Consider the following 56148-nt stretch of genomic DNA (forward strand, 5'->3'; position numbering starts at 1 on the left):
CGCCCCTGAGCCTGACAAACTCTAACGAAACCCAAGGAAAGGATTGACAACCCGTTCACTTGCAAGTCGTTGAATGTTTCCATGCTCCTTGTTCTTTGTAAACTTGTATCAATTTATATTTCATCTAATAAAGTCCGTTCTATTCGATAGATTTTTATGCAGCACTTTGGTAAAGGATCCGAAGTGGATTGATGCTGGTGTTTTCATTAAAACGTAGTTTAATTCAAAATCTTTACAAGGAAACTTTGTTGAACACTTAGACAAATTATTATCTCGGTAGAGTTTTAATTTGGTTAAGGAAGCAATCTAAACCAGTTAGGAGGATTGTTGCGTTCAAAGCCTAAAAATTAGAGGTTCCGTCATTTATTTCATCGTTATAATTTATACAAAGTTTAAAGTTGTTTTCTTTGCTTAATGCAAACAAATACATTTGTTTACTTTTTTAAAAAGTACTAAGCGTTCCTGTCTTGCAAATTCACTCCTAATCAGAAGTATTTTCTAACATATTCATACTCTAATCTAATTCTCATTCTAACAATTTCAAAACCAAATCCGATTTAACGATTTTCCTTACTATAAATCTTATAAGTAAGTTTAACCGGTTCAAAATAAGTTTTTGTTAAAAAACGTTCCCTGTGGGATCGATATCTTTTATTACTACAAGCGTATACTGTGCACTTGCGGAAATCGCTCAACAAGTTTTTGGCGCCATTGCCGGGGAACGCCAAAATTTTTGACAAAAATTTAGATTTTTCGTATTTTATTTCGAATCTAGGTTTATTCATACTTATTCAAACTTTTATATTTTATTTATTTTTAGTTACTAACATATTTATTTTTCAAATTCTGTTTTGTAGGTAGTTTTTGTTCATGCGAAATTTCAGGTTCATGCGCAGTTCTCGAAGTTCAGGCACATCACCAGATCCTATTGACCCAGAAATTGAAAGGACTCTTAAAAAGAATAAGAGAGACAACAAAAACAAAAACAAGACCCCAATAAAAACCAGAGTTACCGAGCCAGAAATTATGGCTACACTCATGGATTACGCCAGGCCAGGAGTGGACGGTGTAACAAATAGTATAGTTAAACCCCAAATTAATGCACACCATTTTGAAATTAAGCCAGCATTGCTTAATATGTTGCAAAATAACGTAACATTTTACGGGTTACCTAACGAAAATCCTAATACCCATTTGACAAATTTCTTAGAAATTTGTGACACTTTTAAAATTACTGATGTAACTACAGAAGCAATCAAACTTCGCCTTTTTCCTTTTACTTTGAAGGATCGAGCCAAAGAGTGGTTAACTTCTATGCCAGCCGCATCATTTGAGACTTGGGAGCAATTAGCCCAAGCATTTTTATCAAAAAAATTTCCTTTAGCAAAAACCGCAAGAGTCATTAAAGAGTTAACATCTTTTTCTCAAAATGATAATGAAACTCTTTATGAGGCTTGGGAACGTTTTAAAGAACTTCAACGTTTATGCCCACACCACCAATTGCCCGCTGAACTTTTAATGCAAACGTTTTATAATAGACTAAATCCTACAACTAGAGGTTCATTGGACGCTATGTCTGGAGGGTTATTCATGAAGAAAACATCTACCCAAGCAAGAGAACTTTTGGAGGAAATGGCAATCAACAGCAGTATGTGACCCGCGGAACGTGGACACGTACCAATAGCGAAACCATCATCCTCAACTACGTCATCAGTTAAAGGTATAGTGAATCTTGATCCAATTGCGATGTTGCAAGCCCAATTTTCTGCCTTATCGCACAAAATTGATAGGTTTATGGCACCGTGTGATCTTAATGGTAAGCCAATCCAAACGGATGTGGATTACGAAGGTATGAGCGAAATTGAACAGGTAAATTTTGTCCAAGGGCAAAATCAAAACAATAACCCTTATTCCAATACATATAATCCTGGATGGAGAAATCATCCTAACTTTAACTGGAAAGATAATAATAATAATGCTAATGCTAATCAAAATCGTACCACCAATTATCAAAATCAATCGAGAGATACGATTAGCACTTTATCTTCTAAAATCGATAAATTTATTGATATTATGAGCGGAAAAATAAGTAATCACGACGATGGTTTTAAACGGATCGAGAATAAATTCGATCAGCTTATTAAAAACCAATCATCTAGCATCCATAATTTGGAGGTTCAAATTGGACAACTCGCTAAATCAATTACATCCCGCAAAGAGGGAAGTCTTCCAAGCCATACGGAAGAAAATCCGAAAGAGCATGTTAAGGCTATCACTCTTCGTTCAGGGAAAAATTACTTAGGTCCGGAAATGCCCGGAAATTCGACTTTACCTAGAACTGATTTACCAAAGTCCAAAGAAGATACATTAAATCAAAAAGATGCACCAATTGACTCTAATACAAAAACTTTTGTACCCAAACCACCTTTTCCACACAAAGTCCGCAATAAGGACTATGACAAACAACTTTTAACATTTTTAGACAAACTTAAAAATTTGCATATTAATTTGACGTTTATGGATGCGATTACGCAAATTCCCAATTATGGTAAATTCCTCAAAGATTTAATTTCAAAGAAAATCAGTTGGGAAGGAATTTCATCCATTTCACTAACTGAAGATTGCAGTTCAATTGTGTCAAGTAATTTGCCCACAAAACTCAAAGATCCCGGATGTTTTACCATTCCATGTAAATTGGGAAATATTGAATTTCTCAGTTGTCTCTGTGATTTAGGAGCAAGCATTAACTTGATGCCATTATCTATTTTTAATAAGTTAGGCTTAGAAGAAGATATCAAACGTACCAATATGGTTTTGCAATTAGCGGATCAAACCACTAAAAGACCATACGGTATAATTGAGGATGTTTTAGTTAAAGTTGGCAAATTTATTTTTCCTACCGATTTCGTTATTTTAGATTTTGCTTATGACGTTATTTGTCCGCTAATCTTTGGTAGACCGTTCATGAACACGGGACGTGCTCTAGTTGATGTGTCGGAAGGGAAAGTAGTTTTACGAATAGGAGATGATAAGATTGAGTTTGATATGAACCAAGCGATGAAATATCCTATGGAAGATTTCGCTTGTATATGAAACTTGATTTGATTGAAGAATGTGTTAATGACATTGTTCAAAAAGAAGAAATAATAGAACCTATAATGAGTGAGGAACTAGAAGATAAGGACCCAGAACCTTTGATTCGAGAAGATGGACCGGTTCCGCCTTCGATTATAGTTCCATCTAAATTAGAACTTAAAGAATTACCAAGTCATTTGAGGTACGCTTTCTTAGGCGAAGGCGATTCTCTACCTATAATTATCTCTAACAAGTTAACACAGGTTCAAGAAGAGAAATTGAAAGAAGTTGTTAGAAATAGGATAGGAAGTATGGGTTGGCAAATTTCAGACTTAAAAAGTATTAATCCGAGTATTGTAATGCATAGAATTCACTTAGAAGAAGACAAGCCACCTAAAGCGGATAGGCAAAGACGCCTAAATCCGAATATGAAAGAAGTAGTAAAAAATGAGATTACTAAACTTCTGGACAATGGAATCATCTACCCTATTTCGGATAGTGAATGGGTTAGTCCAATCCATTGTGTACCTAAAAAAGGAGGCATAACAGTTGTAAGGAATGAAGAAGGCGAATTAATACCTACACGAACCACCACTGGTTGGAGAGTTTGTATAGACTATAGGAACCTTAATAAAGCAACTAGGAAAGATCATTTTCCTCTACCTTTCATTGATCAAATGATCGAAAGGATAGCTGGTCATGCTTTCTACTGTTTTCTAGATGGTTACTCCGGATTCTTTCAAATATATATTTACCCGGATGACCAAGATAAAACGACCTTCACATGTCCTTACGGAACATTTGCATATAGGAGAATGCCCTTTGGTCTATGTAACACACCTGCAACATTTCAACGTTGTATGACTGCGATTTTTAATGATTTCATTGAAGATATCATGGAAGTTTTTATGGATGATTTTTCAGTTTATGGAGATTCTTTTGATTCGTGCCTAAAAAACTTGGATAAAGTTTTTGTCTAGGTGTGAAGAAACAAATTTGGTATTAAACTGGGGAAAATGTCATTTCATGGTTGACGAAGGAATTGTTTTAAGTCACAAAATATCTGAAAAAGGATTAGAAGTGGATAGAGCAAAAACTTCAGTAATAGAAAAATTACCCCTCCAACTACTGTTAAGGGAGTAAGATCATTTTTAGGACATACCGGTTTTTACAGAAGATTTATCAAGAATTTTTCTGTAATTTCCAAACCACTTACTAATCTACTCATGAAAGATTCAACCTTTGATTTTAATAAAGATTGCGTTAAAGCTTTCGAAACATTGAAAACAGCTTTAGTCAGTGCATCTATTATTGCTAAACCCGATTGGGATTTACCCTTTGAAATTATGTGTGATGCAAGTGATTTAGCTGTCGGATGTGTTTTAGGTCAAAGGAAGGATAAGAAACTTCATGTCATTTATTATGCAAGTCACACACTGTCCGGTGCACAATTAAACTACACCACAACAGAGAAAGAAATGTTAGCTGTAGTTTTTGCATGTGATAAGTTTAGGTCATACTTGTTAGGTTCGAAAGTTGTTATTTATACTGATCATGCAGCATTAAGATATTTATTTGCTAAAAAGGATGCAAAACCACGTCTCATTAGATGGGTTTTATTGTTACAAGAATTTGATATAGAAATTAAAGACAAAAAGGGAGTAGAAAACCTTGTCGCCGATCATCTATCAAGACTTGAAGATGAAAATGGTCCTATAGGTGAAACTAATGGTACACGAGATGATTTCCCTGATGAACATCTTTATCAAATAAAAGATGTCATGTCACCATGGTATGCGGATATTGCAAATTATCTTGCAGCCAACATTGTTCCGGAAGGATTAACTTTCCAACAAAAGAAGAAATTTTTCTTTGATATTAAACAGTATTTTTGGGAAGATCCTTTTTTGTTCAAGACTTGTGGTGACGGGATAATTAGGAGATGCGTTGGTGAAAATGAATATGAATCCATAATGGCGGAATGCCATTCTAGCTCTTATGGAGGACATAATGGAGTTAGCAAGACTGTAGCTAGAATATTTGAATGTGGTTTCTTTTGACCTACGATGTTTAAAGACGTCCATTCATTTATTACTCGTTGTGATAAGTGCCAAAGAACAGGAAATCTAGGAAGGAAAGATGAGATGCCCCTCACAACCATATTAGAAGTTGAAGTCTTTGATATGTGGGGAATAGATTTTATGGGACCTTTTCCCCCTTCTTTTGGTAAAACTTACATATTAGTTGCCGTTGATTATGTTTCAAAGTGGGTTGAAGCACTTGCAACCCCGACGAACGACTCTAAAGTAGTCATTAGTTTTCTTGACGATATATTTTGTAGATTTAGTTGTCCAAGAGTCATCGTTAGTGATGGCGGTACCCATTTTGTAAACCGAAGTTTTGATATGCTTATGAAAAAATATGGAGTACGCCACCGCGTGTCAACGCCATACCATCCTCGGTCAAATGGTCAGGCGGAGATATCTAATAGAGAACTCAAATGGATTCTAGAGAAAACAGTTTCATCTTCAAGAAAAGATTGGTCTTCTAAACTCAATAATGCGTTATGGGCTTACCGTACTGCATTTAAAACACCAATAGGAATGACTCCATACCGCTTAGTGTATGGGAAGGCATGTCATCTGCCAGTCGAATTAGAACATAAAGCTTATTGGGCTATTAGGGAACTTAACTTTGATTTACGACAAGCAGGTAAGAAACGTTTGCTCGATTTAAATGAGTTAGACGAGTTACGCCATCTATCTTATGAAAATGCAAAGATTTATAAAGAAAAAAATTAAAAAATGGCACGATGCCAAAATTAAAGTCAAACACTTTAATGTAAGGGATAAAGTGCTGTTATTTAATTCACGACTTCGTTTATTTCCAGGAAAACTTAAGTCCGGATGGATAGGACCATATTTAGTCGTCAAAACATTCGATTATGGTTCTTTAGAACTGGAAGGTCCTAACGGAGTTCGTTTCAAAGTTAATGGTAATCGATGCAAAATCTATTACGAAAATATTTCACAAATAGGAATTGAGTTCGTAACAAGATTATCTGATGTATAAATCATTTAGTTTTTATTATTTAGTTTTATTTTATTACACAGTTTATTTAGGTTTATTTCTTTTTTTTTTTTTGTTCATTTTTATTTTATTTTATTTTTTTTCAAATACCATTTTTATGCTTGGATGACTTAATGTTATGATTTAAATGCATAAAATATGTTTACTTCATGGTTTTAGATTTGATTTTAGGAAATTAGACCGAAATTAAAGTTTCAGGCAATTCTCTGCCGAGAATTTGGAATTCTCAGCCGAGAATCCTCTTTTTTAGAGTTGTCCAAATAGGTTAGAGTTTTTCTGAACTTACCGAGAATAATTAATTCTCTACCGTGAATCAGAAAATAGGTTACGACGCCTGATTTCCGCAAGGAAATCAGCGTGTCGCGACCGAGAATTTGGAATTCTCGGTCGCGACACGCGTTATTCCTGCACTATCAGGCCTGATTTATCTTCAACCTGTAGACAAACCCTTTCATAAACGAAAACTTAAGTTTCTTCAATTCCGAAGGGTGTAATTTTATGCCTTTTCGCATCAAAACAACACCTCATTTCGTCCTAAAATCTTATAAATTAGTCCATAAGGATCTTGGTTCTGTTCAGATCTTTTCATCTTTGTCAGATCAAATTTCTGATTTTCTTTAAACACCATTTTCACTAAGTTACAGAAACCTTGTCTCTTTAGTTCTTTATCATGCCTACTAAACACAAAACCTCAAAGCAAAATATTGCTTCAAGCAACGAACCCCCAGACTTATCCAAACGATATGGGGCGCCTTTTCCTATCTTCAATCATGACGAAGGCAGGCGTTACTGGAGGCTCCGTTACAAATTCTTCACTGGAATGTTGTATATGGATGACTTTCTTAACGCTCAACTTGGAATTAGCGATGACATGAGCCGCTATTTGGAACGCTTAGGGTGGACAAAATTCGCCAAAATGCGATTTCCTATAATAGGCGACTGGATACTCGAATTCTTTTGTACTGTTCATTTCGTCAATAAACGACGGGTACGTCTCAGTTTTCATCGAGATGGCGAAATCTTCACTTTCGGCTATCCTAAGTTGCATGCTTGGTTTGGTTTTCCCTTGAAGGATACCATCAAACGTCATCCTGAAAAAGACATGACGTCCACGGATATTTGGAGAATGCTTACCGGTTTTTGGCGTTTCAATTCTAGACTCGCCTATAATCACTCCTTTCACTCAAACTCCATGCTGTATTTACACAACTTCTTGTGTCACAGTTTATTCGGTCGCACATTTAGTAGTGTGGTCCGTGACACAGATCTATATGTTCTTGGAGATATATTCCAGGGAAATGCAGTGGATTCTTCAAAAATTCTGATGGAGGGTCTTGTCGCCGCTTCTCGATCCAAGGATAAAAAGATTGGGTTCGGCAATATAATCTGTGGAATAATTCTCGGTACCAAGGGTACCATTGATGTTCCTTGGAGTGATGATGAATTCTTCCCGATGATAGACTATGAGTTTTTAGAGTTTGAAGGACTCGTAAAACGTGTCTTTCGTGCAGGCCCGTATTTTCTTTCTGCACCGGAACGTCAAGCTTTCATGCAGTTAAAAATTGACCATTATAGGGCCACAGAAATCCCGCTTGATAGGGATGAATATATAGAGTAGTTTAGGTTTTTCAAATTTGTTTTGTACATATTTTCCTGATTTTTGTAATTAAATTGTTTATTTTGTACATATGTGTTTTGATTAATAAATTCACTTTTTTACTTTATCTTTGTTCATTTATTTTCTAATAATTGCAAATATTGGTTAAATGACAATAATTAAATATTTAGATTAGTCTAATATGATTTCTTATTCTAACACATAATCCAATTTCACAAACTTAATTCGTTGAGTTTAATACATTAAATTTTTCTAATCCTTTCAATTGATTAAATTCATGTATTTAATATATATTCATATGAACTTAATCTGCACTTAATATGATTCTTTTAACTTGTATGTATAAATGAGCATTTAGTTTCATTAATTCTTCATATACCATTTATTTCCCTTTTAATTCAATTTATTAAGGTTAAACCTTTGGTTTTCCTTGCAATTAATGTCATTTATTTTAGTTTTTAAATACATGGACAGTTTTTATTAAGTTCAGGATACAATTCATCGACAAAATTGTACAAACCAAGTCAAAAGGCACCAAAATAGCCATTTTTGACCAATTCTCTACCGTGAATTAATAATTCTCGGTATGGACATCAAACACGGACCGAATTCAGAGCAAAATATTCTCTGAAATTCGCGTGCCGCGACCGCGGCTATGCCATTCTCGGTCGCGACACGCGATCTGCAGGCCCTTTTGATTCCGATTTTTGACCTATATTAAGCCTATTCCTATTCCTATTATACCTCTACATCTACCCATTACCCCCTATATAAACCTACCTCTTACACAAACCTCACATCATCTCTCTTTTTACCCAATCCCTTACTCCAAACTCTTCCCCATAAAACAACTTTCACTCTTCCCAATTTATTCATTACCATTTCTATACTCTTTTCAATTCAAACACCCACCATTACAACTCACAAACTCATCTTCAAGCTTTGCTCTTTCTCTCAATTCATTTTTTTTTCTTCTTCTTCTCAAACCCTAAATACCATTAACATGCCTAGAACTAAGCGTGTTGGTCACAAGCCCACTGTAACGGAAGCTAATCGCCTTCGGTTTCGATGCGGGGCCTATTTCGATATCGAAACGGAGGAGGAAGCCGCTCGTTTCAAACATTTTTCGCAAGCCGATCGCTAATTTGTGGACATGCACTTCCTAGACTTCCATTCGGTAAGAGCATTGAATTTCTCTACTAGAATTGATGCTTTTATTGAGGCTTTGGGTTAGCAAGAATTCGTTAATATGCGTTTTCCCCGTGTTAATGAATATGTGGTGGAGTTTTTGGTCACTTTGACCATGAACAAGAAGAAAACTTCAATCTCTTTTAGGAATGAGGGTACCACTTACACCATCGATTATAAAGCCATGGGAAACATGTTTGGTTTACCTACTTCTGATTTTTATGATAAGCCTAAGAATTTTGATAATGATGTTTTTTGGCAAACTCTTTCGGACCAGGAGTATTTTAATTCGAAAAACACCTCAAGCAAGTTGATTAAGGACAATTGTGTGTTCTTCTTTCATAAATTTTTGAGTTTCTCCTTGTTTGGTCGTGTTGAGAGTTCGAAGATTCAGGTTTGGGATTTGTTTGTTTTGGATAGTTTGTTTAAAGTCTTGAGGGTTGATAGCATTGGTATTCTGTTTGATAATTTGTTCCGTGCCTCGAGGGCTACTACCATTCAAATCCCTCTCTGTAATTTTATCACCGCTATTGTGTTGGGAGCACGGGGTGAATTGGCAGATTATGACATGTCCATCTACCGTGGGTATATTCCACTCTTGGACATCTCGGCTCTTGAGCGGGCTCATTTATTGCTTCCGCAAGGTCCACCCATCTTTATTTCGTATGCTTCCCGTATTGCCCATCTTCGTGGTACTATGGGTGGCGGCGCTTCAAGTTCTCAATATGTAGGTACCGACGGCGGAGGAGAGGCGGAGGGCGAGGAAGATGCACCACCGGCTCCACCACAATCCCAAGCACCTCAAGATGATGATCCGGTTGATCTTAGGCGGATTTTGGACCAAATCAATTCCAACAATTGTCAAATGAACTTAAGAATTGATGATTTGGTGGAAAATAACATGGTGATGAATGACAACCTCAACCTTTTGAGGCGTGAGCATCGGTCTACTCAGTCTCAGATGCTTTCATTTTTCCGACGCCGAAATGTGGAAACTGCACCTACACCTACGGATTCCCCGCCTCATGCATAGGTTGTTTTCTTTATTTTTATTTTCATCTTGTTACAGTTTGGTACAATATTTCTTTTTAATATGTTTGGTACAATTTTTAATTTTATGTTGCATGTTTTATTTGCTACTATTCTATCTTTCTTTCGTATGCTTTATTTCGTGCTTATTTTTCATGATATCTCGATTTTCGCACCAATGAGGACATGGTCCAAATTAAGTGTGGGAGGAGATATACATATATCATTTTAGTTTTTAGCACAAATAACAAATGCAACGAATAATTTTTATGCAAAAAATATGATTAATATGATTATTTATAAACTTGACATTTTTCATATATTTATAAATTAATCATAAGTTAATATGATTATTTGTTTAGGTTATCATTATCGTTAGACAAAAAATATTTCTATACGGGTAATATTTTTTTTCAAATTTTTCACAAATCTCCGATACGATTTTAAGTATAAAAATTGTCTCGAGTAAATGTATTAAAGTAAATAAATTCTTTTCAATCTCTATTTTATATCATGCAATTCATGATAAGATAAATCTTATTTTAAATTTTCAATTAGGTTTATAGACATTAAATTGAACTAACAATTTTAGCTCGGTTTGATCTCGTCTTACATTAACACCAATTGAAGTTTTTAAGGAAAATTTAGCCATAATACATGTTGAATTTTTAAGTCAATATAGGATGAATGTGCTATCTTTCTTTTTCCCAAGTTACAATTTTATAATTCATATTAATTAATCAATTAGTTGAATTCTTAACTTTTGGCCACGATTGCGACCAACCTTATCACAATCGAGGTATGAAAGGGAAGAAAATTAAGTACCGTTTACTTTTGGCCACGGTTGCGACCACCCTTATCACAATCGAGGTATGGAAGGAACGTTAAAAGCAAAAAAATAAAATAATAAGCGTGTTTAAGTTTAAAGTAACGATTGCGTCCACCCATGGCATGGTCGGTACCTCTTAAGCAAACACAAAGCAATAACATATGTATAAGTTACAATCAAGACCACCCTTATCTCGAGCGTAACTAAGCAAATAAATTAATCCTAAGTACTTATTTAAATATACAATATATCTCATATATTAGTTTAGGTATGGGAAATGAAATTTTGTGCTTTGAAATGCCTTGAGACGAAAGACTCAATAACATGCGTGCTTATATCGTCCCGAATACTTCAGTTTTAAAACAAAGATACAAGACGAATGATATATCATATATTATACTAAGTTAGTTTGATATTTTGCGTATAAATTTGTCATGCGAAGTTAGTCTTTTCGGCTTAACTAATTCAAAAGGAATACAAAGATATATGTTTTATTTTCATAACGAGATTAGTTAAAGAATAAATTCAGTGAAATTTTGCTCGGGACTAGCAAAAGATTAAGTGTGAAGATTTGTTAAGACCAAAATATACCTAAAATATCATCAATAATTACATCAATATTGCTATGAATTTGTGCTATTTATACCTGTTTAGAATACTTTTACTCTCGAATATGTTTCTTTCATGCAAGGTACATAAATATTTGGTAACATCCAAATAGGAGTGAAAAAGGATCAAAAACAGAAGAAAACCCCTACAAAAGGAGTCGAAGACGACGAAAATTAATAACGCCAAATCGAGGACAAGAACGAAAGCCAAAGAAGTGAAAAAATTCCGTGCCGCGACCGCGGCTTCCCCAATTCACTACAAGAAAAAGAGGATTTAATGATGGTAAATCCCATCATTAAAAGTCTAATTCCACTCATTAAAGGGTTTTAATGAGCGGAATTTTCCTCTTGAGGAAACCCTTCTTACTAAAAGTATTAATGAGCGGAATAAATCCGCTCATTATTAACTTACAATGAGTGGATAGTTACGCTTATTAAAAACCATGTATAATGATTAAAAATACACTCATTAAAAGTATTTATAATGATTATAAATACGCTTACTAAAAGTATTTATAATGATTAAAAACTCCACTCATTAGAAATATTTACAATGATTAAAAATCTCTCATTATTAATATTTATAGTGATTTATTTGGATTGAAGGGAGCTGCTCTAAATTAAATATATTCAAATCTCAAATAAATTAAAATATCTTAAACCCCACCAAATTCGGTTGAAAATGAAGCCCTATGGCTTGGGCATATATAATGTCAAAACATTTCCTAGATATACTGCAACCTGTAATTCAAATCATGTTTTTTTTATATAGATCGAAATATTATGTTCGATTAAGTATGAATATTACAATGTTCTGAACCAAAAAGTTAAGCTAATTAGATTTTGAATACACAAATAATCAATCTTAACTTTTAGCATATGCACAAGAAATTAGAAATAATATGAGGACCAAACAGAAACAGAATGGATAGTAGAACAGAAACTGATCATTTTGACAAACTAAAGTGGAAATATAATAAAATGAACTTTAGATGAGCACAACAAATTATAATACTACACAGTAGACAACGAAAAGTGCAAGGTCACCAGCAAACTTCAAACATTCACAAGGAAGTAAACTTAATTAGAGAATATTCATGAATGACATCAAACAAAATTTATTGATGTCGTAAGAATAATGTGAGGAACATATGAAAATAAAGACAAAATGGAGATGAATTAAGAACAGGAAGTATTTGAAATGCAAAATTGGACATGATTAATTACTTATTGACAATGGTCTTTTGTCTCGAGAAATATGAAATATTCTAATGTTGCAAATGGTCTTTTTCCCCAAAACAATTCATTCCCACCAAGTTTCTCACTAGGATTCAAAAACATGAAAATCATCATATGAGAAAGGTAGGGATTGCAGCAGCAAGTGAATGGGACATAATTAGTGGAATTCAGTAAAAACCATTATGGAACTTAGACTCCAGTAAAAAGGAAATTTTGTTTCGTTAAAGCCCACAGAATAAATGTTTGAGAGATTAAATAATTGAGACAGAAGACCTTAACATCTCAAATCATATAAGTACAGGCCAACTAAATAAAATATGAGCAGAATAAGTCTGAGGGAAAATCAAGAAGAGAACCTTAATTCTGAGATCATATGACTTACAGACCATATTATAGCAACTACAGCACAAAGAAGAAAGAGAACCAAGCAGACGCTAGATTCCTTGTAAATCTCCATATGCTGATAAACCTGTCAACAACAGCATTTCATTATGCTTAGAATAACATAATTAGATGTGATTTTCTTCTCCTGATTATCTATTATTCAAAATGCAAATAATCCGACAAGATTCTAGTTACTTGTCATGCTTAATTCCTACTTGTATATAGCTGATTCAAAATATATATAATTCTTAACCTATGGTTCGTTCGTCCACTGTAACATTTTTGGAAAATCTAAAGTTTGTCTTACGTTCATAATTAGTGATAGAATCATAATAGAAATACTAGAAGATAATCTTATTGCTTTTCATGACACTTCATAAGCACCCACATAACAGAGAAACAATGCAATCTATTTTAGTTGGGTGGTTTTTCATAAGCCAATCAAGTTTCAGAAATAAATTAAGGATGTATAATAATCGAATACTTATTTATCAAAGGTAAAGGCAAATATTATTTCTTACATTCGTCAGAATCAGCATTGGAGCCACATGCATCAATGTACTCGCTGCACCATTCAAGACACGACCTCCTGATCTCCAATGACGGCTCCTCATCACTCAATACACTATTCCCTTCAGTTTCAGGTATCCTGTAATCATTACAAACAGGTGGATCTCTTATGTTATATATGTAGAAGGCATATAAATACACTCCTTTTTACAATTTTAAAATAAGTTCATCTCCTTCACAGCGGACACGACACTTCAATCAAGACTCTTCAACATCTATAAATAAAGAGTTGATGAAGAGTTGAAGATACGTAGAAGAAAGAGATTAGTATAGAATTTATGCAGAAATTCCGAGTCGAGCGATTCAGAATTTAGATTTCATTTCTGTTCAAAACAATATGATGTACACACATTGTTTATTCAATAATAACAAATACAATAGCGTTTAGACATTGTTCCAATTTAGTTTACATTTTGGTAGTAGACAGACCCCGTCTCTATTACGAAGATTCAACGAGAAGATTGAGTAGAGGATCCGCCCCTGAGCCTGACAAACTCTAACGAAACCCAAGGAAAGGATTGACAACTCGTTCACTTGCAAGTCGTCAAATGTTTCCATGCTCATTGTTCTCTGTAAACTTGTATCAATTTATATTTCATCTAATAAAGTTCGTTCTATTCTATAGATTTTTATGCAGCACTTTGGTAAAGGATCCGAAGTGGATTGATGCTGGTGTTTTCATTAAAACGTAGTTTAATTCAAAATCTTTACAAGGAAACTTTGTTGAACACTTAGACAAATTATTATCTCGGTAGAGTTTTAATTTGGTTAAGGAAGCAATCTAAACCAGTTAGGAGGATTATTGCGTTCAAAGCCTAAAAATTAGAGGTTCCGTCATTTATTTCATCGTTATAATTTATACAAAGTTTAAAGTTGTTTTCTTTGCTTAATGCAAACAAATACATTTGTTGACTTTTCTAAAAAGTACTAAGAGTTCCTGTCTTGCAAATTCACTCCTAATCAGAAGTATTTTCTAACATATTCATACTCTAATCTAATTCTCATTCTAACAATTTCAAAACCAAATCCGATTTAACGATTTTCCTTACTATAAATCTTATAAGTAAGTTTAACCGGTTCAAAATAAGTTTTTGTTAAAAAACGTTCCCTATGGGATCGATATCTTTTATTACTACAAGCGTATACCGTGCACTTGCGGAAATCGCTCAACAAACTTCCGGTGTCAATCATCACTCTTTTCATCTCACATCCTTCTATCATCATGGTAATGACCAGTGCATCTGCATGAGGAGAAATCTCCGGGCCTATGTCCGCAAAAGGGCGATTAAGTGATGTCCTATCCAGGGCGGTGGTCTTTGCCTTTTTCAGCATAGGTTGATATCCTAGTCCGCCCGCTATGACATTGATGGTGCCTTTCGCTTTCTTTTTCTGATCGTCTTTTGATCTATCACCATCTCCTTTCTTGTTATCATTTTGGACGAACCTGTCTAGCTTTCCCCTTTCGATAAGCCTTTCTATCTCTCTAGCCAACTCCCAGCATGCGTCCGTGTCATGACCATTCCTCTTATGGTATTTGCAATAATTTTTGGGATTTTCCCCTGTGTTGGTGTACTCCCCCCCTTTTGGTTCGGGGTATGAAATGCTCCACATCAGCACTTCGCTTTTGGAGGCATTTAATGGTGTAAACGACGACATGTATGCTGATTTGTTCTTAGAGCCTCTACGCCTACCTCTGGATGACGAATCAGGATTCTTGTCCCTCTCTTTATCTCGTCGCCGAGATTCGCCTTTGTCCTTTTTGGGCGGAGACACTGACTCCCGGCGGATATCATCCACCTCCATGAAGTCCTTACACCGTTCTATCAACTCTGCCATATCTCTGGGCTTCTTTCTGATCAAATCTTCCTGCAAGCTTTTACATGTGGTGTTTTTTACTAGAGCTTCCACCGCCATGGAGACATCCACATCAACAATTCGTATACACAATTTGTTGAAATTGTCTACATATTCTCGAAGGGGTTCACTTGCTTTCTGTTTCAACTCAAAAAGCTTCCGTGATTTGACCACTAGAGGGATACATCCGGCGAATTTGGCGCAGAACTCTCTACTCAACTGATCCCAGCTGTCTATCGATCCGGGAGGCAAAGATTGGAACCAATCATAAGCAGGTCCCCCTAGCGTGGTGATAAACATCCGGCATAATACCGCTTCACTGGCGCGATTAAGGCTAATAAACATCCGATACTTTCTGGCATGGGCCTCGGGGTTGTCAGCGCCCATGTAAACCGGGATATTAGGTATTTTGAAATGCCTATCTATCTCCTCAGCTTCGATCCACGCCGTGAATGGCGAGTCACGATTGGCGAATGGGTTATGCCTGGCATTTTCTTCATTTATGCGGAGCACCGTAGCTCTAACTAGGCCTGCTAGATTGCCTGGATCCGCTCTGGGGCGTCTCCTATTTGGAGATCTACTCGGAGGTCTCCTACTTGGAGATCGACTCGGAGATGATGAGGAGCTAGATCCAGACGACGGATCTGATGGCGAACGCCCACCTCCACATGCTTGTCCTCCAGAAGGAGCTTGTCTATCTTCCCCTTGGTTCGGTGGTGGTTGTGGCCTATCCAGATGCGGTGTCTCTACTGGCCTCTTACTTGGTCTCCGACCTGAGGATGGGGGTGACCTACCCCGTCGGGATGACCTCTGCCTTGGAGGTGAAGGTGACTTTGATCGCCTGCTGCTTCCCTTCTTCCTCTTTTTGTGTCTTCGGCCTTCCGATCCGCCTTCTGGGAGATTCGACCGCGGGCGATTTGGGGCACCTGATCCGCCCAGATTCACCCTATGATTTACTGGTCCCCCTGGGAGAGTTTGGTCATTCCTTCGACTCCCTTCTGCTCCATCAGGAAATAGTTGCCGATGGAGTGGTGGGTTACCAGCTGCGACAGTAGTAATCACCATGGAATCCGTAGGTTGAGTTTGGAAAAATGAAGAATCATGGGCGTTCGATCCTATAGCTGCCTGTGGCCATTGAGATGATGTAGGAGTGGGTGTCGTGCGCCGAAGCTTTGGAATTATCATGAACGACCTTAGTCGATTCTCCATCTCAAGTCCAAACTCTCTTCTTATGGATCCCGCACATACTTCGATGAATGAATCTGGCGACATACTCCTTTCACCATGCGTCGTAGGAGCATTTGTATCAACGCGACCAGCGCTTGTTATAGGTTGGCTTGATGGTGTTGCCAACGGTGTTTCAATCCCTGATGAGGGATTCTGCTCTCCACTCGTCATGCCTTATTGTAAATGAAAAACCCTTTTATTTGGCTAAGGGTTCACCTTCACCGCACCAATTGATGACTTATGGAGAATTTCCGATCAGCTTCTGTCCCTGTGGGGGCATCGTTGGGTTCGACGGGGGGAAGCTCCGATGCCAAAGTCAGTATAAAGTATGGAAGGATAAACTGAATTGACAAAGTAGGGTTTCTAGGATTGTGCGAATGTGTGCCTTGATAGCTTGAGATGCAAGCTATATATAGTCGTGAAGTTGTAACTTTTAGTAACTGGAAAGTCTCCATTAATGCTTCATTAATGGCGGTTACTGGCGGTTACTGGTTTCTTTTAGGTATGTCCGTTAGCTTATTAATAGCTCATTAATGGCCTTTATTGTGGAATCGGCTTCGCTGCTCAACTGGCGAACCGAAGGGTTATGGCGGATCTCCACATAGGTTTGACTGCGGATCTCACGTGGCGGAGTCTTGGTGATCCGCCTGTCGGATCTCCTTGCTTGATACGCCATGGTATTCCGGTATCAGGTGATCAATACACGGCTGATCTAGGCGAATATCTCTTTTGATCCTTTGGATAATATCCCAATGTTATCAATATCCTTTCGCTTTTCAGGGGTACGATTGAGCAAGGCACAAAGGTGGCAAAGGTGTTACGCACTTATGAATTGGCTTTTGGTCAAGCCGTTAACTTGGAAAAATATGGTATTTCTTTCAGTTCAAATATGAAGGGAAATGAGGAGACTGCGATCCAAGCGGTGCTTGGAGTCCAGGTGATGATTGACACGAGTCGGTATTTGGGATATCTATCACCGATTGAAAGGCCCAAAAAATTGAAATTCGGGTCTCTGAATGAGAGGTCAGCTAAGAGGCTCCATGATTAGAGTTTCAAGTTCCTATCAGCTGTGGGTAAGAGGTGTTATTGAACTGTAGCTCAAGCTTTACCTACGTTCTGCATGAGTATGTCTTTGCTACCTAAATCCTTTTGTGGTGACTTGCAGAAGATGATGAATTCTTTTTGGTGGGGGTACGGAGGATAATGGAGAAAAGAATATGCATTGGAGTAGTTGGCAAAATTTATGCAAAAAGAAGGAGAAGGGTGACCTAGGTTTTCGTGATATGCACAACTTTAACCTGTCATTATTAGGCAAACAGGGATAGGAATTTTTGGAAAATCCTCACACATTAGTTACTAGATTGTTCAAGGCTAAATATTTTTCTAATAGTTCTTTCCTTTCTTCCAAATTGAGCACTAATCCCAGTTTTATTTAAATGAGTGTGTGAAGTTCCATCAGATTAATTGGTAGAGGAGTGAGATGGAGAATTGGTCGGGGTGACTCGATATAAATCTGGAAGGATCCATGGGCTAGTTGTGATTCTCAATTTTTCATTATTTCACCAAGAGCGGGTACTAATGCCAGCACCAAAGTCATTTACTTGTTTGTCTTGAGGACTAGGATCTAGGAAAGTTAATGGCGTGGTTTGCACAGGATGAAGTGGATCAAATTATGGATATGGTTGTTCCAATGACGGATTGGGAGGACTCGTTGGTTTGGCATTTCACACGAGATGACTTCTATATGGCAAAGTACGGGTATCAGGTGCACGAAATGAGGGGTTACACATGGATGAATGACGACAACTATGGAATCTATATGTTCCGCCAAAGGCAATGGTCTTTTGTGGAAAGTGGCTTCAAATTTTTTACCATTGCGAACTCGTTTGGCTTCCCAGCATATTAGAGTTCCAATTAATTATATAATGTGTGATGGAGTTGTCGAGCATGGATGACACTTATTTGCAGGATGCTAGTACGCGTCGGCTTGCTAGGGGCAGCTAATATACCGAAACTGGGAGCTAAATGGGAATGGATTGAAGATTGATTGCTTGAAGTTTTGGGGCGGCGGGAAATGAGGCAGCAAGATGTGCGACGGTCGTCATATGGGTAATTTGGCAGCAGAGGAATCAGATGGTGTAGATGGGGACGTGTCGGGGGTCCAATGGAGGCTGTTTCTGGCGCGTTCCAGTTCTTGGCAGACTGGAAGGAGTTGTGGAAGCCACAACTAGCGGGACAAAAGGCTGCTGCAAACCGAGGAACTATTAGTCGATGGATTGAATCGGTTGCGGGGTCGGTGAAATGAAACGTTGATGATGATGTATTTTTGGCAGCAAAGAAGTTCGGGGTATGAGTTGTTGTACGCGGGCAGGCAGGAGAATTTCTAGGAGGATTCAGCTCGGTGTCAAGTGGAGTCATCTTGTCAATACTAGCAGAGTCTTTAGCATTACAAGATAGCATGCATTGGATTTTCTCACTCACATATGCTAATATTAACTTTGAATGTGATGCTAAGTCGGTTATTTATGTGTTTCACTCCAAATATAGAGATTTGATGGAGTTTGGGTGTGTTATGGAGGGTATACGCACAAGATTTCAATCGTGTCCGGATTGTTCTGTGACGTTTGTTTCACGATTAGCGAATGAGGCGGTTCATGTAATGACCCGCCATTCTCATTTTAATGCTAGCTGGATTAATACTTTGGTGGTTCCTGGGTTTTTAATTTATGTTATTTTTTTTTTGGGTAGAAACATGAAAGGAAAAACAAACAAACAAAGAACAACTAACCTGGGATCAGCCTAGGAAAGCTAACCCCAATCCTATCCTCTAAAAGAAGAGAAGAGAGAAAGATAGGAGGATCAGAAAGGGTAGTAACGCCTAACATCCCCTCATGACCAGCCGCCGCCAAGCTAAGAAAGAGCAAAGCCTTTTAATAGCTTTGATAAGGTTGCGGCTATTAAGACAAACAGCATGATTATCAGAAATCATTTTGATGGCCTCCATGTTATCAGACTCCACAAATAACCTATTGCTAAGTTTGCTTAATCTATGAGTTTATTAAAAAAAAAAAAAATTTCAAAACCTGTAATAAAATTAATCTAATAATTATAGTTGATTGACTTTCAGCTTTTAATGAATTGTCTCTTAACCAAACCGAATTTAATGTATGTATCTAGGTAAATTACATCTATAACCGCTGAACTTAAAAAAACGTAATATAAAAACCTCTCAAATTTATACTTTCTAATATTATGCCACCATCTTTTACTAATGTCTCAAAATGAATATTAACAATTTCAAAATAGAAATGTTAAAAAATTAAAGTTGTTTAGAACGTCATTTATATAAACCCACATTTTTTATTTTCCAATATCATAATTTCTAAAGTTCTCTCACTCAGAAATTCACTATGGCTTAACCAAATAACATATAAATGACTTCCACAAAAATATTAAAGTGGTTTAGAATGTCACCAATTCTTGAATATTTTTTTTTATTTTAAAATTATGAACAGTTATTTTGAGACATTAATTAAAATTTAAAATTTAACGATAATAATATTAAAAAATATAAAAGGTGAAGTCACTTTTAAGTTGAATAATCATACCTTAAGAATAAGTAAATATGAGTCGGATTGAATTTATCCTAGTGTTTATGATAGTTTGTGAATGTATATTATCAACTTTGAATTTTTGAGAGATTAAAAGGGTAAATCGATTATGAATTTTATATATAAAAAAAAAAAAACTGGAAAGTAGACAAATGAGCTTGACCGGTACAACTATAATTTATAACAAAGTATTTCTGGTTCTGAGCTTTTACGTCGATAGCAATGGATATGGATTGTACCGCACAACAACTTCATTGTCCCTCACCATTACGCTACTTTACTTGTCAAACTGTTGCTTTCATAACCCTTTTCTTTCTTTTCTTTTTTTCTACATCATCTTCTTCTTCTTTGTTTTGCGTCAACGCAAACTTTCTTCCTTTTCAGTTCCATCTCAATTTAAATTCACAAACCAACCCCTCCCTACTTTTTACTTTACTCTATTATTCTAAATGGAGAGCACCCAAGAAATTGCGGTGCTCCATATGAGGAGATCACTGGAGAAGCTTGCTTCTTCTACTGAGGTACTTTTCACATAATGCTTATACAATTCCTTTTTTTAGTTCAATTTTGCTTATTTGTTGGTTGGTTGGTTTTATGTGTTTTAGAGCTATGGAGATGCAACATTGATGAGATTCTTAATTGCGAGGTCAATGGACCGGGAAAAGGCATCAAATATGTTTGTCCAGTGGCACAAGTGGAGGGCTTCTTTTGTTCCTAATGGCTCTATTCCGGAATCTGAGATTGAAGACCAATTGGAAACCAGAAAGGCATATTTGCAGAGTTCAACAGCCGGGGGATATCCATTGTTGATTCTCCAAGCTCACAAACATTTTCCGGCCAAGGATCCTCTTCAATTCAAGAGTAATTCCATTTTTCTTCTTTCTTGTTACAATTTATCCACTTCTTAATCGTGCATGCTAAACATAGTAGATCAATTTCTGGTTTAATTCGTGCAATACATCGTTTTTGCTGCACATATGGTCCATGTTGTTGAAAAAGTACTGTTTTCTTTTTGACATAAAAAAAAGTTGATTTCTGATTAGGACTGGCTGGGCTGGGAGATATGGCTTGTTTTGATCATCGAAAATGAAGGGACTCTAATTTATTCTTTTTTCTGATGTTTGTTGCTTTTCATTATTGAGTGATTATGCAGAGTCACTATCGTGATGGTCTATAAATGTTTTCTGAAAAATGTTCATCTTCTTAAATCCTTGGTTTCAAATTTCGTAAAAATGGAACCCAAAAATATATAAAAGAGGAAGCATTCAGACTAGTAACAATGAAAACCTCGTCCCAACGATTAGGAAAAAAATTAACATATAGTAATGAATTTTATAAAGTGTGGGGCTAATTAATTAAGAGTTTGCTGGGCCTAATTCTTTTGACTGATTTAATTAACTAATTAATTAATTGTTATGGTCGTTTGGGCTGATTTTTCCAATGTCATACTTTTTTTTTTGAGGAATTTCCAATGTCATACTAGTTTATCATTATTAGGCAAAAAGCATCCTGAGGCCCTGATCTTTCATTGTTTGGTGCATTAAGCCCTCGATCTTTTATTTAGACACATTGAGCCCCTGATCTTTCACCATTTGGTGCATTAAGCCCTCAATCTTTCATTTAGACACATTGAGCCCTTGATCTTTCATATATGGGTGTATTAGGTCATTCCATAAATCAATTAATATATAGGTTTATTAAGGGCATGTTTGGTGTGACAACAAATGATGTTCTAAAAATAACAAATTCTAAAATAAAAAATATATTATACAAATTGATATGTTAGGTTAAAAAAAAAGATAAAAGGATCACAGGGTTAATATTGGTAAAAGATAGAGATCTTAAAATGTGTTTTTCAAAATAAGGGGACTAAACAGTGCGTTAGATAAAAGCTATGGGACTAATAAATTATTTACCCTTGATAAAATTACCCTTCTTATTTCCACAAAATATGCTTCAATTTTAACATTATTTTTATTTTTAGAACATAATTATCGAAAAACAAGGTTTTATTGTGTTCAATAAATTTTTTATTTTTTATTTAAATTATTTTTATTAATTTGTATAATATATTTTTTATTTTAGAATTTGTTATTTTTAGAACATCATTTGTTGTCACACCAAACATGCTCTTAATAAACCTATATATTAATTGATTTATGGAAGGACCTAATACACCCATATATGAAAGATCAAGGGTTCAATGTGTCTAAATGAAAGATCGAGGGCTTAATGCACCAAATGGTGAAAGATTAGGGGCTCAATGTGTCTAAATAAAAGATCGAGGACTTAATGCACCAAACAATGAAAGATCAGGGGCCTCAGCATGCTTTTTGCCTCATTATTATCAAGAAAGAAGCACCTTTATTGTGTATCTTTCTTGAATGACAAAACTATTTAACAAATAAACTCTATGAGTCAATGCCTTTAATCAATTCTGGTTGGCAGTTGAGTTTATTTGCTCACTTTCATGGGTGGGGTCATGTGAAGACTATTTTAATTTCTAGTTGTTTGTTCAGCTTGTTTGTCCCTACAATCACCAGTCTACGTCAGTTCTTCAAGAGATTTACTGGGTTTTCTAAAATCTTATCTGATGAGTATTCAGTTTCTCCTATTCTTATATCTACAAGTTCAACATTACAACCTCATAGCCTTTACCCACATTTGATAATTCCCTTGCTAAAGATGCAGATTATCATAAATGGGAAACAATGCTTTATATGAGTTTACTTTTCCCTTTTCATATTCAAAATTATATCTTCTAGAAGTTATTAATTCATGGTTTCACTTCTTGGTGCAGAGTTTGTGGTTTATGTGTTGGACAAATCAATTGCAAGGTACCACTAATTCTTAATGTGATTGGTTATTTGGATGAATAACTAAATGATCTGGTACTCTGATTGTTTCTCTTTTTAATACTGAAACTTCTTAGCTTATGAAGAATAATCTTTCTTATTCTAACTTCAAAAATATCTTGAGAGCACTCTTAACACGGTAATTATACTTGTCACCAGTCTTGGTGTAGGTAGTGAGGTCCATCTTATCTCAGTAAGTAGATAACAGAGGGTAGTTGTGGCAAGTTGTATTGTCCTTAAAATGAAGATTGAATTAGAGTTTAGCCTGATGCAGAACAGAAAGTCTTATCTTTTGAAGTAGTTGTAGTAAAAACTTTACTAAGTTTGAGTTTTCCACAATGAGTGGTTTCTTGATTAGAAAATTGTTCTTGATATGCTAAATAGTTTCTCATAATTTAACTTCCGCAATTTCTACTTCAATTCAAATAAAGCTCATACGTTTTAGAAATTAAATTATTATTGATGCGATGAAATAGTTTCTAGTAATCTAAATACCATATGTACTTTCATTCAGTTAAAGCTCTTATGTTTTAGAAATTAATAGAAGATAGAAATTGGGAAAATGAAGGATCCATTATTTTCAGAATTTTAATATTTTAAAAATGCCAGTACATGCACAAAGACCAGCTACAAGATAAGACTAAATAAACATTGAGATTAAATGCTTATTGTCATCCTATCCTAGATAATTAAACATGCAGATATGTTTCATAACGAGACCAATGATAATTTTAACTCAAGTTCTTGGCCAGCTATATTTTTGTTCATATCTTTGCAGTTTCATAATTGCTATTCCAATTTTGGCATGCTTCTGAAACTTGATTCAGTTCGAGCTCATTTGGCACATTCATAATGCTATAGAGCAGAGAACTTTCATTTTTCTTCTTTCCATATCAGTAAAAAAGATGTTGAATTGCTAAAACAACCAAAGAATGCACACACAAACTCTGGTCGTTAGAGGACTGTAGATCCCTATTCTCCTTTTTTTAACTTAACCTATACAGCAACCTGTCGATAACTTTATATATAATCCTTTTAAGAATTTTCTTCTTATTCAAACTTCCATTGGATATGATACTATTTTGGCTCCATCAAAATCCAGTATAAATTAGCAGCAACAACTGCTCCATGTATATTAGCTAAATTTGATTTTCTTCCTATGTTCTTGCTCGTCCAACTGACTTCTCTCCTCCATTGCAACACACCTCTATTGGTCATGTATTCAATCATGGTCAGTTTCCAGGTTTCCCTAGTCATATTGCATTTTTAAGTACAACTTTACAAGTGCTCAACAGTTTCAGTCTTCAGCACTAAAATTGTATAGCATACAGTTCATATCAGAAATGGTAAATCTTCTGAATAATGTGCTTTTTACCATCCAAACCACAAAACTATCAAGGGGATATTATTTTCATCCAGGCCATTTTCCACGAACTCTGTGGCCCTTTCAAGCCTTAGTGTTTGATAAGCAGTGGTAATTGATTAAGTATTTGCCTTCACTAGTTTCCAAATTATCCTGTCCTTAGTATTATTAACAGCAGAAAATTGCTGTTTTCATTTCATCAGTAAGGTCTGCCAAACACCATTTCTTATTTCTCTAGTAGTCCCTGTCTTTTGCAGATTTTGGCACATCAGCATCTTTAGTACTGACATCAGGGTAAAACTATCATTGTTAAAAGCCTTTTCTGTGGTTCCGTTTACATGCTTTCTCTTATATATGCTTATTTGTATATACTGTTTCATCCTTGAATAAAGAAAATGATTGAAGTAGGATTTGATTGACATTTCAGTTCATTCAAAGGAAGAGAAATCGGAAACGAGAAGTTGATTGTCATACTCGATCTGCAGAAAATTTCCTATAGGAATGTAGATGCACGTGGTTTGATCACTGGATTTCAATTTTTGCAGGTAACTCCTTTCATCTTTAATATTTTGCTAGAACAAATATTCCATCTGACAATAGATAAAGTGTAGAGAAACAAGAGGTGCACAATAAAAGTGGTAGAGGAACTTTGTTTCTCTAATTAAGGGACAAAGGAGGAGGGTTGCGGTAGGTTTGTGGCGGCCAGCGTAAAACTTAGCCACATCTTATGACATGAACCATAATATAAATACCGTTGGGGCGTTCCCTACTCAGCGACGCGCTGCACTTCCTAGACCCGGGTGTAGTGATAAATGTGCAAGGGTTGCTAGGTCGTCGCCCCGAAGCGGCGCGCCACCCCAGGACCCGGGGGTGGTGTCAAATATGCAAGGGTTGCGGGTAAATAAGCTAGTCCACGGTAATGGTAGGGGTAGGGGTAAGGGTAGTAGGTTACGCTTTGGGACATGGAACATAGGTTCTTTGACAGGAAGATTAGCTGAAATTGTAGATGTTATGAAGATGAGGAGAATAAATATATTATGCCTACAAGAAACCAAGTGGGTTGGAGCCAAGGCTAGAGAGATAGCTCATTGGGGTTATAAGCTTTGGTACTCAGGAAAGGATAAGGGTAGAAATGGAGTAGGTATTCTTATTGATAGGGAGTATATTGATGAGGTAGTAGCGGTGTCTAGGAAGAGCGATAGAATTATGAGTGTTAAGCTAGTGATAGGGGATGAGGTTGTGAATGTCATTAGTGCATATGCGCCACAAATAGGATTAGATGTGTCTATAAGACAAGCTTTTTGGGATGACTTAGAGGAAGTGGTGCAACAGGTTCCTAGGGATGAAAAAATGGTACTAGGGGGTGATCTCAATGGACACGTGGGTTCTAGGCGAGATGGGTTTGAGAGTGTTCATGGAGGGTATGGTTTTGGAGATAAGAATGAAGCAGGAAATGATATTTTGGAATTCGCATCAGCCTATGACTTGAGTATCATGAACACATGGTTTATGAAGAGAACATCCCACTTAGTGACTTATCGGAGTGGCGGTAATGCGAGCCAAATTGACTTCTTCTTAGTAAGGAGTGCTTGGAGAAAGAGTTATATTGATTGTAAGGTGATCCCTGGTGAGAGTACGACAACCCAACATAGAGTAGTGGTGCTAGATTTTCGAAGTAGGAAATGTATAAGAAAACAAACACCTCAAGTAGAGACTAAGATTAAGTGGTGGAAATTGCAAGGGGAGAATCAACAAAAATTTGTGGATGAGATGACCAAAAAAGATATTTGGACTTGCAATATGGATTCAGATATAGATTCAATATGGAATAAGATGGAGCATAGTATAAGGGAAGTAGCGAAGGAAGTTCTAGGGGAATCTAAAGGTAGCATGCCACCGGGTAAGGACACATCTTGGTGGACAGAAGAAGTACGACAAGCAGTAAAGAGTAAGAGAGAATCCTATAAACTATTGGGGAAATGTAGGAGTGACGAGAACTACGAAAAATACAAAGAGGCTAAAAGGGAAGTAAAGAAGGTCATACGAGATGCTAGAGCAAAGGTGAATCGGGATCTGTATACAAGATTGGATACGAAAGAAGGGGAAAGAGACATATATAGAATTGCTCGGATGAGAGATAGGAAGACGCGAGATCTCGGAAAAGTTAAATGTGTGAAGGATGTGGACCAGAAAGTCCTAGTTGGAGATAAGGATATCAAGGAACGATGGAGGTCCTATTTTGATGACTTATTTAATGGAGATCGCCAACAAGATGTTGGAGATATAAGTATCCATCACGATATGATAAATCATGAATGCCTGCGGAGAATTCAAAAGGGTGAAGTCAAAATGGCATTAAGTAAGATGAAGTTGAAGAAAGCAGTAGGACCTGATGGCATCCCTATTGAGATTTGGAGATGTTTGGGAGAAAGAGGAATCGAATGGTTGACGACGTTCTTCAACAAAATTTGGAGAAACAATAAGATGCCATCAGAATGGAGGAAAAGTACCTTAATCCCTTTGTATAAGAACAAAGGCGATGTCCAAGATTGTGCCAACTATCGGGGAATCAAATTAATGAGTCACACTATGAAACTTTGGGAGCGAGTGATTGAACAAAGGCTAAGGAGGACGGTGAAGATCTCGGAAAACCAGTTTGGCTTTATGCCGGGAAGATCAACTATGGAAGCCATCCATCTAATGAGACAATTAATGGAGCACTATCGAAATAAGAAGAAAGACTTGCATATGGTTTTCATTGACTTGGAGAAAGCATATGATAAGGTACCAAGGGAAGTACTTTGGTGGGCCTTGATAAGGAAAGGCATTTCGCGGAAATATATTGACATCATAAAGGACATGTATGAGGGAGTATGCACGAGTGTACGTACTAGTGTTGGGAAAACTGAAGAGTTTCCTATTACGATTGGAGTGCATCAAGGTTCCGCACTAAGCCCATTTCTTTTTGCCATCGTTATGGATGAACTAACAAGTTCACTTCAAGATGGTATACCATGGTGCATGCTGTTTGCAGATGATATTGTGTTGGTTGATGAGACGAAAGAAGGAGTGGAGATGAAGTTGGAACTATGGAGGCAAACTCTAGAATCTAGAGGCTTTAAGTTGAGTCGAAGTAAGACAGAATATTTGGAGTGTAAGTTTAGCGGCCGTAGGAGTAGGGAGGCAGGGACAATCACCCTAGATGGGAGAGTTGTTCAGGCCTCGGATTGCTTCCGGTATTTAGGATCTATTATCCAAACGGATGGAGAAGTAGATGGAGATGTTGCCCATAGGATTAAAGCTGGTTGGTCGAAGTGGAAGAGTGCTACGGGTTTCCTTTGTGATCCCGGCATGCCTAATAGATTGAAGGGAAAATTCTACCGGACGGCAATTAGACCAGCATTGTTATATGGTACGGAGTGTTGGGCAGTGAAACACTGCCACATCCATAAGATGTCGGTGGCGGAGATGCGTATGTTGAGATGGATGTGTGGTCACACGAGAAAGGACCGGGTGCGTAATGAAATAATTAGGACAAAAGTAGGGGTTACATCTATTGAGAATAAAATGAGAGAAAACCGACTAAGGTGGTTTGGCCATGTGAGACGTAGAGCGCTTGATGCGCCGGTTAGGAGAACCGAAGAGTGGCAAAGGGATGTAGTGGTGAGGGGTAGGGGAAGACCTAAGCAAACTTGGAGGAGGGTGATCGAGAGTGATATGAGTTTATTGGGAATTGAGGAAAATATGGTAGTGGATAGGACGGAGTGGAGGGAGCGAATCTGTGTCGCTGACACGACTTGATTTTCACGGTTTTATATGATGGTTCATGTTAGCCGACCCCGAATCATTTCGGGACTAAGGCTTTGTTGTTGTTGTTGTTGTTGTTGTAGTAAAATAATAAATTTGAATAATACTGGGCGGTTTTCTGCAGAACTTGCTAGCCTATCCTGCAATTCTCTTGAGGAAACCTTTGCTATGCTATAATACAATCCAAGCTTGATATCTCTGTCTAACTTGCAAAAATTTCGGGATTAAATATCTGTTCACGTGTCTTCAAAGTCTATTATTTTTTGATATTCTGTTAACTGCTAGAAGATGTTGCCCTTGTATATTCGCATCTGCTGGACTTGTAGGAATTTTAAAAGCTCAACCAAGCCTTCTTGGCAAAAAGGATGGGGAAGTACCTTTTCATAATTTGAGCTCGTTCATTTGTTCTTTTCTTCTTGGCTATCTCTTTGATTTGGGTCTCTCAGAAACTGTCCTTCCCTGGCTTATCTTCTCCTTCTAGACAATGTGTGCTTCTGGAATTTGAATGATTACTGCAGTAGGATTTCAGTTCCTTATTTGAAGCATAAGAACCTATTTAACCTATATATAATTTCAGTTTTAAGGGGATAAAACTATCTATTTTAAGTGAACTTTTGAACTCTACCACAAAAATATATTTGGTGTTAGGAAAATTGATTTGGGTATCATATAACTATTTTCGTGCCTACCTGGTTATTGAGACTTGATAAATGGCAAAAAGCATCATGAGGCCCCTGATCTTTCAATTTGGTTCATTAAGCACTTGATCTTTTATTTAGATTTCATTGAGTTCTATGCTTCTCTCTTCCTCTGACGTGCTTCTCTAACTGTGTCAAGGATTTAACTATCCTCATCAACTCCTTCAAATGCTCCATATTAGCTGGGTCCTTGGCCATAAGTTCTGTTTACATTTTTGTCTTGTAAATTACCTCTCTTCTTGATGGGAACGACCATAGTGACCTTGTTTTTTTGCCTCCGCTATGTTGTTAGATAAGATGTCTATTGGGCTCTGTGGATATATCCCATAGGATTTAAGAACATCTAGGAAAATCAGAAAGTTTTGATTTCAAAACCTCTGTTCCAGGAATACCAACATATAGTGATCGCTTTTTTTTTTTTTTTTTTCTTTTCTGAGGCCCTTTGTGGACTTGATGTAGATTTTTATATCATCCTGAATTTTCATTTATGCAGGCTTACTATCCGGAGCGTTTAGCAAAGTTTTTCATCTTACATATGCCACGGTTTTTTGTTAGTGTTTGGAAGCTAGTTTCCCGCTTCCTTGAGAAAGCAACCCTTGAAAAGGTATTGATAGTCACAATCTACATTACACGTTAGGCTTTATTATGAAATGTATAGGGAGACGAGACAATCCTGCAAACATAACTTGGTGGTGCAATATGGTTGGTGAAAACAATCTTTTAATTTGACATAGGAGTTTATAGAAGAGTTTAGAGCTCCTTATGCACTTGCAAACTATTGTAATATTAATTTGCTATGTAACATTTTGAGTTATTTTTATATTGTGAGTTTCATTGCAGGTAGTTATAGTGACCAATGAAGAAGAAAGAAGAGATTTTATTAGGGAAATTGGGGAAGAAGTATTGCCAGAAGAATATGGTGGTCAAGCAAAGCTTGTAGCTCTCCAAGATGTCGTGATTCCTCAGTTGGACGGATGAACTCGAAAATTTCTGCTATTGTTATGTATATATGTCTATCAGAACTAGTGGAAGATTCCAATATACTAGATGTTGACTAATTATATTATATGCTCAACTTGTTTATGAGCCCTCTTAGAAATGAGATTCATGGAAAGCTTTCAATTTCAAAAGACAATCTTAAGATAAGAGATGGATATTACTGTATCTAAATTTGGGAGCATGGTATACTCCAGTGCATTTCCCTCGCTTAATAGAAATAAATATGTTTCCGAATACTTTCTTTAAATAGAAGTTCTTTTGATTATTCGGGCATACAAACTAATTACAGTTATGGATTACTTTCTACAATTTAACTCTCGGATTATTGTCATTACCTTTTTCCGTATTCATTTACCAAAACAGTAATCTCAGTAGTCTATTCTAGCAAAATCAATTAGTTGTTAAGTTGTATTTTCAAAATATCAACATCAATAGTTCTGGCAATTGGAGCATGATTTAGTACTAGTAGATAAAAGATTTTTACTTCTAAATGTAAAACAATTTGAGTTGGGGTTAGTTAATATTAGTATGCAGAGATTTAAGATTATTTTTTCAAATTGTTGTCCATTTCTAAGTTTGTAGCCTTGGTGAAAGTGAGGCTGAGAAATTCGCTCTAAATAAGACTGCTCATAAGTGGCTTTCACTCCTCCTTCCCTTGGTTACAGAAAGTGAGCTGGACCTCTTCTTTTCCATCCAAAGATACTTTATATATCAGTACTAACTAAGTAATAGACATGTTCTTGCTTTTAAAACAAAAGAAAAAAAGTAATAGACATGTCAATCTTTTGTTATAATTCCCGCCATTCTTAACTATCTTTGGTGAGAATAAAATCAAGGGAAAATTACAAAACTAGGTCAAATGGGAGACTCATTTACATATTTAACCAATTTACTCAACCTATTACATATCTAGACTGATTTTGTGTGACTTTCCCATAATATCCCTAACCTTCCCACTTCCCACAACCCGAACGGCCGCTCCCCCTCATCTCCTTGGTTACGCAAAAAGTTGGCTCCTCCATTAATGATTTCAAGACTTTTGATCTTCATATCTTCCTTTAAATTACACGAAATCTGCACCATTTCGCCAAATCACAATGAATTTCTCTTTTTCCTCTCTTCATCTCTTGATTCTGCAACTTCAAATCCTAAAAAATGAAGCCATGGTTCTTCATCTTCCTGTTCGTTACTTGGTTTCTTTCTTCTTGTTACCATCAAAGAAATGGTTATTCTACGTTATTTCCTTCGTTTTTCCCAGTTTATCATATTGTTATTGTCGCTTTTAAGGGTGAAAGCGCAAAAAATGTAAGTATCTATTGTTTTTTCTGCGTTTTTTCATGAATACACTTCGTGAATCGATGATTTCGCGAAGATTTGTGAAGAGAAAGAGCTTGAAACGTGACGATCTACTTCGTGAATCGATGATTTCGCGAAGATCTGCGAAGAGAAAGAGCCTGAAATGCGTGGATCTACTTCGCGAATCGATTAGTTCGCGAAGTCTGCGAGTAGAAAAGTTCATGATTTGACTCGCAGACTTCGCGAAAGCATCGATATGCGACGTAGATCGTCACGTTTCAAACCTCGCATACCTCGCGAAAACATCGATTAGCGAAGTAAAATCACCTCTTTCCCTGCACATTTACATTTGCATGCTTCACTAATCCTCATTTCGTGAAGCTAAAATCGTCTTTTTCCCTGCGTAACACGATTAATTTTTTCTGAAGGTGGTTGATTACATAACTTCCCTTTCTAGAATGCGGCGTCCTCGGATGCAGGGGAGATAACTTTCCTTCCTATACAGGGAGAAATTTCCCTCAAGAATGGCACATTCACTCCTAAAATGGTTGGTTAGGAGAGATTGTGCCAATAATTCGGTACCAATTTTGAAGCGGATGAGTAATCTTAGTGTGCACCATGGGACACATCCATCCCAAAAGATCTGGACTTCCATTTCTCATCCCAAAAGGTCTAAACTTCCATTTCTCATCCCAAAAGGTCTGGACTTCCAGACCTTTTGGGATGAGAAATGAAAGTCCATACCTTTTGGGATGGATGTGTCTCACGGTGCACACTAAGATTACTCATTCAATTCAAATTGGTACCGGATTATTGGCACACTCTCTACTAACCAACCATTTTAGGAGTGAATGTGCTTTGTTAGGAGTTTATTGTGGCAATCTTGTTGTAAATTTTGATGTTGTTGTGATTTTAATGTTGTTATTGTGGCAATCTTGTTGAAATTTTTGATAATGTTATGATTTTAATGTTAGAATCCGTTGTTGTTTGCCATTTTTTGTTATATACCACTTCGCGAATTAGCTTCAAAACACACCCAGGCTTCGCATATGCGAACTAAATTCATCAAGTAAACCAAACTTTAGCTTCGCAGGCTTTGCATATGTTAATGAAATTCATCAAGTAAACCAAACATTAGCTTCGCAGGCTTCACATATTGCGCATAAATTCATCAAGTAAACCAAACATTAGATTCACAGGCTTCGCATATGCTAATTAAATTCATCAAGTAAACCCAAACATTAGCTTCGCAGGCTTCGCATAATATGGAATCTGCGAAGTCAGACGGGAGGGGACGAGACGCGCGTAAATATTGAGGGTATTATGGTAAAGTCACACAACATTAGTCTAGATATGTAGTAGGTTGAGTAAATGGGTTAAATATGTGAATGGGCCTCCCATTTGACCTAGTTTTGTAATTTTCCCTAAAATCAATTGTATTGAGCTATACGGTTTCTTCCACACATCTGCAATAACACAACACCTCTCCCTCAAGTTGGTGGTGGTAATAATGTCAATCCCAACTTGCTTAAACTTGCCCCATTTGACTTGTAGTTAGCGGCTTAGTGAACACATCTACTAGTTGCATTCGAGAGGCAATATATGGAGTAGAAATAAAGTCATTCATTAAACATTCTCAAACCATGTGACAGTATGTTTTGTTTGCTCATGAAACACCGGATTTGATTGATGGATTTATGTCAAATTCATCAAATAAATAAGTGAATTATCAATCATCACACAATATCCAGTTACGGACTTTGTATAAGTTATAATCACGGTTGGATGAATAAAACAACCCAAGACTAGAAGTTCCCTTCAAATACCTCAAAACATGCATATCTATTTGCATAAATTGGCTTAGCCAATGTCAAACAGAGTGAAACCCAATTAAAGTAAAGTATCCTGCATCTGAAGCACTATCAAAACAGTGGTCTAGTAGGTTAAGGACTCTTAGCTTGCGGAGCATCTTGTAAGGGAGAGCGAGAAACCAAAGCATAAAGAGAGAATGTGACTCAAGAGGGGGAGAGAGAGAGTTGGTATGTAAATATTGTTGTTTTTTTAAAGGGAAAATATTAAAGGGTATTGTTGTATTTTTAGGTTACGTGACTGTGTAGTCGGACCCATTTTTGTGTAAAATTGGTCAAATAAGCGTTGAACGGTTCACTTCCCGGTCACATGTGTTTAAATATCCAGACATCATTACTTGATGTATATTTTTGTGACAAAATTTAATGCATGTACTAAATTCGAGCTAGGGTAAAATTCAAGCCCTTCAAACACAATAACCTGTTGGAAAATTTTGAATAAAATTATATGTTAATTTAAATACCAACAAACACCTCCTTTTATGAACAGTCGTGTCCTTCGTGAAAGTCATGTTCGTACGTGAACAGTTGTGTCTGTCCGTGTACAGTCGTGTTCGTTCATGAAAAGACATATCCTTTCGAGTTCTTTTTATATAGAATGGATTGTCAAATTCACATGTTGTTGAATAAGCGGTTGTTGAAGTTTTTCAAAACACTTTTTGTCTGTTCACATTGTTCTTGTTTTCCAACTCCGGTGATAACTAGGCTACACACTGTTTTTTAGTTCACTTGCGTCATTTGTTGTATCCTGGGAGACTATCGTCAATAGCGATGACATCTGTCTTAAGATTGTAGGACAAACGATTACGTCTGTCTTAAGAATGTTAGATGTGATTAACCAAAAAACAAATTGAACATAGAAAAATATATAAACAGTAAAACTAGAAATTAAAAGGAAAGAGTTAGACAAATCTGAGGCTTGTATTAGCAGTTTCCTTAAGACATATGTCATCACTATTGACGATCGTGTGTAGCCTAGTTATCACTGGAGTAGGAAAACAAGAACAATGTGAACAGACATAGAGTATTTTGAAAAACTTCAACTGTTGGGGTTTAGTGTCCTATAGACAATTGTTCTAGGATATGAACTAAATGTAAATGAAGTGTTCTTTATATCATTTGTTTTAATAAGATATGGTTTCATAACTATATAAAGGCAACCTCTTTTAAGAACTAAATAAGTCTAAGAAAAGGAAATCCCTACGTTTGTTTAAAGTGATTATAAAGTGTTCATACAAGCATGAAGTGAGACAAAACTTTATAATAAACTAATAAACTTAAAACCACCCCAAGTTAAGTAATATGTTTAGAAATAGGATTGACATATCACTGCTGAGACTTCCATGTAACAATGTCTTCTGTCGAGACAGAGAGCTGATCTCACAAGCTTCAGATATGCAGATATCTGGACAGTTACATGGATCCGATGAAAGGGAGTTCATTAGGATTGGGGACCCGACTTGAGATAACAGGATAGGTAGATTTATCCTTGTCACCTGTTCATCTCATTGGTATTAATAGGTATAAGTAATCCTAAAACTCAAAGGAATGTTAATTAGTGATTCTGGATTATGGAATGTGATGCTTTGATCCTGTTGTAACACGATCCATAACAGAGATGACTCTGGGGTGTGAACGGCAGACGTTAGGTATCACAGGAAGTAATTGCAGGATAGTTATACATTGGATTGAGCATTTGTCACTCCTAATAAATGGGAGATACGTCCAAGGATCGCTTGTGGAAGACTTGACTCTAAATCCTTGCAAGGTGATAGCTTAAGACTTGAAATGCATATTTCACTTAACCTATCTAATTGGAGTTAACTCGGCCTGTACAAGTAAAACGAACATCTCGCTATATGTGACTTGACATTATCCATAGTCATAAGATTCAGTTCAAAGATGTAGTTGATAAATGATCGAATTATACTGTAACTAATACGGAAAGGTCAACGATAGAATCAACCTGTCTTCTTATAGCTCTGGGAGAATGTTTCGGATCTGCCAATCACATTTCGCGTACTCATTCCGTTATGCAAAGATTAAATATAATTCTGAGAAAATTAATTTAATAGTTGCATACGGCTAGAAGCAATAAGAACCTAATGGGTCACACATAAGACTTGGAGCCCAAAAGAGAAACAGATGTTAATTAATTGATGGAAGCCCAACTGAGTCCACTAAGGCCCAGTACATAAGGGGGGCGATTTTATGTATATAAAATACATAAATAATTAATTTGATTTTTAACAATTCTAATTAGATTATGATTGTGAATTAAATTAATTAAAGGATAAATAAGTTAGGAGGTTTAATGAGATTAAATTGCTTCTATTATTATCCTGTCAGGTTATTATTATTATCTTTATATTTAGATATAATTATAGATAATAACTAATAAGAATTTTATTCCGAATTAGATTCTTATTCAGTAACCTAATTCTATATAACTAGGGTTTAAATACAAGAGAGTATATATACCCCCCTTATAGTAGAATTCGGCCAACCCTAGCCAATTGAAGAGAGAGAATTTCGACCCCCTTGTTGAGGACGAGATCATCTACCGCTTCTTTTCGTCTCAATTGATTATTAATCTCTTTCTCTTATTCCTTGATCTTGTGTTGATTTATTAGAGGCAATCTACTTTGGTTGCTTTCATACGGTTGAGTTCTAATCATATTTTGAATTGTGTTTTTGTCTTGTGCTCGGGAACTCGGAGTAAGAGTTGTGGGCACTTCGATTGCAACGGTAGATAGTTCATCGAAAGGTATCTCCTTCTATCCCTCTTTATATGAAATAACGATTAACGAATCTTGGGTTAATAGAAAAAGGTTAAAAATTTTATATTTCCGCTGCCAAACGATAGCCTATTTTCCTTCAGTGGTATCAGAGCCTGCGTTAAATCCGTTATTTCATATATGAAAATTAAAAGGTTTTTCAATCAGATTGAATAAATATTTATAGTTAGATTAATTAACGAAACCGTTTTGATTAATTAATTCTAAAGATAAATAAGTTTTAATTAATTGTTAATTAAAATAGATTATGCATATATTCCGGATGATATTTTGGTTGATAATCATTATAACAAAACTATTGGTTTTATAGTTAGATTGATAAAAGTTAGTTTTGTTAATTCTAAAGATAAAACAAAATCTTTAATAGATTTTTCTTATTTTCTGAAAATCGTTTTGAAACCGTTTTGAAACTGATATATATATATATATATATATATATATATATATATATGTTATATTTAAAAAAAAATTGGAACAACAGTCCGGGTTGCGCCGCGAGGCCGCAACCCGAACTGCTGTTCACGATTGCTGCCTCGCGGCAGCAACCGTGTGCGGCTGGACGTTGCTGCCATAAGGCAGCGACGGCCAGCCGCGGCGCTGCTGCCAGACGGCAACGACACCACTGTCTCGGGCCCCCCATTTTGTGGACCCGACAGGCTGGGCACAGTTCGGTCCAAGTCGGGGATTCATGAATCTCCAGTATTAGATTGAAATTCGGAGATTAATAAAAGGAAATCTCCAGGATTGGATTGAAAGAATAAATCTCCAGAATTGAATTGTCCCAAAATTTCAGTCCAATCCAGTTCGGGGATTCGGAGATTCGGTTCCGGTCCAATCCAATATAATTTTTCGGTGATTTGGATAAATATCTAATATTTTAAGTCCTAAAAAATAAATTAAAAATTTAATTTACAAGATAATAAAATATAGAATTTTATTATCTTACATAACTTGAAATAAATAATATTTTTTTAGGAAGTAAGCAACATTCATTAAAAGTTACAGTAGACAACAAGGCTAAAAAAACCTACAAAATTAAAGTTAGAAAATAACAAATCGATAAAAACAAACAACCTTTAATTCCGAAAAGACAACATTTCATTAGCAAAATATGATCAGACTATAATCTCTCTAATCCCAATTTGTAATTGAATCTTCTTAACACAACAAATTCCTTGTTTTCCAAAGGAAAGACAGTAAAAGCCAAACATCAACCTGAACATACGTAGATTCAGAAGCCACAGTTGAGCATTAAATTACAAAAATATCTTTTACAACTTTGGATAAAGCAGGATATCTTATAGCGTTGGCCAGTTAGCTTAGAATTGCAAAAACATCTTTTACAACTTTGGATAAACGTAGAATCACCACCTGTTGAGTTTGGAGAAAAGCGAGTTAGCAAAGGAAGAATCTCTATGTGTATTTCTTCTTATGACTTATGAATCAATAAGACAACAATGAAGGACCACCTATAGCAGCTCTTATCCCATATTCATAGACATTTCAAACCCCAAACAGAAAGAAAAACTTTCATTCAAAAATTAAAAGATAAAAAAGTTTTCATGATATCAAAATCCTTTAACTTAGATCTTATTTCTGTAGATACTTTGATTTTCATCATATAGACTGATTTATAGTTTAAATGATCATTTCTATGCTAAATTGACTAAAATAATCACTGGGTACAAACTGAAGGGGAAATTAAACACAAAATCACCATAAAGCTGTAAATAAACTCACTGAATACGGGTCGGGTCTTCTTATAGAATTGAAGGAGCTATTGATATTAGAGTATGGACGATTCTATACATCAGTTAAACCCTTACTCACTCCATATTGAAATCATAGTAAATCCCACATAAATCAAAATCTCAATTTCAATCCATGACTCGAATATCAAAATCTCGAAACTTTGATCAATTAAAAAATAACATAAACTAAAAAAACCAGATCTATAAGCTAAAATATTGTGAAACTACAAAAAGGAAATCCAGATCATAAATCACCAAAACGTATCACAAAAATAATCATAAAAGTCCAGATTTAACACATGCATCGACCAAAAGAAAAGGAAAAAAGTAAAAAAAAAAATACATGTTTCAAGAAAGGAAGAAGATTTAAAGAACAACCAGAGAAATAGCAATCGACAGATGTTTGCATGAAGAGGGAGAATAGAGAGCAATAGAAATGTGAAGCCGACGTCTAGCAAATGAAGAACGAAATCTCAAAGCAATCGCGGATTTGATTAGGAGGAGAAGAGAATGGCATGTGGTGAAGAAGGAAGAAGAAAGGAAGAACAGAGGGACTTTTCGTTTTACAATTCGGTGACAACTAAAGGTTATAATATTTAATAATGATTTTTATGTCTTTCCGTTTTAATGATTTTTATTTAATAATGTTATACCTCATTAACCTTATTAATAAATTATAAATTTATATTATTGTAATTAGTTTACCAATCTTACAAAATATATAATTATATATTATATTATATTTCTCTTTATATATATAATATATAGTATATATTTTATAATAATATCAAATAATATCATTTAAAATTAAATTAAAAAATATATAGAGTGGAAATAAAGTTAATGTATGAAATATAGATTTATTATTGCTAAACTTTCGGTTATTTTAGTCCAGTTCGATCAAATCTGATCCAATTCGGTTATTGATCCGGTTCTGGATAAATTTCGGTCCAGTTATTTGACGAAAAGTCAACGGTCCAATCCAGTTCGGTTCTCCAAAAAAAGTCAACGGTCCGGTCCAATTCCAGAGTTTTTTCCTCGGATATTCGGTTCAGTCCAGTATCTCTAGGATCCGCGTCCAGCCCTACCCGACACGAGCCCACTCCTATTTGTTTTAAAATTGTTTTAAAATAAAATTGAGTTTTAAATATATTTATATATATATATATATATATATATATATATGTTTTAGAAATTAATAGTTTTCTGTTTTTGATTATCGGATAAAAGAATTTATTTAAAAGTTTGTTTTACCTATTTGTAAATCAAAAGTATTAAATGAATTAAATCAAAATAACCGGGATATGCATAGATAAGGTTTCGTATAGTTGTATTAATCTAATGTGATTAAATATAGAAGATACGAAACTGATAGAATTAAAATTGGATGAAAGTTAATTTGATAAGTTAATGCGATTAACCTAAATATTACATAAATATTTTATGTAATCAACCAATTAAATTTATTTAATTGAGTCTATGTATGTTTGGAGTTATGGACATATTTGGACCCTCTATTTAATCTTTTGGTATTTTTAAAATAGGCCCTGCGAGTCCTGCCTATCTACTATTTAGTAGTATAGAAATTAATATGTAATTTCAAGGCGCCATGGAGAAGACGGAGGACCTAAAGAGAAATATGTAATAGTTAGTATTTCCCTAGGTTTGGCTTTTTATTCCGTTTCTGGCTCAACGTAATAATTTAGATAATATGTCCATAATGCCAATGTATGTGTCTGATGTATGCTAAAGCAAATCAAGACTAGGTTAGATTATGAGACTTAAAATAAAAATCTCTCACTAATTAAAAGTTAAGTAAATAAGCAAGTTATTAAAATCGGTTGCCCCTTCCTAATATTATAATTCAGCCGGCAGTACTGGGGGCCTTTGGGTTGTTGAGTAAACTCAAGCTCGGGGTCTTATGGTAACACCTGAATTATTGAAAAATCGTTTTTCATGAATATGGGGTAATACTTAAATTAGATTATGATAATTGGATGGGTAAACTCATGTTATCATAAACTGATGGGCAATATGGTTGGGATTAATATGAATAACATATTAGTTACTAATGTGGTTAGTAACCTAATAACCTAGGAATCACATTAAAGATGTGATTGATTGCATGAATCTACCTAACAAATGAGACTAGCTTGTTGAGTAAACTCAAGGTGAAATCTCAGGAGTTAGGATCTTAGCTCACTAAAGGATTTGTGAAATTCTTCGAATTAATATGGAGGGCTATTAATTTGGTAAAATAGTGGGAGCAATTTAAAATAAATTAAAAGACCTATAATTTTAGATTGATGTACTTTAAAGCAAATGAATAACATACGTTTACTCTTTCTCACTCTCAGGTTAAATTAAAACACTCCTAAAATCATGACTAAAACCAATCTGCAAAATATACTTACCGATAACAAGTTGAACGGTTCAAACTTCACCGACTGGTATCACAACCTCAAAATTGTTTTGAAGTTCGATAAGATAGGGTATGTACTTGATACACCGATACCCCCTAACCCGGTGGATGATGCTCCCATCGAAGAGATCGATGCTTACCAGAAGCACAAGGCTGATGACGATCATACGGGATGCATTATACTTGCATCGATGACACCGGAATTGCAAAGGCAACATGAGAAAATAGATGCCTATTCCATCATCATGCACCTAAAGGAGTTGTTTGGGAAACAGACTAGGTGCGAACGCTACGAGATATCAAAATTGTTATATCATTGCAGGATGCAAGAGGGCACATCTGTGATGACACATTGTGTCAAGCTGATTGGCTATATTACTAAGCTTTCTAATATTGGATTCGCGATGGATAACGAACTAAGTGTGGACTTAATTCTTCAATCCCTCCCAGAGAGTTATTCACAGTTCATCATGAACTACCAGATGAATGACTTGCAAACCTCTCTTGAAGAGCTTGCAAACATGCTCAAGTCAGTTGAGCCCAATATGAAGAAAGACAAGGCAATACCGGCTCTTGTCATAGAGGGATCAAAAAAGAGGAAAGAGAATTTTCCCAATCCTAAACATTCTAAGAAAGGCAAGAGGGCCATGCCCACTAGAGTTAATGGGAAGGAAGTGAAGAAGCCCAAAGGAGAGTGCCACTTCTGTGGTAAAGACGTGCATTGGAGAAGGAACTGCAAGGAGTACCTAGCCTCCCTCAAGAAGGGAAAAGACGGTGCTTCAACATCTGGTATGTTTTATATTGAAATAAATACAATTTCACAGTTTGAATCTTGGGTACTTGATACCGGATGTGGATCTCATATTTGTACGAATATGCAGGAACTAAATGGGACTAAGGAATTGAAGAAAGGAAGCATAAACTTGCGAGTAGGAAATGGAGCAAGAGTTGCCGCCCTCGCTATTGGAGATTATGCTTTGAGTTTGCCCTCTGGGCTTGTAATAGAATTAAGGAACTGTTTGTATGTTCCAGAAATGTCCAGAAACATTATTTCTATTAGCCGTCTTGTTGACGAAGGTTTTCATATTTCAATAAAAGACAAACATTGCGAGTTTTATAGAGATGGGATTTTCTATTTTTCAGGAATATCACAAAATGGGATTTATGTGCTAGATGACAAAATTTTTGTATTCGCGATTGATACCAAAAGACATAAGCTAGATAATTCGACTTACTTTTGGCATTGTCGTTTAGGCCATATAAACAAAAGACGCATGCTTAAGCTACATCAAGATGGGCTTATAGATTCAATTGATTCTGAATCATTGGAAACATGCGAAGCATGTTTAAAAGGTAAAATGATAAAGACACCCTTTAGCAATAAAGATGAGCGTGTACCAGACACTCTAGGATTAATACATTCAGATGTATGCGGTCCTATGTCAGTCCAAGCAAGAGGAGGATTCAGATACTTCATAATCTTCATAGACGACCATACCAGATATGGTTATGTTTACTTGATGAAGCACAAATCCGAAGCTTTTGAGAAATTCAAATGCTTCAAGAATGAAGTAGAAAATCAATTAGGAAAGAAAATAAAGGTACTTCGATCCGATCGAGGTGGTGAATATCTTTCGGATGATTTCCTGAATTATCTAACTGAATGTGGGATATGCTCACAATGGACACCTCCCTATACACCACAACACAATGGTGTATCCGAGAGGAGGAACCGTACCTTACTAGATATGGTACGATCTATGATGAGCATAGCATTACTTCCAAAGTCATTCTGGGGCTATGCCTTAGAAACTTCCCTCTTCACCCTAAATCGAGTGCCAACTAAATCCGCCAGTTCCACACCATATGAATTGTTCGTTGGTAGGAAACCCACATTCTCATTCATGAGAGCATGGGGCTGTTCAGCGTTTGTCAAACGCGTAGCGTTAGACAAACTAGATTCTAAATCTGATAAATGTTTCTTCATTGGATACCCTAAGGAAACTATGGGGTATTACTTCTATCATCCAGATGATCAGAAAGTAATAGTATCCAAGCACGCAACCTTCTTGGAGAAAGAGTTTCTCGAAGAAACAGAAAAAGGGAAGCATGATTGAACTTGATGAAGTTCAAGAAGAAGAAACACCGACTGAAACAACAGATGCGGTTGGGGAACCCGATGCAGTCCCATTGGATGAGACTCAAGTTCCACCTACTCGTAGATCACAAAGAGTTCGTGAACTCCTAGTTAGATATGGTTTTCTAATGGGAGATGATGATGAGGTTCCCGTGTTAGACGACGAACCCAAAAACTATGAAGAGGCTCTTACTAGTCCAGATTCTAAAGCATGGCTCGAGGGCATGGATTCTGAAATGGATTCCATGTACACCAACCAAGTGTGGACTTTGGTTGATCCACCCGAAGGGATAAAACCCATTGGGTGCAGATGGATCTTCAAGAAGAAGACTGACATGGATGGAAAGGTTAGTACCTACAAAGCTAGGTTAGTAGCGAAAGGATATCGTCAGAAGCAAGGAATTGATTATGATGAAACTTTCTCTCCTGTAGCCATGTCCAAATCAATCAGAATAATGCTTGCTATTGTCGCTCACTACGATTACGAGATTTGGCAAATGGATGTGAAAACAGCTTTCCTAAACGGAAACCTGCTTGAGGATGTATATATGATGCAACCTGAAGGTTTCATATCAAAGGATGCAAAAAAGGTTTGCAAACTACAGAGATCCATTTATGGACTCAAGCAAGCATCGAGAAGCTGGAACAACCGTTTTGACGAAATCATAAAACAGTTTGGTTTCGAACAAAATTGTGAAGAAGCTTGCATTTATAAGAAGGCAAGTGGGAGCTCAGTTGCATTTCTCATTTTATATGTGGACGATATATTACTAATGGGAAATGACATAGCTCTACTATAGTCGGTGAAAGTATGGTTATCCGGTAACTTCTCCATGAAAGACCTTGGTGAAGCAGCTTATATACTTGGTATAAAGATCTATAGAGATAGATCAAGAAGACTGCTTGGTCTTTCACAGGCTACATACATTGAAAAGGTGCTAAAGCAGTTTAGCATGCTTGAATCGAAGTGAGGTAACTTACCCATGGTACATGGAGTAAAGTTAAGCAATCATCAATGTCCTAAAATCGAAGATGATAAGAAATGCATGGTTGTAATCCCGTACGCCAGCACAATCGATTCGATTATGTATGCTATGCTTTGCACTAGACCTGACGTAGCGTTCGCGTTAAGCATAATGAGTCGTTATCAAGGTAATCCAGGAGACGAGCATTGGAATGTCGTCAAGAACATTCTTAAGTACTTGAGAAGGACTAAAGACATGTTCCTAGTGTACAGAGAAGGGGATCTGAAAATAGAAGGATTTTCAGATGCCAGTCATCTCACAGATGAGAACGATTTTAGATCCCAATCAGGATACTTGTTTATCTTGAATGGGGGCACGGTCAGTTGGAAGAGTTCCAAGTAGGGAAGCGTAGCTTTCTCTACGACCGAGTCAGAGTACATCGCTGCTGCGGAAGCAACAAAGGAAGCGGTTTGCATTAAGAAGTTCATTACAGAACTTGGTGTGGTGCCTAACATTGTAAATCCCATTACTTTGTACTATGATAACAATGGAGCCATTGCACAAGCAAAGGAACCACGGTCTCATAATGCATCCAAGCATTACCTAAAGTGATACCACATTGTAAGAGAGATTGTGGCAAGAGGAGATGTGAGAATAGAAAGAGTACCTACTGAGGACAATGTTGCAGATCCGTTGACAAAGCCCTTAGCCCAGAAAGTACATGATCGTCATCTAAGTTCTACTAGGATAAGTTGTAGAAACAATTGGCTTTAGTCCAAGTGGGAGTATGTTGGGGTTTAGTGTCCTATAGACAATTGTTCTAGGATATGAACTAAATGTAAATGAAGTGTTATTTATATCATTTGTTTTAATAAGATATGGTTTCATAACTATATAAAGGCAACTTCTTTTAAGAACTAAATAAGTCTAATAAAAGGAAATCCCTAAGTTTGTTTAAAGTGATTATAAAGTGTTCATACAAGCATGAAGTGAGACAAAACTTTATAATAAACTAATAAACTTAAAACCACCCCAAGTTAAGTAATATGTTTAGAAATAGGATTGATATATCACTGCTGAGACGTGCATGTAACAATGTCTTCTGTCAAGATAGAGAGCTGATCTCACAAGCTTCAGATATGCAGATATCTGGACAGTTACATGGATCCGATGAAAGGGAGTTCATTAGGATTGGGGACCCGACTTGAGATAACAGGATGGGTAGATTTATCCTTGTCACTTGTTCATCTTATTGGTATTAATAGGTATAAGTAATCCTAAGACTCAAATGAATGTTAATTAGTGATTCTAGATTATGGAATGTGATGCTTTGATCCTGTTGTAACACGATCCATAACAGAGATGACTCTAGGGTGTGAACGGCAGACGTTGGGTATCACAGGAAGTAATTGCAAGATAGTTATACATTGGATTGAGCATTTGTCACTCCCGATAAATGGGAGATACGTCCAAGGATCGCTTGTGGAAGACTTGACTCTAAATCCTTGCAAGGTGATAGCTTAAGACTTGAAATGCAGATTTCACTTAACCTATCTAATTGGAGTTAACTCGGCTTGTACAAGTAAAACGAACGTCTCGCTATATGTGACTTGACATTATCCATAGTCATAAGATTCAGTTCAAGGATGTAGTTGATAAATGATCGAATTATACTATAACTAATACGGAAAGGTCAACGACAGAATCAACCTGCCTTCTTATAGCTCTGGGGGAATGTTTCAGATCAGCCAATCACATTTCGCGTACTCATTCCGTTATGCAAAGATTAAATATAATTCTGAGAAAATTAATTTAATAGTTGCATACGGCTAGAAGCAATAAGAACCTAATGGGTAACACATAAGACTTGGAACCCAAAAGAGAAACAGATGTTAATTAATTGATGGAAGCCCAACTGAGTCCACTAAGGCCCAGTACATAAGGAGGGGGGCGATTTTATGTATATAAAATACATAAATAATTAATTTGATTTTTAACAATTCTAATTAGATTATGATTGTGAATTAAATTAATTAAAGGATAAATAAGTTAGGAGGTTTAATGAGATTAAATTGCTTCTATTATTATCCTGATAGGTTATTATTATTATCTTTATATTTAGATATAATTATAGATAATAACTAATAAGAATTTTATTCCGAATTAAATTCTTATTCAGTAACCTAATTCTATCTAACTAGGGTTTAGATACAAGAGAGTATATATATCCCCCTTATAGTAGAATTCGGCCAACCATAGCCAATTGAAGAGAGAGAATTTCGACCCCCTTGTTGAGGACGAGATCATCTACCGCTTCCTTCCGTCTCAATTGATTATTAATCTCTTTCTCTTATTCCTTGATCTTGTGTTGATTTATTAGAGGCAATCTATTTTGGTTGCTTTCATACGGTTGAGTTCTAATCATATTTTGAATTGTTTTTTGTCTTGTGCTCGGGAACTCGGAGTAAGAGTTGTGGGCACTTCGATTGCAACGGTAGATAGTTCATCGAAAGGTATCTCCTTCTATCCCTCTTTATATGAAATAACGATTAACGGATCTTGAGTTAATGGAAAAATGTTAAAATTTTTATATTTCCACTGCCAAACGATAGCCTATTTTCCTTCATCAACAACAGCTTAAAAACAGCTTATGAATTTGACAATCCATTCTATTTAAATATAACTTGAAAGGATATGTCTTTTCACGAACGAAAACGACTGTACACGAACAAACACGACTGTTGATGATAGACACGACTGTTCACGAAAGGATGTGTTTGTTGGTATATAGATTAATTATATAGTTTTATTCAATTTTTCCAACATAACCTACTTCATAGTACTTCACCATACTCTAACTCATTTACTTAAGTTCATCATCGAGGTTTTGTGGTTTTCTTCTGGGCTTTAGCCGAAAGATAAACAACTTTTTTACTTTGTTTTGGTTTTTTCTTTATTGAATAGTTTTTTTTTATTAATCTATTATCATGGTAGGTTTGGTAGTTTTTACTTTATTTGAAGATTTTTTTTCTTTCTTATATTTCTCTCTATATGATTGGTCATGGTCTATCTGCTTATATGAGTGGTTGTGGTTTGTCGCCATATGAGTTTTATCATGTTTGCTTTCATGTAAAACAGACGAGTTTTCTCTACCATTATATAAATCTAACTCATTGAAAGATTATGAAGTCATTCCTAGAGAAAAATGCTACGAAGTTGATGTGCAGTTTGTTTTCTATCGTTGTGCCAAAAACAGTTTGGAGCACTATATATCATTTCTCTATTACGATTTATGATATTGAAGATACAAGTGAAATCTCATCTGATATACTTCTGGATTGTAATTTTTTAATTATTTATGTCAAGATGTATTTTTTTTCTATAAATGAAACAATTACATTTTTTCAAAAAAAAAACACACTTGTTTACTTTATTTTACCTTACTTTAATAACACCTCCTAAACAAGGTGTTGACATTTTGAGGAAGTTACAAATATAGTATAGTCCCCCGTTGCTTATAGAAAAATATCATATAAGAGTAACTTTTTGTTGGAATAAAATATTTTTCGGTGTTTGGCTACAACATCGAAAAATATTTTTTAGTGTTTATTTGTATCTTATAGAAATATTTTCCTATCACTAAATTAAAGTATATAGTATTATATTTATTTATAATTTTTTTTAAATAAAGTTTGTATTATAATAAACGGAAAACCGATAAAATGAATAAAAAGGCGAACAAATAATTTATTTTTTCCGTTGTTTTACTTGTTTTTTTTTTCTTATTTTTGCTACCATTTTTTTTATCGATTTCATGATTTTCCGTTACCTCATTTTTCATGTTTTTCTGTTTTCCTGTTTTTTTTTTATTTTCATATTTTTTTTACCATTTTTATGTTTTAACGTTTTTCGGGTTTTTTTTTCAAGTTTTACCCTTTTTCATAATTCCAATTTTCACATGCTTTTCTGTTATTTTCACTTTTTCAGTGTTCAAGTTTGTACAATTTTTCATGTTTTATTTTTTACGCATGTTTGTTTTTTACATTTTATTTCAGTTTTCAGTTTTTTCATCTTTTTTTGTTATTTCGTTGTATGTTTTTTACCGTTATTCGCGTTTTTTTTGGTTTTCTATTTTCACGTTTTCTCCATTTTTACTCTTTTTTTCAATTTTTACGTTTTGTTTTATTTTTTCATGTTTTTTCCTTTTTTTTACATTTTCACTTTTTTTTTTTTGTTTATCATGTTTTTTCTTTGCTCAATCGACTAAATAACTACTCGTACATCAGCTGACAATGGAAGGAAGTTTGCTGCTCTTTTTCTTGGTGGTAATCCTTAACATCAACTTCCCAACATCAGAACCCCTCGTAAAGGTCATAGTGGACGAGGAAGTAGCACTCCTAATTCAATTATTACAATCTCGAAGGGCTAATTCATAGCAGAAAAGATCATATGTTGCAACTACTACTATACTTACGTGACATAGTCCTTACTAATCATACTATGGGTCAATCCATTATTATATTAGTTGGGCCGAGCAGAAAAAAAAAGCGAAGGAAGGAGTCGGGGTAAGGAAAGGATTAAGACAACTTTTTACCCTTTTTAAGAGGATAAAACGTTTTACTATTTTTTTTATTGACTAATATAATATATTTAACTAATTTTTCTAATCAAATAAATATTGAAAAATAGAAAAAAAATTTCTCATCTAGACAAATGCAAAATTATTTAGATTAATTATAAAATTGGCCCACTTGAAAGACATGTTTTCATTTTTAGACCCATTACAACACTTCTCACCAAACTAGACAATTTTAATGTAAACTTTCCTTCACTTCACTTCTCATCTTTTGTAATCCAACTTTACTTTCATACATCAGTCCAAGATCCAAACTCTTCATATAAGTATCTATACTATATATAATTACGGAAGCAGAGAGAAATGAGAAGAAATGTTTTAGAGGTCTTTTTGATGAGTTGTCAACGTAGTAAAAAATCAGATTAAAAATATTTAATTAATTAAAAATAAATATTTAATTAATTAAAAATAACAAATTTATATCTATAATATATTAAATAATTACTAAAATAATAAAAGAAAGCAAGAGTTACGGGAAGATGAAAAAACACAAAGCAAAGGAAATCAAAAAGTCACAAATAAACTTCTATATAAAGCATGATAGATAGTATTCCACCATTATATTCATTGGTTACGATAGATAGTATTATATTTCTGAAGGTAAATATTTTTTTCATATGTTGTAGTTATTTTGTTCTCAATTATGTTGTTGTTTTATTTTTATTAAACAATAGTTGTTATAGTTTTATCTTTCAGATTCATTTCTGTTGTTACCCAGGTTCTATACATCTCGCTATCTTATCCATGTTTTCTTTTTTATTTGTCTTTTTTTTTTCCAAACTCATAGCTTCAATTGAAGAAATCGTTTTGATTGTTACCTCTAACTAAAATTAGATTTTCGGCTTTTTATGAACTCAATTTTTAGTTTTAATTGAAGTTAGATTAATTTTTCTAATTTGGAACATGTTGAAATCCACTCATTTTTTTAGTTTGAGTTTAGCTAATTGATATGGATTGTTTTTTTTATGCATTTTGGTACAAATAGATATAAAGTTTCACACATAGTTGTTTATTGAAGTTTGGGACATATTAAATAAAATATTAAAGAGACATTGGAATATTATACTTATAATGAAGTTTATTTCAATATAAATTATGTTATATTATTATTATTATTATCAAGAAGTTATTTTTTCCCAATTTTCTAGACAAGGAGATTGTAAGCGTCTAATACGCTTGATAAGATGTTTATTCTTGAAAAATGTGGATTATGCTAGATACGAATTCAAAATCAAGGTAAATAAAAATAAATTTTGATGCTCAAAATCCTAAAAATATACATTAATTATGGATATTGAGATAATTGCTTTTGCAACATTGGCTTATATAATTTTTAACTATTATATTATGGTTTGTACAAAATTGTTAGTATTTCAAGAGTTTTTAACAGATGAAAATGAAATATGATCATAGGACAAATTATTAAAAAATATTAATTAAGAAAATATTATTATTTGAATCTCTTCAAATTCTCAAATGCTGAGCATAATGATTCTAATTAATATAATTAATTTCACATATCAATTATAAAACGTTTTTTTTGTACTGAATGGTTACAATTGTGATTTAATTCTATTTAACTAAAATTAATTTATGGACTTAATACTTCTTTAAGAAAAAATAAAATGTTTAATTAATGGGCAAAAAATATTTTCACTCTCCTCTTTATACACTTATGTCTCGACATTCTCTCTTATTTTCAAAAAAAAAAAAAACCGAGAGGAAGATGGTTCTCTCCTAATTATCTTTTTCGTCTCTTCATTTTTTTTTTCAATTCTTTTGTTTATTTTTCTTACTTACAAAATTCAAGAATATATAATTATTAGAAAATATTAATGAAGTCAAATAAGTGATATCTGCGAGTATGGCTGATATTCTATATAGTGAAAGAATGAAGAACAAATTGATCGAATGTCTTGATGAGATATTACGAGATAAAAGTATAGGAGAAATCATCATCTTAAACTGATTCAATTAGATATATTGGGTTATTGTAGAAGAATGAATAATTGAATTCGAATACTTGGTGATCATGAAATTCCATCAACCAAAATAATTATCATCAAGATGAATTTGTGACTAATTCTTACGAATTTTATTTTTTTATATATAACTTTATTGAATTGATAAAGTTTCTTCATATGCAACATTAGAAAAGTATTGATTGTAATAGTTTATAGAATAATATATTGATGTTGTTTCCATTTTAACATAGATTGTAAATTCTTTCGTATCGTAGATATAATATTTAATATTGTAGTTTAATTCAATTTTTCTTTAATCTATATTGTAATTATTTTGTATCGTAAATATAATATTTAATTTTAATTATAGTTTAATTCAATTTTTGGTTTTTTTATTATATTCTAATATATTTCTTAATTAATCTGCTATTTTATTATTATTGTTTCACAGAATATTTGGAATATGAAAATGTATTAAAATTCCTAAAAAGTACAAATCATTGAATTTTGTAAAAATAAATAAATCATTCATCTTTAGTTAAAATTCTATAAAGGTAGTCAATTATTTTTAAAATTAATTTAATTTTTTGATTGAAGATTGACAATCAGAAGAGGCAAAGAGCGGACATCCCAACGAGGTTGGCACCCCCACTCGTAAGCCTGAACCCTGTGCCGAAATTATTAAAGAAGAAAGAAAAGGTTACAAGAAGATCAAACAAAAAAGAGCCTGGCTAGGCAAAGCGGTAATTCGCCCGCCCGCCTAGATTACAAAAATAAGCTGATGTGCAAAACATAGGTATGCTATCCCACCAAGTCATACCGGTAGCCGTTCGACCAAAGTTGGCGAGAGAGTCAGCAACCTGATTGCCTTCTCTGTAAATATGCGTGGCGACCACGGACATTTGATCGAGTTGCCTGAGACATTTGTGCCAATCCTGGCGCAGGGTCCACGGAACCTGATGGTCATGCGTTTTAAGTAAACGGATCACATGAAGCGAATCGCTTTCCACCCATATATTTAGCCAACCCCTTTCAAAAGCACTGCTGATGGCATAAATTGCAGCTGAAAGCTCTGCAGCGAAGGCGTTCGTATGCTCAGTCGGGTAGGCAAAGGCTCCAACGAACCGGCCATGCTGCGATCTGTATATGCCGCCACAACCCGCCGATGTCCCTGTGACTGAGGCGTCGGTGTTCACTTTGAACCACCCCGCAGGCGGTGGTTGCCATCTCACCCGAATGACTCGAGGGGCACGGTGTAAACGCTGAGATAAGCCAATTTCGTTTATTATCTGCAGTTCAACGGTGGAGTTCCACATTGCCCCTGTATCCAGTCCGCCTGATTCACGAATAAGGCTCCAGATTCGGCGCAGAGTGAGCGAGATGCAAGGCTTGTCCTCTTCAAAAATTATCCTGTTTCTAGTAGACCATAGAACCCAAACCACATTTACTATTGCGGCTGACCACAAAGCCGTTACCTGAGGACTGAATTTCTGCTTTAACGCTTTTAGTATCAGCCCTTTCACTGAGGATGTTGTGTCGATGCTTCTCCCAAACAGAGATCCAACTGCAATCCAGACCTGTCTAGAGAACGGACAGGACACGAAGAGGTGATCCGTAATTTAATTTGAATTATCATTAAAAAATATATATTAATTTCAAATATACATAATATAAATTTTTTTTCATAGCATGATATAAAATTATTTAAAAATAAATATGTCAATTTATTTATTTATCTAAATTATATAAAAGTTTCATATCCCGTGCATCGCACGGGTTTTCGACTAGTTTTGTTGATTTTACATACATAAATTCTTTTATATAGTTTTATTTTGTGTATTATGTGGCGACTTCCATACATCGAGTATCCAAACCTATACAAAAGTTCAAATCAGTTAAAATATGCTTATGCTAACCCAATTAGTTGATATGGAACGATGCTATCAATCTTCCTTTTACTGAAATTCTTAAACTTTTCTTTTCTGTACGAACTAGTTATACCCTTTTTCCATGGTCCTATAAGTCTCCTCCCAAGCAATTACTCCCCAAGGAAACTCATAAAAAAGCTTAGGAAAGTCAGTGAAGTCGATGATATTAGATGGATCAGTAATGAAGAAGATGTGATGTATGACATACAACATCGCCATGAATACTGTATCATCGTCTTCTTCATCGTGCCAATTTGTGTTATAGAAAGCTTCATATATTTGTTTGTGCGTTAAGTTCTAGCTTCCTCTAAATTACATGTCTCTCGATATGTTTTTCTTCTTTAAATGACTTATCCTTTGCAAAATTGGCTTCATATCGTCAAATCTCAACCTGGTGATATGTCCGAACTCCTAATCTCCAAATTTGAGTTCAACTCCTTTAATGTTGAACCCTTATCTCTCTATGTTTTGGTTTTGGTGGAGTAATCTCTGTAATTATTTCATCATGACATATGTGAGTAAATAATGTGCACATTTCAATATCTACCAAATGCCCGAAAGAACTCATCTTAAACAATTCCATTTGCTTTTTTTATGGTTTACTCTTCACTTTCTTCACTATCTCAATCTCAGCCATCACCGTGATTGATGCCTTTGTATTTAAGTTGAATGGATACTTGAATTTAATGTCTTTAAGACTATTATCAAGAGGTACCCATCTATTTCTCTTCTTGGAATCCTTCTTAGAAGAATTATTGGTTGAAATCTTCACATTAATAAAAAAAAGTTTGGAATTTAGTGTAAGGAAAATAAGAAAACAAAACTACTTGGCAGTTAATAAACTCTTTCGCACTGCGAAACCAAATAAACTTAAAATATTTGGCAGTTGCTTCAACTGCGAAGACAACTGTCTTCGCAGTTCATGCAATCCCTTTGTAGTGTTAGAGACGACGAATGCAATCCTCCACTCAATTGTTTTCGCAGTCATGAAAAAACTTCCGCAGTGGAAGCAACTGCGGAGGAAATTCAAACGACTAATATGAATTTCCTCCACAGCTGCTTCCAATTAAGTGGCTAGACATTCCAACTAGGTTGGCACCCCTAACACACCAAATCAACCTGAAATATTATTAGTAAAAATAAAAGAAAAATTACAAAGGGGGGAGAAAAAAATAAAAAGGTTCAAAACAGAAAATTAAGGAAAACGAACATGTGCAACATTTCATAAGTCGTCAAAAACAAACGATTGAAAAAAAATCAGGAGCTGAATGCCACCATGTAAGAGCAGAAGCTGTTTTGCCAAAACGGGCAAGTTGATCCACCGCCTGATTGCCCTCTCGATAGATATGAGTGATTCTGCAATTCATATTCGAAAATCTAGACAGGCACTGAAGCCAATCTTGTTTAATTTTCCAGGGGACCATGGTAGCCTTTCTGTGTAGCATATCAACCGCATATGCAGAATCTGATTCAATCCAAAGATTGTGCCACCCCGTTCCCAGACACATTCTACTGCGAAAATAATGGCGGTCAGCTCGGCAATGTGCGCAAAGGAACTAATGAGGTTAATAGCATAGCAGCCAATAACAAAACCTCTAGAATTTCTGAAAATCCCACTAGTTCCGATGATACCCGGCGCACCGTCCGTCGCGCCGTCGGTAATAACCTTTATCCAACCCGACGACAGTGGACTCCAGCGAACAATGATCGGGTTCGGTGGTGGCCTAGCACGGCTCGGCAAATTAACAATCCACTTTGGTTCCTGAATGTAAAAGTGAAGCCGATTTTGAAGGAATTGGATTGAAGGGAGATCATTTTCAAAAATAGACATATTCCTGATGTACCAAATGTACCAAACAACAGTTATAGTAGCCAAGTTCCACCTTTTCTTGTAGAAGTATGTAAACGGACAGCTCTAATATCCCGGAAAAATTCCCAAAGGTCAATACACTACTACAGTGTATGCTAAAAATAGTGAAAACAACGTTCCAGAGACTATTCGACATAGGACAGGTGACGAAAAGATGATCAATTGATTCAATATGGAATTTACACAGTTCACATCTCGAAGCAAGTGAAAAACCACATACCTGTAAATTGGTTGGAACCGCAATTTTCCTATGAATCACTAACCAGCAGATGACTGGCAACCTAGGCGGCACAAATGCATTCTAAAGGAATTCCACTCAACCGGAGTGTTGTTGCAGTAGGAGTTGTAAAAACCTTTGACAGAATACATACCTGACATAGACGGCTTCCACAAACAAGTGTCAGTCCCATCCCAACTTCCAGAAACCATATGAATGTTCAATTGGACAAGTTCAGAGAGTCTATGCATATTAGTCCAGGAATCATTTGCGCGAAAAGAGTGAAGCAGATCATAGAGCTTGTGTTGAATATTTTCCGGAATGCCGAGCTGATTTGCAATAGTCGGTGTAATCTAAGCATCCGTCCAGAAATTCAGTTCAGAGTTGTCTCCAAACCACCAGGTCATTTCTACACTGATCTGTTCATATATTGGTCGAACAGAGGTCCAACCCGATGAATTTGATATATAGCGGTTAGACATACCAGATTGATAAAGGAAACAATTTCAAAGCAAAGTAGTGATATAACCATTTTTTTTGAATCAAATCCCAGTTGAACTTACCAAGAAGAGAATTATTGAACAAACCAATATCTTTGATTCCAAGCTCCCCAAATTCAAACAATTGACAACATTTCTTCCATTTGATAGTAAGAAGCTTTCTCTGATCGTTGTCCCCAGTCCAAAGGAAGTTGCTGAGGGCTTTAGCAATCTTAGTGGTAAGAGAGGATGGCCACTTGTAAATCATAAATGAATGGATTAGTGCACCCATTTAGGCAGATTTGATCAGAGTTAGTCTACCTGCTAAAGAGAGCGACCGCCCCCTCTAGAGACTAAATTTAGCAAGGAAACGATCCATAAGCGGCTGCAAATAACGAGCCTTTGTCGCCCCCTGAAAAATTGGAACCCTAAGATAATTAAACGGCAGCCGAGCAACACGAATACCCAGAATATCAATGAGCCGATTACTGCGCTGAATTCTAATATTGTTCCCAAAATAAATTACAGATTTATCCCAGTTAACCGTCTGACCTGATATGGCGACATAAAAGATGAAAAAATCCTTGACACATTTCATATTTTTGAAAATAGCCCTGCCAAAAATTAACATATCATCTGCATATAGGAGGTGAGAAGGAAAATAAGTAGAGCTATGATAAACCATGGGTTGAAATTTGCCTTCACCCACCAACTTGGCCAGCCAACGACTAAAGAAGTCCTCTGCAATACCAAATAGAATTGGAGAAAGAGGATCCCCTTGACGAACTCCACATGAGCAGCTAAAATAACCCTTGCTACCCCCCTCTAAAAGCAATTGACATACGGGCAGATCGAAGAATTTCCAAAATAAGTTTCCAATACATAAACATCCTATTAAACATAACTCTAACTCTAATAAGGTATTAAATCACTGGAAAAACTAAACCCTAAACAAGTAAACCCTAAATCACACCAAAAGCCTAAACTAAAGGGTTAAACACACCGTAGGTCATTGAACTTATATGGTTGTTTCAAAATGGTCACTCCACTTCAATTTGTCTCAATAAAATCACTCAATTTTGAGTTTTGTCTCAATTAAGTCACTCCAACGATTTCAATGGTTAAAATGCATAGAAATGATGCCATGTCTACTACATGAGCATGAGTTAACTCGGATTTTTGACCGAAACACGTGACAACCACTTATAGGTTATTTTTATAAAAAAACTAAATTTTTTTTTTCATAAAAATAACTGACACATGGTTGCCAGGTGGCGCATACGTGGATATCACATATTGTTTCGGTCAGAGATCTGATTTGACTCATGCTCACGTGTCAGTTGTGGAATCATTCTGATCCATTTTAACCATTGAAATTGCCGGAGTGACCTAATTGAGACAAAACTCAAAGTTGAATGATTTTACTGAGACAAATTGAAGTGAGTGACCATTTTGAAATAACTATATAAGTTCAGTGACCAATGACGCATCTAACCCTTAAATTAAACCATAAACATGTACAGGGTGTTTGTTAGAAGGGATATAGGAGGTGGGATAGGGATAAAAAACACGAGATAAGTTATCCCGTGTTTGTTTGGGAGATAGAAGAGTGAGACGGATGAGGGATAAGCTTCTTATCCCTCAAATCCTATACCCAGGAGGGGGGTGGTATAAGGAGGTGGGATAAGCTCCTGCGATTTTAATAGGATGGAAAAGTCAATCTTATCCCTCAAATTAATGTTATATAGTTTAAATAAGGTTAAAATAGTAAAA

The 56148-nt window shown here is 35.5% G+C and overlaps 1 protein-coding gene and 1 non-coding gene across 2 annotated transcripts; one reads left to right on the top strand and one right to left on the bottom strand.

Annotated features, from left to right (window-relative positions):
• Positions 1-1395: 1395 nt before the first annotated feature.
• On the bottom strand, positions 1396-1502 carry LOC136210069 (small nucleolar RNA R71). Its single transcript, XR_010677779.1, has one exon. It is a non-coding gene; the product is annotated as a small nucleolar RNA R71 (small nucleolar RNA).
• A 19134-nt stretch (positions 1503-20636) lies between these two features.
• On the top strand, positions 20637-30280 carry LOC136209419 (sec14 cytosolic factor). Its single transcript, XM_066000882.1, has 6 exons — positions 20637-20843; positions 20928-21183; positions 23123-23159; positions 24968-25085; positions 29539-29649; positions 29886-30280. Exons 1-6 carry the CDS (start codon positions 20772-20774, stop codon positions 30021-30023), a joined length of 732 nt encoding a protein of 243 aa, XP_065856954.1. The 5' UTR covers positions 20637-20771; the 3' UTR covers positions 30024-30280.
• Positions 30281-56148: the final 25868 nt, after the last annotated feature.

Source organism: Euphorbia lathyris, chromosome 10 (assembly GCF_963576675.1).
Source record: "Euphorbia lathyris chromosome 10, ddEupLath1.1, whole genome shotgun sequence".
NCBI lineage: Eukaryota > Viridiplantae > Streptophyta > Magnoliopsida > Malpighiales > Euphorbiaceae > Euphorbia > Euphorbia lathyris.

What these genes read in the sequence shown, in the direction of transcription:
- LOC136209419 (XM_066000882.1), top strand. Translation starts at nt 20,772, where the DNA reads ATGGAGAGCACCCAAGAAATTGCGGTGCTCCATATGAGGAGATCACTG. An exon ending in AGCTTGCTTCTTCTACTGAG is followed by an intron (nt 20,844 to 20,927) that starts GTACTTTTCACA and finishes TATGTGTTTTAG; the next exon opens with AGCTATGGAGATGCAACATT. An exon ending in AGAAAGCAACCCTTGAAAAG is followed by an intron (nt 29,650 to 29,885) that starts GTATTGATAGTC and finishes GTTTCATTGCAG; the next exon opens with GTAGTTATAGTGACCAATGA.